This window comes from Microtus pennsylvanicus, chromosome 1 (genome assembly GCF_037038515.1).
Source record: "Microtus pennsylvanicus isolate mMicPen1 chromosome 1, mMicPen1.hap1, whole genome shotgun sequence".
Classification (NCBI taxonomy): domain Eukaryota; kingdom Metazoa; phylum Chordata; class Mammalia; order Rodentia; family Cricetidae; genus Microtus; species Microtus pennsylvanicus.
Window position 1 is genome coordinate 90,147,755 of NC_134579.1, and position 72,089 is coordinate 90,219,843.

The window sequence follows — 72,089 nt, forward strand, 5'->3', positions numbered from 1 at the left end:
TATGAACCAAAGGAGCAGGGGTAGAGACTGGTTCTGAAGGAACTGTGGTATGAACTAAAGGAGCAGGGCTAGAGACTGGGACTGAAGGAACTGTGGTATGAACTGAAGGAACAGGGCTAGAGACTGGGACTGAAGGAACTGTGGTATGAACTGAAGGAACAGGGCTAGAGACTGGGACTGAAGGAACTGTGGTATGAACTAAAGGAGCAGGGGTAGAGACTGGGCCTGAAGGAAGAGTGGTAGGAACTAAAGAGACAGGAGTAGGAGTGGGGGCTGAAGGAAGTGTGGTAGCAGCCAAAGGGACAGGAGCAGTGACTGAGGAAATGGGGGTGTCTGCCCCCTGAGTTCAAAATGGTGGGGATTCCTTAGTTGGGTACAGAGTGGAAGTGGAGGGTTCTTCCAATACAAATGGCATAGCCAGGAACATGTGAGCAGGCAAAAACTTGCAAGGACAGAAGGGTTAGGCTTAGAGCCTATATAGTAAAAGACGTGGATGTAAGAAAACTCCTTCCACTTGCCTGTGTGCTGACAGTAGTTAGAAAGCTCCCGAAAAATATCGGGATCAAAGGTGCCATTAGGGCGGTTGCTTTAGGTTGCCATCTAAATTGTAACAAGGCCATTTTTTGAACAAAGATGGAAAAGTATGGAAATCTGTAGGTAGGACATTAAAACCTGGAGTTTTAGGGCCTCTAAAAGGCATCTCAAAGGGGAGGCTGGATTGCTGGGCTTTGAGGGCCTGCTATCCATAACTGAAGCAGTGAAAACCCACGAAAAATGGTGACACGACAAGGCGCACAGTGAGACATCTCTCGACTAAGGGTGGGGTGTGAATCGGTGCACAAATCATCGCAGGACCCATGGGAGAGTGTCCTCTGCCCAGGAGTTGGATGTTATAGCCTGGATGGACCTGGCAGTGGTGACTCAGATACCAGAGGGCCAGAGGCCACTCTGAGCAGCCTTTCATGATGAGGGAAGAAAAGGAAAGGAAAAAAAAAGAGAGAAAGAAGAATCTGAGTCACTGTTGGACCAGCCCCACGCCATTCCCAACACAATTTCAACAAGTGAAACAATCCAGAGAGGAATGTCAGCAAAGGGCTCAACCATAGCCTTGAAGACTTTGGTTGGGGCAGTCCCCCAATTTTTAGGAACCCCAGAAGATTTCCAGAGCTCAATGGTGATTTCCTTGGGTTTGAAGAAACAATTAAGCTGACCAGAATGAGGAAACTCACTAATTGAAGCTGGTGTTGTTCAGAAAAATCACACTTAGGCATATGGAACATGTGGTTGTTGTGGAGAAAATACCTGACCCTGGGAGAGGGACTTGGGGCGGGAGAGCCTCCTGAGTCTCACAGCACCAATGAAATTACCTGGATGTGAGTGAGAAGGGAACATGGAACACGCAACAAATGCACTTAGGAGGTTTTTAGAGGGTGTCTAACTGCTCCAGTGATAGTTAGTCAAAGGACAAGATGCTTTTATTGTGAGTTTATATTACAAACTCACAATAAAAGTAGAAAAAAATAAAAAATGAGAACATCAATACAAGTTGTAAGGATTTGAAGGCATAAACGCTTGGAGATTATATGGGTCTTAGAGAATATTCTAAAAATATAAAATTTATAAGAAATAATGGATTTAGGTGTAAATAAAAAAATTACAAGACTTCTTTCCCCTTCCTTAATTATTAAGAATATGAATAAACAAACTTCAAATGAGTCCATAAATTTAACCTCTGTTCCCAAATTGTATCTGTTTTACCAGGTTTCCACTTGGCTAACAAATGCATCCAAGCATCAATTGCTGAGAAGAACCTGCTCCAAATGACTGAGTCCTGAACTTGCTGAAACCTGATGTGGACCAATGTAGCCAATGTGATTGCTGGTTTGTTTGTTTGTTTGTTTTTCCAGCTTGTCAATGAGCCAGATTCTTCTTTGTTCCCTCATTGCTTTTGACAAAAATTCTAGCCTTTCAGGGAGGCTCTGAGGAAAACATCCTAAGGTCAGCAGGAAGTAATTACAGAAATGAACATATCATCCCTGTTCCCACCACCCTGGAGTGTTGGATAAAAGGGAAATTTCTCTTTCAGTCATCACAGATATTTTGGTCATTAATGCCCTCAAAAAATAATACTTAGCCGGGCGGTGGTGGCGCACGCCTTTAATCCCAGCACTCGGGAGGCAGAGGCAGGAGGATCTCTGTGAGTTCGAGACCAGCCTGGTCTACAAGAGCTAGTTCCAGGACAGGCTCCAAAACCACAGAGAAACCCTGCTCGAAAAACAAACAAACAAAAAAAATAATACTTCATTAATTTCTATCTGTGTGCCTTTAACTAAAGTTACTTAAAATCTCAATATCAGCCTCTGGAATAAATTCATCTCAAGGATTTGAGATGATGTACTAAGCAGGAGCAAAGATTTTTTTTTTAAGAACAGCATTTTGTCATTAAGAACCTTTTAGCTGAACTGCCCCTTTCATGAGCTTGACCTATCTTTATTGATAATTCTAGAACTTATGCCACTTATTGTACTGAATCAAAGCTTTGGTCACAATTATCTCTTTATACATCGATACAATAGAATGAATTATGAACAGTCATCCAGGTATTATGGAATATTCCTACTGAAGCATTTAATATAGAGGCTGATTCCAAATATGTAGTTGGGGTTGTAAAGACCATTTACATTCCTTCTATTCATGTTGATAATACTATTCTGCAAGGGTTATTCTTAACATTACAAAAGCTGCTGCAAAAATGAAATCATATAGTATTTATTTGGATACCTAGCAAAGGGGAAATAATCTAGCTGATGCTCTTGTATACTTTGCTTCAGCTGAGGATGAGCATCAGAATTTGCACACCAATGCTCCTCATTTACATGTTCAATATAAAACTCCTTACAGACAAGCTAAGTATATTATTCTTAACTATCCTATCTGCTGTCCCCTACATTTAAGACAAAATATCTCTGGTACCAATCCTTGGGGGTTGGATTCCAACCATATTTGACAGAAGAATGTAACTCATATGCAAAGAATTTGGCTGGTTATCTTATGTTCATGTGACCGTAGATACATTCTCCTCCATGATATTGGCTATGCCATTATCTGGAGGGGCAACTTAATCATGCCATTACCCATTTATTTGAAGCTTTTGCAGTATTGGGGATGTCAACCATAATAAAGACAGAAAATGGGCCTGCATACTCCTCTACAAAATGTCAGAAATTCTGTAAACAATATTAAACCTGTGGCTGGCATAGAATATAACCCCCAAGGTCAAGCCATTGTAGAAAGAGCCCACTCTAGCTAGAAGCAACAATTTTAAAAAGTAATAAGGAGAAAAATGCAGGACATGGGTATGAAAGACATTTGGGCTTTACAGAATAATCCTAGAGCTATTATGCATCAGAACTTATTTTAAACTTTTTGAATTTACCACAGGGAGACATTCTAACTAGAGCTGAGAAGCATTTTGTAACTGAAAAGTTTCAGGCTTTGGAGCCAGCTTCTTTTAAGGAAATTTGGGCAAAAACTTCTGCTGATGCTGAATGAGTTCAAGCACAGTTGTTGGTAGATAGGCAGGGGTACAGTCTTGTGTCTTTTCAGGTTGGCCCCGAGCAGTAAGTTCCAGGCCATTGGATCAAGGTCTGAAGGCCCGATTGAAATGGCTGTGCAGAAAAGATTGACATCGAGAGGAAATGAGGACAATCTTGAAGTTCCGGTGGCAGCAATGGCTCAATTATCTATCATTGGCCAGAAAACGTCCTAGTCCTCCTCGTTAAAGCTCCTGGTATTAACGTCACTGCATCATGAACACAGTTACAGAAGTTGTCTGCCTACTCTTTTAACCAGATGTGGCAAAATGCATTATCTTTCAATTTCACCTTATGCAAAGGTTTCAGTTACATTTCTTGGCAATATAAACCTTTTATTTGGAAAGAGTATTTATGTAAATTTGGAAAAATTATTAATAACACTTGGATTAATTGGGGACCATATGAGATGTTTATTAATACATATTCTGAATGGAATAGTACTGCCTGTGGTCTGTTTGATGTTACTAGGATGGCTCCAGCTATGAGGAACAATGAGACAGTTAACAGTTCTTGGATTATGGCCTGGGGAGATGAAGGGGTAAGTGGATCTCGGATGGCTACGCTACAATTTTCTGACACTGTTCCGAAGCATATTTGGAAGCCTGCTGCTGCCTTAAAGACTGTGTACTTCTATAATGGATCATTTTCTGGAACTGCTTCCAGTGCTTCTGTGTATAATTTCACTATGTATAAAAGCTGGAATGTTACAGCTTGTGTTCCTTTGCCTTATTTACTGTTAATTGTGAATTTTGTTTTTTTCTGGAAATATTTCTTGTGTCAACTGTACCTTATACACCTGCTTAAATATTTCTATTCCTTTAAATGGTCTGTCCATCATGATTGTGAAACAGCGACTCTACATTGGTTACCTGTAAAATTAAATAGACTTTGGTCATCTAATTCTTTAAATCAGTTAACAGTAGAGTTTATTTATTTCTTTTAAGGATTTGCTTGTTTGTAGTAAAAGATTTATTGGGACAGTTGTTGCTGAATTATTAAGTCTAATATCAGTTGTGATGCTAGCCACAGTATCTGGAATAGCCATTCATTGCAGACTAAACATTATGTTGAAGCTTGGCATAAAGATTCTCATGAACTTTGGTCCCAGCGAGCTGGAATAGATGCCAGATTATAGAATGAAGTTGATGCCTTAAAACAGATGGTATCCTAGAGAAAAGGGGATAATGTTAGAAAATGAACAAAGATTACATTGTGATTGGAATTCCACTATATTTTTCATTACTGATTTAACTTTTAATGAATCTGTGTTAGCCAGGGGAAATTATTTTTGGGGCAACAAATCTGTAAGACAGGAAACTGAAAGATTGCATTTTGATATTGAATCTACATTCATGCAGAGGTTTCCATAATGAAAGATGCTGATATTGCTGAACAGATAAGTGAGAAATTAGAGTGGTTAGATGCTAAGGCTTGGGTTCAAAGTTTGACCCACACTGCTGGCGGTATAGGGATAGAAGTTATTGTTATGGGTTTGCTCATGCAACTGTTTTATTTACTGCTTATTAAGCCTCATCAGTCAAGCATGTAAGAATTGCTGTTAAATATGTGGATTAACAAACTAACATATTATAAAAGGAAAAGGAGGAAGACATGGAGGGTCATTTTTGAACTGCAGAAAAACCTCTGTGCAAGGGTGACTTGAGGCATTATTCTGGCTGACATGTTTGGCAAACCAAGTTAGGAGGAGGCAAACCTCTCCCATCAGTAGAATGCCTTGCCAATGGTCAGTCCTTGGAAACACAGATGCACACTCTAATTCAATGGTTCTGATTAGGTTGTGGTTTGTCTTGTGATGAGGTGTTTTTATATATTATATTATAGCAAAGGTTATTCCCATAACACCAGGTTTTTTATTTAGATTAACTAGGGCACGAAGCTCTTAAAATTATTTGCAACCAAGGTACTAGTTAATGAAACTATTTTCACGTATTATGGGAACCTAGTTTGAATCGTGATTTGAGTATTATAAAAGAGCACTGGCCTTGCCATCAAGTATGCAGAAGTATCTCCTACTCTGCATTGTCTGTGTCCTGATTTCTGCAGCACTACCCAGGGTCATCCATAACCGTGGAAATTGGGGAAGGGTCCCCAACAATTGGTGCCTGAACAGGGACCCCGAAAGAATGTTAGAAGTGCCAGATAACAATGTAAGAAATTACGGAGTAATGCGACAAGCAAACTCTTCTCCATTTCTGTCAATGCTTAAGCATTTGCTGAAAACTCATGGTGTTCATGTATCTCGATCAGACTTAGAGATGTGTCTTGAATTTATCTAGGCCAGCCTGGTTTATAGATTGATTTCCAGGACAGTCAGGGATACATAGGGAAACTCCATCTTGAAAGAAAAAAGCAAACAAAGAAGAAGAAAAAGAAAAAGAAGAATGCATTTGTCCTTGAACACATTTATTTGCATATATGTATAACCTCAAGTTTGTAGAATTGGCTTTGCTCTATCAAATGCTACACTTTCAATTTCCTTGTGTCCCATATCATTGTCTTCAGATAACTTCTTCTTATCAGCTGTCCCACTATAAATGCCTGACTCTAGCCGCGGTCACAGTCTTGCCTTTAGAATGTTAAAGTTTTTGAAAATTGTCAATCATTTAAAAAGCAAAGTGCTTTCTTGAAGATTTTGTTTTTCACTCTTTCATTATAATGGGACTGAAGACCTTTTCATGAATTAGAAGGCAGAATGTCCTCCTCTGGGAGCTGTCTGTGACCTTTACCAATTTGAAAAATTACATTGGGTTCTAGGCATGGTGCCTCACACCTGCTAAACCAAGCCTTGGGATATGGAGGCAGTAGGATCAGAGTTCAAGTTTACCTCTGATACATAGTAAGTTTGAGGCCAGCCTCAGCTACAGGAGAGCCTGTCTCAATATTTCCCATCCCTCTTACTGCTCTAGAGGTGGTGGGACCTGGGACAACGAAGCCCATAAATGAGGGGGCCTAAAGTCTCATGCAATAGCCAATTCTTTATTCCGAGCACCAGAGAAATTTTACTGTGGGGGTTAAGAGGAATCACATGAGTCAAGCATGCAGTCCCGAGGGCAAAGCACATGTGGCTGACAAGCCAAACTCAGCAGAAACGTGTCTTTCCGCAGAGGCATAGAAACTAATAACCACAGCTGGTTGTAATGAATCACCTGAAGCAAACTCCCTCCTATGCGCTACACCTGGGAGGGGCTTGAAAGCATAACCCAAGAAAAAAAATCAGTCGTTTAAAGAAACTGAGGTCACGAGACCCTTGGTTTGGTTTCGTGTTTTCTCACAAGGACTTGGAAACCTCACACATCTCCATTCTTGGACACTGCTTTGACAACCCCCGCCCCAGTGGAGAAAAGATTTATAAAAATCACACTGAGTGCTAGAAGGCAAGTGCACTCACCTAGCAGGTGTGCTAGCCTGGGGTTTAATCCCCAGGATTAAGGTTTGTTTAGAATAATTCATTTATTTGTATTTTATGTGCATTGGTGGTTTGCCTGCCTGTATGTCTCTATGAGGTTGTCAGAGCCCCTGACACTGGAGTTACAGGTAGGTGTGAGGTGCTGGAAATTGAACTTTGGTTCTCTGGAAGAGCAGCCAGCACACTTATCCACTGAGGAACCTCTCCGGCGTCCCCAGTATCAAATTTTTATTTTTATTTTTTTTGTTTTTTTTATTTTTTGGTTTTTCGAGACAGGGTTTCTCTGTGGCTTTGGAGCCTGTCCTGGAACTCACTCTGTAGAGCAGGCTGGTCTCCAACTCACAGAGATCCGCCTGCCTCTGCCTCCAGAGTGCTGGGATTAAAGGCGTGTGCCACCATCACCCAGCTGTATTAAATTTTTAAAAAGAAGCTCGTCTTACAAATTCTTTGGTTTTGTGAACAAAGAAATGTTAAGCCTTTATCTGCTTCAGCCAGGTAGGTTTCATGATATTCGTTTGGTATTTGTTTATCTATATTATCAAAAAATCTAATCCCCTTGAGCACAAGTTCTAACTATAAACGTCTCTGTCTTCCTTTCTGTTACATAGCCCAGTCTGGTCTCCTTCAGTCGCAGACTCTGGGTCTCCACATACTCTTCTTGCATTCTTATTCATTTGGCTGGTGGAGGATTTTTTTTTTTTGCTTGTTTTTTAGACAGGAACTCAGTCTTCACTCCAGGCTGTTCCACAACCCCTGATTTCCCCTAGGCTGGCCTTGAATTTGTGGTTGCCTGCCTTACCCAGCCTCCCAAGGGCCTGAAGCTGTAGCCACAATCCACCACACCCAGGTTTTCTTCCTCTTCAGTGCTGAAAATCACATCTGTGCTGTGTGTGTTTCTGCCTGTGGGCACACCTGAGCCCTCACACATCAAGTGGAGATCAGAGGACAATTTGTGGAAACCGGTTCTTAATTCCCCTGTGGAGCCCAGGCATTGAATTTACATCCTCAGGCTTAGTGGCAAGCACCTTTACCCTGAGCCACTTCAATGGCCCTGGCCTTTCTCTTCTTAATTTCACATATCTGGTAGGTAGGTGCCAGACAACTGTCTGTTGAGAGAAGAGAAGAAGAAAATAGCAAACACTTGGAAGATTTTGGAGAACTGTACTTACACTTGATTGGCTTAAACCAAATATAGGCCCTTGACCACTGGGCCAGTTGGGGCTCCTATCACAAACCAAATAGCAGAAGCTAACTCAAGTATATTAAACCAACAACAAAATCAAACAAGTTTAAAAAAAAAAAAACCCAAGCCCCATATTAAACCATTTCCCTCTCCCGAAATTACCCTCAAATTAGCAGCGTATGGCGCTTACATTGATTCAGTAAGTGCAGGGGCTGGCAGTCAAACCCCAGCAAGCAGCAGCAGCACCAAAGGTCCCCTCTTTCTGCTGCTATGATCCTCTGCCTTCAACATGGAGACTGACACTTCCTCCTTCAGGCGCAAGAGGCCGCTGCAAGCCCCATGGCAACCTGCACCGCAGGGAAAGAAAATCTTAACCACCTTCTCTTCTCCCTGTTTTGCTCCAGATTTGAAGTCCCACTTACCAATGGCACCTCACTGGCAGAGCTCATGACTTGTGCTCGTACCCTCAGACCGGGGAAGTGTGTGAGAGCCTCAAGGTTCCCTGGGAGATGCCGCATCTCTTATTAGGGCTGAAACAATGAAAGTTCCCTAGATGCGGTAGGAATTTTCCAAATGTAGGCAGGTATTTCAGAAGGTGGGCAGGCAGGAAAACTGGAAGGGCGATTGGTGCCTTCTTCTCTTATGTCCTGCTCAAGCTGTTTTTTGATGTGGTGTCCCCAGGTCTCTCATTCTGACCGGGTTCATATAACTCTTACTGCTTGGGTCAAGTATGACCCCAGAAAGCACTGTGCTAGCTAATAACACCTTCTATAAAGCATACTTCAGATGAAGACTTTCAAACAACTCTAGATGCTGCCTATGTTTAAGGAAGAAAACAGTACTCGCTTGTTCCCAAGCCACACAGCAGCAACCAATTGCAAAGCCAGGTATCCCTGCTCTTAGAGTCCTGAGGTTCCCAGGGGACACTGCTTACAGGCTGCTGTCTTAGCAGGTACTAGGTCATGTTCTGTGCCCCCTCTCCTTACCTCTCTCCCAGTGCTGGGAACTGAGGCTAAGAAAGGCCTGATGTTTGCTAGGCAAGTACTCTATCCATCCCCTTCCCCATCCCCATTCTTGGTACATTCTGGTAGCATCCACTAAATAGAAGATACTCCACTAATGCCCAGGAATTGGTGAGACAGAATAAAGCAAGAGCTGGTTCTGGAAGTTTCCCACTTTCATGAGGTCTGAATCCAGGAATCATTTTCATGTGGAATAGATCTATTCATTGCCAGCTGTAGAAGGAAAACTTTGAATTTAGTAATTTCCTTTTATTAGGCCCTCACCTTTCCTATGTGCCAAATTGTTATCAAGAATCTTCCTAGTATTATTTAGCCATCCAAGTGATATTTTTCAACTCTATCTGAAGACTAAATGTGGGGGGGTGATGATAAGGAGGATGCAATTCTTTTTTTTAAAATATTTATTTATTATGTATACAATATTCTGTCAGTGTATATGCCCGCAGGCCAGAAGAGGGCACAGATCTCATTACAGATGGTTGTGAGCCACCATGTGGTTGCTGGGAATTGAACTCAGGACCTTTGGAAGAACAGGTAATGCTCCTAACCTCTGAGCCATCTCTCCAGCCCGAGGATGCAATTCTTACCCTGGGAATGTACATTCTAGTGGAGGAGGTGGATAATCATCAAATAAATCTTATTTTGTGGTTCTGAAAAGAGTGGAGAAGGAAATGCTATAAACGAGATGCTATATAAAGGAGGTCTGACCTACTCAAGAGACAGGGCAGCCTCTTTTGAAGACATAGGGCTGGAGCTAGGCTATGAAAAAGGGGAGGAGTCAGGCCCAGAGGAGACTAGGTGAGTCCTGGAGGTGATGGTCTAGGGGGAGTACTCAGGGATCAATAAAGTATATTTCGACAACAGCGACAGAAGGACAAGGGGCCCGGCACCTAGTTTTCGGCTGGCCTCTCTGCCTGTGTTTGAGGGCGTGCATCAAGGCTGGAAGGATGTTGTAAACTTCAGCCTTCCAAGTCCCACCTGGGAATGACTTTGACTGGGTGCAGAACTAAAATAGATGGATCCTCCCCGATTCCCAGCAGTCCCTGCAGCACTCCCCCCCCCTCCTTCTCCAATGTTACCTGCAGAGCTGGCCCTCTCTAGGTCTCTAGTACTTTCTGCAGCGCTGATGCATGCGTGCGCACACAAGCCAGCCTGGCAAGTCACAAGCAGTAGCCTCACGGTCTGTCAGTGCCAGGTGGACCCCACCCCGGAGGGGGGCAGGGGTGAGACGTTCGGCAGAAGTGTGGCCCCAGCCTCTGGCTATAATATAGTGGTGGCCACCTCTGCCCAGCCACCACTAGCATGGCAGAGTATCATCAGCCCTTGTTACTTACTCTGCCTCAACCCATCCCACACTTCTCTGCCCCATCACAACCCAATGTAGGGTCCTGTGTGATACCATTAAATGAGTTCTTGCTCCACAAAACTCTTGTGTATAAAATATACTATGTCCAAGGCAATTTATAGAATAAAGCATTATATTGGGCTTACGTTTCTAGAAAGGAATTGATGGCCTAGTAAACAAAGAAGAAAAAGCTGAGAATCCTCAAGAAGGAGGTAAAGTACATACCAGTATGATTCCAGGCTTTTGAAGACTCAAAGCCCATGCACTTGAGCACACCCTTTGCAAAAATCCACAACACTACTCATTCCTAAAAAAATTTATCAACTAGGGAAATAATTATTTAAAAATATGGGGCTATGTTGGCCATTCTCATCTTACCAACAGGTTTCTCCATCTCTTAGACAATAACAACTACATTTTATCTGACCACATGCTACCTTATGCTTAAAGGAGACATTTCCTTTCAATGTGCAGTGGCACAGGAGCAACATTCTTTGTTCCCAATGAATGAATCTAAGCATAATATCAATTGATCAGACAACATCCAGGCTGAAATCAGGAAGGAAAATCATCAAATCTTGAAGCACCTTCTTAAGGCCCCAGGATAGATTATGTGAAGTAATCAGTTTACATTTGACAAAATGTAAGAATAATGACAAGATTGTTTCTTGTCTTCCCATTGGACAGAAAAGAAAGTGAGATATTTCTTTAATACGAGTTATGGTTTCTTTTGTGGAGCTTTTTAAATTTTGTTTTTCGCGACAGGTTTACATAGTGTGAAAATCTTGACTATCCTGAAACTCACTTTGTAGATTAAACTGGTCTTTAAATCACAGAGATCTTCTTGCCTCTGCCTCCCAGGTACTGGGAACAAACATGTGTAAAACCACCTTCCAAACCAGTTGTTTTTCTTGAGTTGCCTGTTTTAATATCTGCCATCACCTTATTAGAGGAGCAGTAGGTGACAATTGAAGTTAGACCACCAGAAAGAGAATTTCTGATGGGACAATCTTTTATAAGCAAGGTCCCTAGATGAGGGATCCCAGATCTTTTTCCTCTTTTGTGTCTTTTCATGTTTGCTGTTGCTATCTTTTTTCTGGTATCTGGCTTGGTGTGAATGGGTGTAGGGAGATCACCACTGCCTGTAATGTGGTGTGTTTTGCTCATGAAAACGTCCCATTCTATTGGAATTACTACCTGTGGATTACCATGAAGATGATTTCTTCTTTTGTTGTACTGTCTAATTGAAAATAATGTTAGTTTAAATAGTTTTGATGAAAAAAATATAAATAAGTGTCACACAGCTAGAACATATTAGTTTCTGTTGAGGACACGTATAGACTGTGGTATAGGGACATAATTAAGAAAAACAATTGAGTCCCAGTTAGCCCAGTTAGTTATTTTAAATTCTTTTAACCTTAATATTGGTAGATTTTTCACATGTTTCAACATAGCTAAAACAAAGCTATAAAAATAATTTAAACTTAAGATTAAGCTGTTTTCTCAAAGACCTTTAAGGTGAAATTCTCAGGAAGACAATCTAAAGTTTTAAAAAGGCACAGAGTTGAGGGAGGAACTCTTTAAGGTGAGGGAGCAAGTACAAAGTAGCCTGACCTGCCTTTCTTGTTAGGACTGGTTGATTACCAAAGGTGATGATTAATTCCTTATACCAATTTTACCCTAAATCTCCTGATATAAAATAATCTACGGATGAATGGGTATGCACCCTAAAGATTTAAACAATGCAATAACAACAATTTAGAAAGAAAGATTTAAATTAGAGCTAACAGATGATTTTTCATATATAAAAGTTTAGATTAGTTATTTTTTTTTTTTTGAGACAGGGTTTCTCTGTAGCTTTGGAAACTATCCTGGAACTAGCTCTTGTAGATCAGTATAGGGCCCATAAGTCTACCACTGTTCCAGGGTTTCATCTTAAGAACAGTTTCTGGCCAACCAGCTAAACATCCTGTTTGCTCCTGTGCTCCCTCTGGATCACCAGTTGGTTAGCTATAGGGCCATTATTTACTCTACCTTGGGCGTGGTATTTTCCCACCTGCCTGGGGGATATCTCATTGTGTAGCAGCCAGGTATTTAAGGTTTTTCCTAAATTTGAATAAATGGCATTCGGCTAATCTCCTTATCGAATGATCCAGGTCTCTTGTGTGTTCTTTAATTCCAGGCCCTTGCCTGGCTCACTAATGGTACAGTGGCGTTACATTACAGACCAGGCTGGCCTTGAACTAACAGAAATCCACCTGCCTCTGCCCACCAAGTGCTGAGATTAAAGGTGGGCACCACCACTGACCAATTGATTAGTTATTTTTTTAAAAATTTCTTAAAAGATTCCTTTCAAAAAGTAATAAAGTAATTGGTGCTTTCTTTGTAACTTCAAAGTATAGCCTGTCAGTAAGAGTCCTGACTGAAAAGAATACCTTGCTTGCTTACATGGTTGAATTATAAAAAGTTGATTGGGTATGTGTTGAAATAAGAGCGGCGGGGCTGCGTTCCCAGCACCCCGGCCGCCTGCTTGGCTAGCTTATGCCCGAAATAACAACACACAAACTGTATTCATTTAAACATTGCTTGGCCCATTTCTATCTAGCCTCTTCTAGGCTAACTCTCGCACCTGGACTAGCCCATTTCTTATCATCTGTGTAGCACCGGTCTTACCGGGAAGATTCTAGCCTACGTACATCCTGGGTCGGAGCTTCATTGGGTGCATCTTCCCGGGAGCGGGGAGCATGGCGTCTCTCTGAGGCATCTGCTCCCGAGAGGAGAGCTGTGGAGTCTGAGCTCACTTCCTCTTCCTCCCAGCATTCTGTTCTGTTTACTCCACCTACCTATGTTCTAACCAATAAAATGGGCCAAGGCAGTTCCTTTATTAGCCAATGACCTTCCTCCATCAGGTATGAATGTATGGGGGTCCTTAGGATAATTTGTTTTTCACCTGTTAAACATGAAATGTTTACTCATGTAAGGAAGACTTAAAAAAACATATTTTTGACTGTATTCATTACAGTCATTCACTGAAAAACACAATGTCACCACATTGCGCTTTGCATGTTGTTTGAAAAATTTGTTAGGTTACAGAATCTGTACAAAATGCATACAGTAGAAAGAGTGTGGAAGAACAGAGAGAATAGAGAAGGAAACCATCAGTAGAAAATGTGAGTGTCTTTCCCCTAATATCCCTCAAATAGAAAATTCCAGTACATGCCAACTCTGGATTTTCTTTTGAGCCCTGCTGCTGGAGTCTGTCCCACAAGTCATCAATAAATAACTTTGTATCCAACAACCTGTACCCAGAAAGCTTTCAGTTTTCCAATGTTGCAGATTCCCTGTGAAAAGCCATACGATTATTATTTCAAGGCACCCTGGTTTATTATTTTGTATCCATGGCAAAGCATAAATACAATTCAGAATCCTTACTACACTGAACATAGTAAAATGCGTTTTAGACATGTAAAAACAGCTTAGTCAGGAAAGTGACTGCAGCCACGTTTGCACGTGATAACAAGAAGGCAGTAACATGACTTCCTCAAGATAACCAGAAACAGCATTGACACTGTATGCATGATGGCCCACTGGGCAGTCATAACCAGAGACCAAGAGCAGTGCTCAGATCTGCACATCTGGAGAGATCCCACCTCAGTCTGCCCTGGGGCTAGAGCATTTCTCCCAGTCCTGAAATTAGAGACTTCTGTTAGAGACTGAACCAATCTTTATATATATTTTGCACAAGTGAGCAACCTTGGGGAGACAGGCTTAGGAAACTAGTTAAAAATTTAGTATGTGAACCTTATGTGCTGACCATCAGCATAATAAAATATAACTTTTGGTAAACAAATGATGGAAATCTACCTCCATTCTTACTACAAAGGCTGCCACAATCCACCAACAGCTTGGGTGAGGAAGCTCCTCCCACAAGCATCCTATAAGGTTACTCCAGCCTTTAGGCTCCTCTTCCTTTGCAGCTCACTAAGGGGAACAAGGTTCTGGACTAGGTCACTACCTGAATGGCAAGGGTGACACCTTCTCTCGTAGCACAGTGTGGAAGTGGCCTATTCCTGGAGCTTAATTCACAGCTATACCTCTGTCCTCGGGGTCTCTGCAAGTAACGACAGACTACTCAAAGTCTTGTTTTCCCTATCATGGTTGCCACTGCTGTGGGGGCCCAAAAAGATATCTAATGTAGGTGGGTCTTCTATCTATCTGTTGTTTCCTTGGTTAATTAATAAAGAAAACTGCTTGGCCTGATAGGTCAGAACATAGGTGGGTGGAGTAGACAGAACAGAATGCTGGGAAAAAGGGAAGTGAGGCAGATGTGATGCACCAACCCAAGATGGACGTAGGCTAGAATCTTCCCGGTAAGCCACTACCTCATGGTGCTACATAGATTACTAAATATGGGTTAAAGCAAGATGTGAGAACTAGCCAATAAGAGGCTGAAACTAATGGGCCATGCAGTCTTTAAATGAATACAGTTTCTGTTTTATTATTTCCAGGGCTAAGCTAACCGTGCAGGAGCTGGGTGGCAGAAAGCGGCCTGCAGCACCTTCTACAGATATCTTTGTCAGGTGGCAGGTTAGAGATCAGAGGATACCTTGGAAGAATGTGGTTCATCCCCTTTACTATGTTCCTTACTATTTCTTAGTCCATTGGAAGCCACAGGTTTCAATCAGAAGAAGGGAAGTCAGGCTAGTGCAGAAACCAAGTTTGATCTCTGCCACCATGTTTTAGGATCATTAGAGTCTTTTCACTTTGTGGATGCTTCCTGCTCATTGCCTGGAGTTCTCTAGGTGTCCCAGATTAACTGTTAATTATGTACAATGCCTTCCCCATTTTCATTTAGAAACAAATGACCCAGGAAAATGAAGGATATTTCCTTGAACAATAAAAAAATCCTAGTGGTGGTTGGTGAGGCTCCATTTCTATCCTAAGAGCTCATTTCCCTCAGGAGAGGAGATTTGGTAACTGAATCCTCTAAGTAGAATCCTTTACTACACTCAACTAAAGGGAAGAAATGGAGGTTGCATAGATTTAGAAGCTTCTGTAAAACCTGTTGCTTTGCTGTGTGCCACTCCATAGGATGTAACAGATTTAATTTTATATCCTTTTTCATCCTGAAATACTTGGTTCAAATCTAGGACATTACGCAATTAGGTAAGTAATCTATCTCTGAATTACATGTGAGGCCCATAGACCCATTCATCTGCTACAGCTATTAAGGGAAAGGTGTCATCAAGACAGTGACTTTTCAATTTGGTCACCATTAGGTCCCTATTTCTGAAAACAAAACGATGGCCTGGTCTATCACAATACCCCAATCTTCTCTACCAAATTCTGTCTTAGTGTTTCTGTTGCTGTGAACAGACAGATGACCAATGTCAAATTTATAATGGAAAACATTTAACTGGGGTAATTACCAGTTCAGAGGTTTAGGGTATTATCAGGATGGTGAGATACAATGGCCGTATGCAGGCAGATATGTTGCTGGAGAAGGAGCTGAGAGTTCTATATCTTGATAAGAAGGTGGCATAAAAAACTGTTTGTCACACTTAACATAGCTTTAGCAAAGAAGTCCTTAAAGCCGCCCTTTACAGTGACACACATCTCTCATCATGGCCACCCCTACCTCAAAAATGCTACACCTTCTATTAAAGTCACACCCAAGGGGTGCCATTTTCTATCAAATTACCATAATGACCAATTAATATGTGTAGAAATCTTTGAGGAATTCACAGACCATTATCAGAACAAGTAGATAAATACAACAAAGTCACGAAAGAAAGGCCAACACACATCGTATGAAAGGAACTATCCACACAAGTGCCCAGCAGCCATGCACAGGAAGAACTCCAGATAAGAGTATCAACTTGAAGCCATATATCAGCAGGAAAAGAAGCAGATCCAGCCATTTAAGATGTTATAGATCCTGTTGCTGGTCTGTCCCCTGTTCTCCACATTCTATGTAATATTCCCTGCAGAAATACTGAATGAAATGTAAAAAATTAATAGGACATATGGCAGAAATTATAACATGTAACTAAAAAGTCAAGAAAAGTCAATTAATGCAGAAATGGGAGATTCATGGGCTAAAAGACCTTCATTTTCAACTGTTGACAAAGGAATTCATCTGCACATTCCATTCAGTTACCATCAACAGCAGTAAAAATGCTTATGTCAATGTCTATGCAGGATTTATATACCCTGAAAGCAATAGAGATTTGTGATAGAGAGACAGCTGTCACTTTGCTGCCTGCTGAGAAAGTGAAGGGACCTAATATGGAAACCCACCATGCATATTTTTGGAAAATGGCAAGGCTGTGGGTATTTGTTACCATATATGCTGGAAGTTCACCTTTTTATTCATCTTGATACAAGGAATGGTCAGTTGGGAAGAGGGAACTGTAGTTGACCAGTTACCTCCATCGGAGTAGCCTGAAGGCAAGTAGGTAGAGAATTTTCTTATTCAATCTTCCATTTTTCTTGGACAGCCCACTATGGGTGCTGCCACCCCTGCAGTGATATTTTAGATGGTATAAAAAAGTGAGCAGGGCAAGCCATAAACAGTAAGTCTGTCAGCTATAGTGGGTTATTATTTTAAGGTTTGTTACATTTTTATGTGGTGGAATGTTTGTTTTAATGATGGAAAAATTTAGTGTTTCATTTGTTTATGTTGCATTTGTTTAAGTCTGTGAACCTGTGATTCTTTGCCTGTCTAAAATACCTGAAGGTCTAAATAAGAGCTGAATGGTAAATAGCAAGACAGGACAAAGAACAGATGGGGATAGAAGGAGAGAGAATAAACATAAAGACAAATCTTGGAGTAGAGGAGGAAGGAGCAAACTAGAACACGGAGAGAAAGATATCAGGGACCAGTCACCTAGCTACCCAGTAAAACACGGAGAAAGAGTGAAAGCAAGATTTACAGAAGAGAAAGATCAAAACCCAGAGCCAAAAGATAGTTGGGATAATTTAATTTAAGAAAACTGCAAGAAACAAGCCAAAGTAAGTCCAGATATTTATAAGAGTAGATCTCTCTGTGTGTGATTTATTTTAGAGCTCAGTGGTTGAACTGATATTTAACTTGTTTTCTAATAAGTAAAGTTGGCCTTAAGATCAGAGAGTAAAATTTCCCAACTGATAAATCTTACAGACCAGGAAATGGTAACCCACTATTCCAGGAGAACTAGAACAAATTCTGGGTGTGGACAGGGAAGAACAAGAAATAGAGAACAATAAAGACATGCTGAGGAAAAACCATATGAGAGGGGAGTCATTTCTTTACCCTTAGAAATTTCCTTCATCAGCTGTAAGGCCTCAGTTGGACCCTGAAGAGTGCTGAGGAGTTGATACAATAAAAGACCCTGTTCACTTTACTTACCATAATCAGTAATTTTTTTTCATAATTTTGCCTTCAGAAAGTGATTGCCTTCCCTGTATCCCCCTGTGGTGTACTCAATAAACTATTCCTCCTTTTCTGATCTGAAAGAGAAACCATACTCCATATGCAAATCCTTTTCCTGTTAGTTCAAAGGACAGATGACTCGGATGGCTAATTTAAACTCTGTGGTGGTACAGGCTATGTTTAAAATATAATTGTATTAATCAAAGGGACAGAAAGGTCATTGCTGGGGAGAGTAACAGATTGGGATCAAGGCTCCCTGTGTCAACATAAGAGAGCCTGTCTCAAAAATATTTCTCTAAAAGACTTGATATACAGCTGCTGTAGAATTAATATGCCTTCCCAGAAATAAATTAAGTTAAACACTTCAAAGACAAACAAATAAAAATCTCAACAATAACATCATGTTCTGGTTAATGCTAAAAGAGGAGCCAGCTTAGAACAGCTTTTGCATTCCACATATGCTGCCATCCTTATGTCTTTATTTAGGTTCAGATCTTAAGATATACGTTGAACAATATAAATAAGGAAAGGAGATTGCAAGTCTAGGCACCCAGAACAATGAAGATTTAGAGAGCAAATCTTTCTTTTAGATCAAACATTATGATCTGCATTTAAAAGAAGCACTAAGACATTTAAAAGATGTATCACTGTCACAGTTCTCACACGTACGAAAGGCAAAGATCAAAAATACAAAAAAAAATTAAGGAAACATTCCCTGTCATCACTGTGAAAGCTGTTATTAAACAAACAGACGTGCTGAGCTCTTCTAACCTTAGAAAAAGGTTGCTTTTGCCTATGAGAGTTTCAGGGAGCACTCTGGACACTGACCTGAATCAATCACAATCATCCTTGGAAACCTGGGTCTCCCTCCATATCCAATTAACCATTCTCACCTCAGATAAATTAACAATCCCGAAATTCCTGCCTCTACTTTCTAAGTGCCATGGCTACAGGTCTGTGCCACCACACCTGACTTAGATTACTTCAGCTCCTCATTCTTTGGAGGAGCAAAAACAGTATTATGCTTAACTTTATTCAAAAAGGAGTTATCTCTATGAGGCTGGGTTTCACCATTTATAGAATAAAGTCAGAACTGTGCCCTGGTTCCTTGATGGGTTATAACAATAATAAAGGAAAACTATATTGTTCATAGTTGGAAGACTAGATTTTACAGCAGGAGGATTGCATTTGATAGTTGCCTTTTTGTTACAACAGTTAGAAACAGAGACTATGTCCTGGCCACCCTAACCACCCAGTTCAGCCACTCTTCCCTATTAAGACAACAAAAAGAACAAGTCATGTAGTTGTGATGGGTCCATCAATAACGCAGACACTCTAGAAATAAGGTGGGCAGATCTCTCTGATATTCTAGGTCAGTCTAGTCTACAGACTGATGTTAGGACTGTCAGAAATTCATAGTAACACTATTGCATATATATATATATATATATATATATATATATATATATATATATATATATCCAAAAAGTAAACATAAAACTACAAAGTAATTCTTTTAAATATAGGGTCCAGATTGAAACAGAAAATTCCCAAGAGAAAAATCTCAAGTGGCCAAGAGACATTTAAAGAATTGCTCCACATCTTAAGTCATCAGAGAAATTCAAATCAAAGGACTCTGAGACACAATCTTACACCTGTCAGAATGGCTAAGATCAAAAAGACTGAGGACACCTTTTGTTCAAAAACATGTGGAGTTAGGGGGATACAATTCCATTGCTGGTAGAAGTACAAATTTGTACAGCCACTTTGGAAATCATCTATTGTGGTATACCGGAAAATCGTGAATCAATCTACCCTAAAGACCCAATATTGACACTTTGAGTATATAGCCAATGAATGCAAAATCATACCACAAGGACACTTGCTAAACTATGTTCATGGTAGCACTATTCGTAATATCCAGAATCTTTAAAAAAAATCCCATCAACCAAAGAATGTTTAAGGAAAATGTAGTACATTTACACATGGAATATTACTTGGCTGTCAAAAAATGCCAAAATGAAATTTGCAGGAAACTAGATGGAACTAGAAAATAATCATCGTGAGTGAGGTAACCCATATCCAGAAAGAAAAACACACCATGTGCTCACTCATTAGTGGATACTAAATGTAAAGCAAAGGAATAACCAGACTATAATCCATATATCCAGATAAGCTAGGTAACAAGGAGGATCTTCAGAGTGATGCATAAATTGCCCTTGGAAGACGAATCAAATGAGATCTCCTGGGTAATCTGGGCATGGGCAAGGTAGTGAGGAGAAGATAGGGGATGAGAACATGATAGAAAAGGATGGTCAAGTTGGGGAGGAATGGAGTGGGAGAGCGATGAAAGAGTTATCTTCATAGAGGGAGCCATTATGAGTTTATGGAGAAATCTAGGGCTAGAGAAATTCCCAGCAATTCACAAAGTTTACCCCACCCCCATTTCTAAGAATCTTAAAATGGTGGAGAGAGTGCCTGACCTGCCCTTACCCTGTAACCAAACTGGTGACAACCCTGTTATCACACACCCATCATCCTGTAACTGATAGGAGCAAATGCAGAGATCCACAGCCAAGCACCAGACAGAGCTCTGGGAGTCCAGTCAAAAAGAGGCAGGAAAGATTATATTAACAAGAGGGTGGGGTTGTTAAGATCATGATGGGCAAATTCATGGAGACATCTGATCTAAGTAAATGGGAACTCGTGGACTCCAGACCAAGAGCTGGGGAGCCTGAATGGGACTAAACTAGACCCTCTGCATGTGCCAACAGATGTGTGCCCTGGTCTGTTTGAGGGACCAGGATGTATCCCAGGTGTATCAACTGGCTCCATGGAAACCATTCCCTATGGTAGGATGCCTTACTCAGCCTTGACATAGGGAGAGGGGCTTGTTAAAGTGCCAGGCTTTGTTGCATCATCTCCAAAGGAGGCTTCACCCTTTAGGAGCAGTGGATGCTAGGCGAGTTGCAGGGAAGAAGGGGGGAAGCAGGAAGAGGAGAGAAAAAACGAACTGTGTTGGTATGTCAAATGAAAAAAAAATTCAAGTAAGAAATTTTTGGAAACTAAAAAGAGTAGAAAAGACAAAAGCAAACTATTAATTACAATTAAAAGCATGATTTTTATTTAGTTTGACTAATTTGAAACAGTGATAAAAAGGTAAGGTAACAAGGGCACCCTAGGTAACAGGTTTAGATAGAAAGTAAAATAGATGCAAATCTAAGTAATTTAATGAAGCCGTATAATGATTATTCCCATCTGCAATCTCTCCCCCATTCTCTCCTCCTGTCTCCCCTGCAATGAGGTCAGATAAAGAGTAAATGTTTCTTCAGTGGGGAAATTCTCACTGTGATGACTTGGTCTTTTCCCAGAATGAGGCTAGGCAAATTTGAGTTTCAAGGGGTCCACAGTTTTACTAGTTGTTGGCCATAGGGAGACATTTGTCTCTTCAGAATTTTCTTAGTCCTTGGAGGCAGGCACATTATAGGGACTGAAATGATCAGGTCTTTGGAACTTTATCTTCCAAGTGGGGACCTGAAAGTATCAGTCTGTAGGAAACTGTCAATGATAGCTAAATATAGTTGTCAAAAAAAAAAAAGTAGACGATCAGAAAAGGGGTGAACCACCACAGCTGAGAGGATTCAAAGAGAACAGTAGAGCGAACTTGTCCTCAGGTACACCACAAGCATTGATTGCCCTCTGGCCATTTGATCTGATTTCCATGTGCAAAGCAGCCCCATTAACAATGCTCCACAGCTCTCTGTAAATGCCTGGTTGTCCAAGTCTTAGAGGGATTTCACTTTAAGTCCCAGAATTTCTTTAAAAAATCTGCATCTCATTGGGAGTCACCACTGTTCAAATGTGCTAACTGAGAGTTTTAGAGTCCTCAGGGAAGCAGTCTATGACCACATTCAGAAAAGTCATTCTTCATGCCTGCAAGTTCCCTTTTCTCCTTACAGGAGGTGTAAACTCCAGCAGGGGTCCTTGTGGTCTCCCATGGCTGACTATTTACCACTTTGGGGCAAAACTCAGTCTTGTGGTTTTTATCAAGTGTCAGTCACTTTTTAAAGACTTGTCAGTTTCTCTCCTCAAGAATTTCATACTCTTCCCTTGCTTTGTGGAGATTTGGGCTCAGAGACATCTTTCTGTACCATGTCTAAGTTAGTTTATGATGTTATTTTCCATCTTGTATTTATTGGGGGGGTGCTTACAAGTGGTGAGGTAGAGATGAACTCAGGATCATCCATTCACACCTCACTGCTATAATGACATGTTCACTTGGCTGAATAGATGGCTAAGCAGATGACAACACTGGATGTGAAAGACCCCCAGAGTGGGGAGACTCTCACTCAAGTCTTAGGATAACACAACACCCCCACCCCCCAGGAACTCACGAGAGCCCATCCTTGCTACAATCACATGAGGTTTATTGACAGGACAAGAACCCCGCACTGGGGCCAAAACTCATTTCCCACGCAGGGGTAGAGTTTGACCCCGAGTAGCTGGGAGAAGGGGTACTTAAGGGAAGAAACCATAACCTAATAACCCAAAGGGAATGGGAGGGTATCATTGGAAAGTTCTGAAAATACTAATGATGATCACAAGGGGTTACTCCCTGTTTCTCAAGATTATAATCTAACTTTTATGGTCAGCTTCTTCCTGAAACAGAGTCACTGAACTGGCTAACCAAGATTTTTGGTTCTTCTCTCCCTGCTATGTTTTTTTGGGTCTACTCTTTCTGCTAGAGGGGTCTGAATTTATTCGGGTCTTTCAGCTGCTCATCCACAGGGCCGGACTTTGAATCCCACAACCACCAGACAGTTTACTACTCTCTTTAATTCCACTTACAAATGCCCTCTTGTGGCTCCACTGATACCTGGCATCCACTTGGTATATACACTGAGAAACTCACGTCATCAGGGTTAGCAGCCACAAACTTTATCCCCTGAGACAATACTACAGCATTACTTTGGGGTTCTGAGAAATGATTATGAACAAGTGTTTAGCCCACAAAATAACACATTCCACACAAATGAATATAAAAGAGATACTCGTTTATCACTTTGAATTGTTAGATTTTATTATTCAAATTCTGTTTTCTTCTATCCTGCAAAGAAAACATGTTTACAATCTGAAAAGAAGGCAATATTTTACTGACTTAATGTTTCAACTTATCAGGGTGATGGCCCAGTGGAAAATGTGTATGGTGTACAAAGCTGGTGACCTAATCTTGATCACCATATGAAGTGAGACAAAAATTAACCACACAATGTTGTCTTATGGTCTCCACATATCTGTCAGGCCTAAAATTCTATAATCATATTACACATACATATAATAGAAGCTTTTTTCAAATACATCTTATTGATATTATATTATCTGGCATCTATAGATAATTCCCTCAGAAGAAAGCAATTCCATTAGGACTTCAAGCTGTACTGTGAAATATGCAATTGATGACTGATCATCCGACATTATTACATCTCTACCAGTCTGATGTAGAGGTTGGTTTGGATCCACATTTGAGGTATTTAAGATTTTTTATATTCTCTATTAAGCATGTTAATATTAACTTTGTTAAAATATGTTGACAAAACAGCAAATGTTTGGGTACATCATGTACCATTAGATTTACACTCATGAGACTAAAACTTGAGGTTTCTCAGTTCAAATATATCCTTAACTAATTACTGACATACAAGCTAGGCTGGGTAACAAACATTTCAAGGGAATTTGTAAAGATATGAAAAACAAAACCAGGAACAACAATCCTGTACCCATTCAGACAGCCTTACTTGAAAAGCATGATCATACACTGTCTGATACTTTAATAAGCAATGTAACACTTAGATGATGGGCATCTGATTCTTAACATTTCAGTAGAAAAATACCTATCACTAAGTGAAAACACCGTAGGAGATATACAAAAGTCACAGAAGAAATATGAAGACAACAAAATAAACTTAACTCAATGGATTTGCTAAATGTATAGAACACTTAAATATCTACTTCAAATACTGCAAAGTGAAAACCACAATGCAGTGATCTCCACCATCAGTCTTGAGTTAAGATAGAAAATAATTAACTTTCTTCACAATGAAAAACATGAGATAAATATTTCTTGAAACGACCGCCAACTGTGGTATCTAAGGACTTTACCAAATCATTTACATGAAGAGGATTTTTCTCTTGCAGGAGTTCTTCCCTGCTACCTAATATCAAGATGATAAAATAGGTTTTTAAAATATTTACAGGACTCAAAACATGGACAAGCAGTATGTCAAGTTCATTTGCAAAAAAAGAGGGGGGTCAGGTTTTTGAGAACTTCTTGCAGTTCCTGCTAGAGGAATACACAAGGGTCTATACTATTTGCTAAGAAGCATGAACATTAGCATACCACACAAATTCAAATGAAATCAAATCTTTTCCAAACAAATTTTCAGTCATGAATGTTTTTCTCCTATAGGTATTCATTGCTGTAACCCAGGTGTTGAGGCATTGAAAGGCTTACTTACAGAGTTTTTCTGCATCAAGAATGGGCTCATGGAAGAGAAAGCAAGCATGTAGACTTAAGTTATAGAAATTAATTCTTCTCAATTGGTGTCATCATTTGGGAAGATTTGGGAAATACAGTCTTCCTGGGAGAAATATGTCACAGGGGTTGGGCCTGAGACTGAACATCCACACATCATTTCAAGTTCCTACTCCTGGTTTATGCCGCAGGCTGAGGATGTGAGTTCTTGGCTTCCTAAAGTAGCTGCCATGTTTGACATTTTTTGCCTTGAGACTTTCAAGGTAATCCTGTAACCGTCTGTAAACCAGGGTTACATTAAATCCTTTCATAAACTGACTTAGACATTATGCAATAACACAGACAAAGAAGAGGCACTCATACACATGTACAAAATTTTCATTTGGATAACTGTTTATGTAATTGAAGAAAAGTGTGAAATCAAAAAGAGTTACCTTATCATTGAATTCACAGGACTTCTGTCCATATGATTTTGTAGGTGCAAATAAAAGGGAAACCTTATGATGCTTGAGCAGATTTGACACTTGTAGAGTTTTTTCCTTCCCAGTCTTATGTAAGTAAATGTGTGCTGGCTGAAGATATTTCCAAAACATTTATAGTCACATTCCCTTCAGTATGAATCTTCTCAGTACCTCAAATTGTACTGTGATATGCAAAGGCTTTAATAGACGTAAAAACCACTAAAAGTTTTACTCTTGTATAAAGACTACCAAGAGGAGGAAAACTTTACCACACTGATTGCACTTAAAGAGTTGCTCTGGCCAGACACTGGTGGCATACCCTTTAATCGAGCACTCAGGAGGCAGAGACAAGACAGACAAATCTCTGTGTGTTCAAGGCCAGCCTCGTCTATGAGTGAGGTCCAGGACAGACTTCAATGCTACAGAGAAACCCTGTCTTGAAAATCCAAAAAAGAAAAAAAAAAAAAGAGTTTCTCTGCAATATGATTTTTTGTCTCAAGATTTTAAAGCCTGATGACACATACAAAGTCTCTACCACATTGACTAAAATTGTAGGGTTTCTATTTAGCATGTGTTCTTTGATGGATGTGGAGACTTCTACAAGATACAAAGGCTTTACTACATTGATTACATTTATAAGGTTTCTCTCCAGTATGTGTTCTTTGGTGATATTGAAGAACACTAACATATGAAAAGGCTTTACCACACTGATTACATTCATAGGGCTTCTCTCCTGTATGTGTTCTTTCATGTACATGGAGATTACTCTTCTGTGAAAATGCTTTATCACATTGCTTACACGCAAAGGGCTTCTCTCCAGTATGTGTTCTTTTATGTACTTGAAGATTATCGAGATATGCAAATAATTTACCACATTCAGTACATTCATAGGGTTTCTCTCCAGTATGTATTCTTTCATGTATTTGGAGTTTAGAGCGTCGTGAAAAAGCTTTACCACATTGATTGCATTCAAAGGGCTTCACTCCAGTATGTGTTCTTTGATGGAAGCGGAGATTACTATTGTTTGAAAAGACTTTATCACATTGATTACATGCAAAAAGCTTTTCTCCAGAATGTGTTCTTTCATGTACTTGAAGATCATTATGATATTCAAAGAATTCTCTACATTTAGTACATTTATAGGGTTTCTCTCCAGTATGTGTTTTTTGATGTACACGAAGATTACTCTTCTGTGAAAATGTTTTATGACATTGATTGCATTCAAAGGGCTTCTCCCCAGTATGTGTTCTTTTATGAACTTGAAGATTATTGTGATCTGCAAAGGATTTTCCACATTCAGTACATTCATAGGGTTTCTCTCCAGTATGTGTTCTTTCATGTACTCGGAGATGACTTTTCTGTGAAAAGGCTTTACCACATTGGTTACATGAGTAGGGTTTCTCTCCAGTATGTGTTCTTTTATGTACATGAAGATCATATTGATTCGCAAAGACTTTACTACATTGAGTACATTCATGGTGTTTCTCTCCACTATGTGTTCTTTTATGTCTTTGGAGTTTAGAGGGTTGTGAAAAAGCTTTATCACACTGATTACATTCAAAGGTCTTCTCTACACTATATTTTCTTTTATGTTTTTGGAGCTTACCATGACTGGCAAGAGCTTTACTGAATTGGTTACATTCATAGTGTTTCTTTCCAGCATGTTTTTGGAGACAACTGGTACCTGCAAAGGCTTCATCATATTGAATAACATCACATGGTTTCTCTGCAGAATGGTTATTTTTGTGCCTTTGAAGATGACTGTAACATGCAAAGGATTTACCACATTGAGTATATTCAGAGCGTTTCTCTCCATTATGGCTTCTTTCATGCCTGCAAAGATAATTGGCACATGTAAAAGTTTTACCACATGCATTGCTCTGATGAATCTTAATATCTGTATGAATTAATTTTGTAATTTTGTCTAATTATAAAGAGGAAGCAGATTTTAAGTTTCATGTTTACGGTGTTCTCCATTATGGGGTGTCTTGTGTCTTTGAAGAACCTGTGATAGTAAGAGTCTTTATTTCATGGCCCACATTTATAACATCACTTTTTATGAGATTTTTACATATTTGAAAGGAACTGGATGAACTCAGTTTTGAATAAACTTTACCATACTTACTGAATTCTTAAGTTTTCCTATACTATAATACATACTGAATGAGAAAGTGTACTGGGGCAAACAAAATTCTCTTGGGGCTATGATTTAATGGTGGCATCAGTTAAGGCATTGTTTTCCTGTCTTCTTTTTTTAGAGGAATGCTTTAGAAACACAGAACAGCTACTGGACATGGAGGTATATGATTCTGTGAGAAACTGATAATGATCAATATATCTTTAGCTGTTCTTATTTTCACTGTTGCTTTGTTTCAAATCTGCCAGGAAACATTACAATTTCTTCAAGGAAAATTTGTATCAAGTTGCACATCAAAATTACCTTCTGTGTCTTCTAGCACTTTGACAATGTTCTTCAGAATTATGGTCTTCCCAACTGTAGCCTAAAATATAGAAACAGGAAAATGTATATTATTGGAAATTGTGCAAAATTTAATATCTTAACCATGGTTTAGTTATTCAGCTCATTCTTATTCTTTCTCAAAGAAAACTACACAAGAGAATCAATAAACAAGACAGTTGTCACTTTATTTTAAAATGGAAGGAAAGTTCACAGTCTCACCTATGGCTGTGAGGTTTGTGCGTGTCTCCAGCATCACATCTTTGTAGAGACTCTTCTGAGAAGGATTGAGCAAAGCCCACTCACCCTGAGTGAAGTCAATGCGCACATCTTCATAGGTCACTGCCTTCTAGAATAATCCAACCAACAGTAAAACAAAGTGTGATCCCGACAATGTAAATGGATACTTCTTATACAGTAATATATTTATCTAATTCTGGGACTTCCTACACTTCTTTCATGAAATAGACATTATAGTGTAATCACCAAGTTACTTTAGAAAGAAACTGATGTGGAGGCTCAGGTGCCATTCCTTTGTCCATTACATAGCATACATCCTTGAGAAAGAAATGGCCATGAACAGGCCTACAGACAGAGACAACCAGCAGACCACCACTAACGAGAACACATTAGAGAAATAGTAAGGACAATTATTAACTAGAAAAAAGATGGGAGGGGGCTGGAGAGATGGCTCAGTGGTTAAGAGCATCGCCTGCTCTTCCAAAGGTCCTGAGTTCAATTCCCAGCAACTACATGGTGGCTCACAACCATCTGTAATGTGTATGGCCTGCAGACATACACACAGACAGAATATTATATACATAATAAATAAATAAATAAATAAGATGGGAAATGTGGGTATATTGACTCATGCCTTTAATACCAGCACTTGATGAAAAGCAGATGGATTAAGTTGAGTGCCAGCCAAAGCCTATGCAGTGAGATACACTTTATTCAGAGTTACAAATTAGGAAAACTTGGTCTCCTCCCAAAAATAGTCATTTAAACAAAATATGTAAAAAGAAATCAGAGGATTTATTGAAGTTCCTACAAAATGTTTCGCATTCACTCTACATCTACATTCATCTTCCAGAACCTGCTGTGGTCCAGTTTAAACTGTAACATAGTAAGATTTTAATAAAAGGAGAGCCTGTTTAAACAGCTATAAAGGAAACAAAGAAAACATCAGCACTGTAAATGTTGATCATAATAACATGGGGAAGGAGAGATGTCCCTGCACTTAAACGGTCTTGCATATAGTGGGGTAGACTCAATTGCCAATAATTACATGGGGACTTATAATTATCCATTACTTCAATTTTGTGGGTTCTAAGACCTCTTCTGACCAATATGTGGAACAGACACACATGTGGTAAATACCCATGCATATAGAAAAAAACTCATATTCTTTGAATTGAATTAAAAAAAAGGCAGGTAGAATATAACACACCTTCAATTCAGTGATTCAGAAGACACAGGTATTAATGCTGTGAATACTGCTATCCTGGGAAAGAGAATGATACCCTCTACCACACTTCAAATTAAGATGTAGTGAAGTTCAGCATAGCAGCAAATGCTTGGAATGTACAAAAATCTACATTCCAAGAACACCAGTCAATAAAAAATACATAAAGACAAACATGTTGGCCCATCATTCATCCCTCTGCACAGAAGCCACAATCATTTATATCTCTGAGTTGAGGTCAGCATGGTCTAGGGAACTACTTTCAGGACAGTCAGAGGTACACAGAAAAACATTCTTCCAAAAACAAAGCAAAAAACAAAAAATTAAAATAAAAATCAGGATAGCAAAAAGGATTAACAGTGAATAGCAATTGCTTCAACTGCATGTTTTGTCATTTAGTGACACCATGGATAATGGTGGTGAAGTCCTGCCAGCAGGACACACATAACCAGAAATGGGTTGAGGCTATGAACATGTTAATCCAATCTTCAATGTGAAATTTCATCCAAAAGGCTCCTAATAAATATTACACATATACAACAAAGAAGGACACCAAGAAAAAAGAAGTGTTCAAATACTTCATCTTACCTGAGAGCTTTTTCTTCATTCAACTACATTCTGATCCATATATCTAAATGCTCAGTCATCTCATGATGAAAAAGTATTTTGTCTAAATTCATGATTGTCATAGGCCAGAACACTCCCTGACCTGTTTCAATGTGAGTCTCTCATAACATTCATGATAATGACATGACTTGGTTATACCCAGTCCAAAACAGTCACACCTCCTACTACTGCCACTCCATAGGAGACTATGGGGGCCAATCATATTCAAACTGCCACAGTGGTAAGGCTGAGTCTTGAAGTAGATAGACTCCCAGTTATCTAAGGAGCTGCCACGTTGAGTTCCACAGGGGCTGTACAGATTTTCATTCCCAGTAGCAATGGTGAAGCCTTCTCTTTGCTCCACAGCCTCGCAACAATGAGTCGTGATTTCTGTTATTGAACCTATCTATTCTGTCAGGTGTAGGATGAACTCTGAACCTGTTTTGATTTACATTTTATTGATGGCTGAGGATGTTGAACATTTACTTAAGGCTTTCTAAGCCAGTTTAGATTCATCTATTTAGAATTCTTTGTTTATATCTGTACCACATTTTCATTTGGGTAATTAATTTGCTGATGTGTAGCTTCTTGAGTTTTTTTTTTCTTTTCTGAGCAAGGAAACTTAAACTATGTAGACTAAGATGATATATACTTATTGGATATTGCCTTTGAAGAAAGAATAATCACAGAAAAATCCACAGACCAAGAGAGAGTGAGTAACAAGGATGGCTGTAGCAGGGGGTGCTTGGATACTCAAGGGAAAGAAGAAATAGACTAGATTTTGTGGGTATACTCAGGGCAAGAAAAGGAAGGATCAGGGGTGATGTGGAAAGAGTGCAGCAGCAACCTTCTACAAGCTAACAGGTGACTCTAGTGAGGACTCCCAGTAACTCAGATATGGAGCATGAACTGGCCATCTTCTGTAATCACATACAGCTCCCAGTGGTTGGACTAAGAAACCTAGGCAACCAGTAAATATATGATATACACTTGTTGTGTTTGGAAGATATACCAGGAAAATGGTGGCTCAAGTTTGGTGTAGTAGCAAACCAATGACTGGCCTAACTTGAGACCCAAGGTTGCCAGGATGAATACCTAGATGGGCAGAAATCAGAAGATGGATGGCTCAGGGCACTAGGGTAGATTCAATTACAAGTAACAAAAGAGAAAAAAATTCAATGTAATGATACCTAACTCTAGGTACAATGGCTCTCTAGGTCTCCAATTCTGTTTAGCTTTGTTGCCACACTTCTTTTCTTGTCTGGTTCCACTCCCCATTAGCAGCTCACCTCAGCAAGTAGCCAATGACCCTGGCATCTCTAATATCTTGCATAATTAAAAAATTCCATCCCTCCCATATCTAAGATCCACTTATGGTCTTTCAGGCTCCTCCACAGGTCTTGTGTCAAAACACTGACTCTGCCCTCTGCAGTCCACACACCTGGTCTTCTAGACTCTGCTTGACTCAATTCCACTACCACTGCTGCTCTTGCTCATCATCTCACAGTGATGGCAATTCCAAAACACTGGGGGCTTCTGTTGTACCTGGGCTGCACTTTAAACAGTAGTCTCTCATAGGGTCACCTCAGGGTGCCACATCTAAACTTTTTGGCATGATGTAACATTAGGGCCGGGATTGTTGTCCTGCCCAGTTCCCCAGTTGTTTAGTCCCAGACAAAATCACACAGAGAGTCTGCATAAGATTATAAACTGGCCCATTAGCTCAGGCTTCATATTAGCTCTTGTAACTTATATAGCCCATTATTCTAGTATATGTTAGCCACGTGGCTTGGTACCATTTTTCAGCTGGGCAGGTCACATCCTGCTTCTTCGGTGCTCTGGGCAGAACTCGGAGGAATGGACTTCCTCCTTCCTGGAATTTTCCTGTTTTCATCACTTTGCCTCTACTTCCTGTCTGGTTGATCCGCCTATACTTCCTGCCTGGCCAATCAGCATTTATTTAAAACATGATTGACAGAATACAAACAATTCTCCCACACCAGCATGACCCTTATGGTCCTGGGCAGTCATTCAACTGCCAATGAGACTGCACCTTCATTTATGGTCTTTCCTGGCCTCTCACAGTGCCATGCCTCACATCCATCCATACCTTCAAAACCTGTACCACGTGGGTGACACACATTACCAAGTCCATCTACCAGCATGAGGTACAATCTTGGCTACCTCTGAAAGACCATTTCTCTGTGCTCTTAGGAAATACTTCCCAGACATTTTCACATCGGTGATGCTGGTCCCTTAATTACCACTGATTTCTTAGCTCTAGCCAACCAGAGTCAAGCAAAATTTTGCTTAAATACTTCTGATAACTTGCTCATCACAGCTGGTCCCAGATAACCAGAACCAGAGGATCTATACATATTTCTTCGATTTTTAAGACTTAAGTCAGAACCACAAGACCAAAGCTGTCAGGTTCTGCTGCTTACTGGGACTCGAACATGGTCCCTTATTTAATTACATCTTCACTAGCTTTTTTTCTTTCACTGCCTAAGTTTGGCGGTCCTGAACATTGCTCTGTAGACCAGGCTGACCCCCTCAGGTCCCCACTCCCTTTATTCCATTTCTTAATTTGTTTATGTCCTTGAACATGGAATTTAGCAATATTCTACTTGGGGGGGGTCTTTTTCCCAAATATTTTTTCTTGCTCAGCTGCTCCTTACATTATATATCTTCATAGAGTTACCACTAATATTTACATGACAAAGTCTATCCTAGGCTGTTTTGAGATTTCTTCTTCCAATGCAATTAATCAAAAACTCCTCACTTTAGCCTCAGGGAGGTTCTTTAAAACAAAGCAAAATTCACGCACTTCCATCACCACAATATCAAAAGATTTATTTCCCAGCAATATACTAAAATCCTACTCTGAAATCTCTTGAGCTGGCTCCCGATATTTTACATAATTATTGAGGTCACTGTCACCCACGCTCCTCCTAGTATGACCCAGAATGGGGTGTTTAATGCATTCTATGTTATTTTTAAGCCAAAGCCCCAAAGTTCATATTAATTCCAAACAAAAGTATGGTCAGGCCTAGCTCAGCAATACTCCCTGGGAACAAAGTCTGTTTTAATTAGGTTTTAATTTCCATGCAGGGACACCCTGACCATTCAAACTCCTATAATGAAAACATTTCATTGAGGTGGATCATTTAAAATTTCGGGGGTTGAGTCAATTATCAGCATGTCTAGGAGCATGTAAACAGGCACCCAGATGTGATGCTGAAGCCTTGAGTACTTTGATGTTGACTCAGAGGCAACAGGAAGTATCTGACATACTTCCTATTAACAAGACCACGTCCACACCAAAATAGCCACAACTTCCACTCCTGCCACTCACTACATGATTATAGATGTCAACTATGTTCAAACTACTACCATGGTATGGCTGAGTTTGGAGGTAGATAGACTTGCAATTATCTGAGGTACTACCATATTGATTTCCATAGTGGCTATAGAAGTTTGCATTCCCATCAGCAACGGAGGAGTGTTCCCTTTGCTCCACATCCTTGTCAGCATGAGTTTACACTTGTGTTTTTGATCCTAGCCATTCTGACAGGTATACAATGAATTTTTAAAGTAGTTTTGATTTTCATTTCCTTGATGGTTAAGGACAAACATTTATTTAAGTGTTTTCAAACCATTTTAAATTCAGCTATTTAAAATTCTTTGTTTTGATCTGTATCACATTATTATTGGATTATTTGAGTTATTGATGTCTACTTTCCTGTGTTCTTTATTATGAGAAAGTAAATCTGGAACCACATAGACAAACATAATATATACTCACATTTAAATTCATATTAGCAATTGAATAAAGAATCATCACAGTACAATCCACAAACCCAGAGAGGGTAAGTAACAAGGATGGCTGTAGCAGAAGATGCAATGATTTCCTATGGGAAGAGGAAATAGACTAGATTTTATGGGAGGACTGGGAGCACCAACAGGAAGTGATGGAGGTAGGTCATTGGTTAAGAAATGCCTTGGCCCTTGATAGGACAAAAAATTAGGTAGGCGGAATAAACAGAACAGAATGCTGGGAGGAAGTGAGGCAGACGCCATGCCGCTCCTCTCCGGGGCAGACATGATGAAACTCTGACCCAGGATGGATATACGCTAGAATCTTCCCAGTAAGCGCACCTCGTGGTGCTAAACAAATTACTAAACATGAGTTAAGCAAGATATGAGAGTTAGCCAAGAATAGGCTAGATATAATGGGCCAAGCAGTGTTTAAATGAATACAATTTGTGAGTTGTTATTTCAGGGCATAAGCTAGCCAGGCGGCCAGGAGCCAGGCAGCAGGAACGCAGCCCATAGCTCCTACTACAAGGAAGCATTATGGCAGCAATGGAGGGACAGAGAAAAATAAAACACTGAGAAATGACTGGAATAGGAAAGCTTTCAGGGTTGATGTAGAAACATAGTGTAGTAGAAACTTTCTACAAAATATGATGGTGACCCTAGTGTGGGCTCCCAATAACTAAGAATATGGAGCCTGCACCAGTCATTTTCTGTAATAACATATAACTCTCAGTGGTGGGACTAGAACAGAAAGCCAGCGATAATTTATTTGACACACACTAGTGCTGCCTGAAAGATATACCAGGGAATTGGTGGCTTAACTTAGTATGCAGGCAAACCAGTGCCTGGACTAATTTGAGGCCTAAGCCAAAAGAGGCAACCCATGACTAAGACTGCCTGGAAGGCAAGGAAGAAGAAGTTGGATGGCTCAGAGATTTAGACAGAACAAAATACAAGTAACGAAAAAGAAAATAATGGGCGATATAATGATTCCTAGAATTACTCTGATATCATAGATTGCTTCCTGGCCTAACTGTCATAAGAGAAGTTTCCTCTGACAAATGATTGTGGCAGATGCACAGAACTTCACCCAAACACTAGCTGAAGCACTTGGAAGAATGCAGAAATTTGTAGGGTTTTTTTTAGAAGCCATAGACATCAAGGACACCAGAAAAACACAACTCACAGGATCAACTAAGCAAGGATCATAAGGGCTCAAAGAGTCTGTAGAGCAATTATGGATCAAGCAGAGTCTGAGTCCTATCCTCCCCTTGCACATTATGGTTCTAATGCTTGGTCTTTTGTGGGGCTCCTAACAGTAAGAGTGTGATTGTTTCTGAATCTTTTGCCTGCTCTTGGAACTCTCGTCCTCCTTCTGGGTTGCCTAATCCTACATGGATATGAAGGTTTGTGCCTAGTCTCATTGTATCTTGTCATGATGTTCAGTTGATACCCCTGGGAGGCTTCCCATTTCTGAAGGGGAAGAAAGGAACTGTGGATCTGGGGCAGTGAAAAGGTTGGGGACTAGGAAGGGTAGTCAAAGTTGAGAATGTGGTCAGGATGTACTGTATGAGAAGAATAAATAAAGAGAATAAACAAAAAGAAATGAAAATGCTTTTAGTTTAACTTCATGATCCTCACAATGTTTAACAGCCCCAACACTGTTAAAATATCCAAAGTCCCCTCTGATACTCAAGACAAAATATTATCTTGTGACATCTGTTAAAATCAATAAACAAAGTAAACTTCTCAGACATACAAGAGCACAGGATATATTCCCCTCCAGAAAGAGAGAAACATGACTGCCTGTGTTCCAGCCCCAACTTGGGCAGTCATCCCATACTCACATACAGACCACATCTGCCGAAAATCAGTGATGTGGGAGTGATTTCTTTCTAATCTGTTGCTTTCATTGGTTAATTAATAAAGAAACTGCCTTGGCCCATTTTATAGGCCAACCCTTAGGTGGGTGGAGTAAACAGACCAGAATGCTGGGAGAAAGAAGCTGAATCAGGCAGTCGCCATTATTCTCCCACCAGACACAGATGCAGGTTAAGATATTCCCTGGTAAATTAGATCAATATGTAAGAGCTAGCCAATAAGAGGCTGGAACTAATGGGCCAGGCAGTGTTTAAAAGAATACAGTTTCCATGTAATTATTTCGGGTGTAAAGCTAGCTGTGCAGGCAGCCGGGTGCCAGGAACGTAGCCCCACCACTCCTATTTCAACAAATCAGGGCAGCAGTCCATGAAACTCCCCCATTCCTCAGTTCCCACAGACGCAATCCCATAACAATTCTCCAACCATCACCCATGTAGCCATATTTCCACACCGAAACTGGGTGTGAATTCCCTGCTTAGGAACAGGCCAGACCAGCCTGAAGAAGAGGTAAGTAAACTCAAACTAAGACTCCCTGATGAAACAGAGTCCACACAAGCTATTGTAAACCCAGGCAGACTGCCCACTGATGGATCTCCTCCACTCTGTGAGTACCTCCCCCAAAACTAATCCAAATCCCACTTGCCTCCTTATCACTGTGTTTTAGCCCCTGACATGGGTGCAGATGCTCTGTTTGAACAACAGATACACCAGCAGCTGGAAGTTCATGTAGGCTACCTGCCCACAGACATTCCCTCTGTCATAGTCCCCAATACTACGCTCCTCACATTCCCCCTTCACATTTTCTTAGCCACCAACTTGCACACAAAGACACCTCGAGAAAACAAAGGCCATACCTGACACCAGGTTTCTAGTACCAAACATGTTTATGGGGGACCTCTGTTGATCCATAAACCACACAGACCAGAAGAACAGAGAGAAGAACAAACAGAAACCAAAGAATAAAACACCCATTCTAAAGAGACTAAAGGAGAAATAGGAACCTAGACTCATAATCAACCCAAACCCAGATACAGAGATGTCAACTTAAGAAGACAAACAAAAATCAGGGCAATATATTCCCACCAGAGCCCAGTTATTCTACTACAACAAGCCATCAATACTCCAACCCAGCAGAAACACAAGTAAAAGGTCTTCAAACAAACTTTACAAATGTATGGTCCTGAGAGAGGATGTGAATAAATCCCTTAAAGAAGGCAATAAAAAGATAAATAAAATATTGCAGAAAATGGATGAATTCCTTGAAGAATACCAAGGAGAAATAAAATAGCCAAAGGAAATGGACAGAACCGGTCAAGACCTGAAAATGGACATAGAAGCAATGAAAAAGCATAAACTCAATGAATACTGGAAATGAGAAATCTAGGTAAGTGAACAGGGATTACAGAAGCGAGCTTCACCAAAATTATAGAAGATATAGAGGAGAGAATCTCTGGTGTTTAGAATATTATAGAAGAAAATTTAAAACCTAAAACACTCCTCAAACATAACATCTGGGAAATCTGGAAGACTATAAATACATCAAACCTTGCAATACTAGGAATAGAAGGAAAAGAATTCCAACTTTTATACCCAGAAAATATTTTCAAAAAAAATCATAGCCAAAAATTTTTCTTACCAAAAAGAAGGACACCAGGGAACACAGACCACAGAATCAACTAAGCAGGCCTCATGGGTGTCTATAGCAACTAAGCAATAATTATGTAGCCTGCATGGGTATGAGGCATGTTCTCTGCATATATGCTATGGTTGTGTAGCTTGGTGTTTTTGTAGAACTCCTAACACTGTGTGTGGGAAGTACCTCTCTGTCTCTTTTGTCTGGTCTTGTGACACTATTCCACATATTGGATTACTTCACCAGGCCTTGATATGAGGATTTGTGCTTAGTTATATTGTAACTTGACATGGCATGCTTGGTTGATATCCCTGGGAGATCTTCTCTTTTAGGAAGAGCAATGTAGGAGGTGGGGATCTGGAGGACAGGTGAGCAGGGGAGGAGCCTGAGAGGAATAAAAGGAGGGGAAACTGTAGTTGAGATGTATTGTATGAGAGAATAATTTTAAAAAGAAAAGAAAGAAGAATGTGGACACAAGGGGGGAAGACTGAAACAAAGCAAGTTTGAAACCCAGCAGGACATAAACCAAATCCTGTAGTTCTGTCTTAGATATATCAGGGCTTCATTCTCAAAGAGTTTAGATAGCTCTATCCATGGAAGTTTTTGTTCATGTGTCTCATTTGCTATTATCACTCTCTGTATGCAGCTATCCAAGGCAAATGCCTCATAGTTTAGGTCTGTCACTATACTATTTTCCCAACAGAACACAAGCTTCGTCTTCACAGCTTCATGCTATCAACTCTCAAAGGCTCCTCACTAGGTTTCTGACCCTGCCAAACACAGATGGGTTCACCAGTGCTGGACTGAACCCACAGAGGAAGAATCCATTACCTTTACATTTGGCATCTTTATTGTTTCCAGAACCAGTACAACATGGACGATCATGCCAAGTTTGGCTTCTATGTTGGGATGGACCCTACCAGAGTTGCATGGACAAAAGTTACAGTAGGTTTTTTATGAAGGTGATTCCTGGAACTAGGAATCACTTTCCTTACTCCTTCCATCATCTGAATATTTGGAAGAATGGAATCTTATTCTTAGAGCACCTTGCTAGGCTTCCACTCTAGAGCAATGGGCTTTTCTTTAATGCTGACAATCTACTTGAAAGTTTCTGCCTGTTTCTCCACAGGGCTGCCATCTGAAACTACCCAGTGCTTTTTCCTCTACCAAACAGACTTTTCATTTCTTTCTGTCCCACTTGTTTCATTTTTCACTATAGGCTTGAATGAGTCACCAGCAATAATCATCCAACAGAACTAATACTTTATCTAAGAAGACAACCATTTAGTTTTGAGTTATGGCTTATTCAATTTCACAGATAATAGAGAAAGTAAGAATTATTCAGCGCAAAATATAATAAAAATGATCTCCAGCTTAAATTTTCATGGAGTTTTTCCCACTGAGCTCCGATGAGTTCAACCTTCACAGTCTGCATCACTCCCAACCCTCCCATCTTCCCAGTTCCATAAGAATAACCGCTGTTGCCCTGTGTATAATATTCTAGGTATTTTGCCATCTAAAACCCTAATATCTTCAACAATCCGTCGAAAGTCATCAATCCCAGGTTCTTTGCAGTAATAACATCACTCTGATCTACCATATTTTGTTATAACTTGCTAGTTACTTACTGGAATAAATTCTAACCAAAAGCATCTCAGGGTTTATTTGACTGATACTGTCATCACAATCCATCATCGCGGAAGCTTAGGATAGAAACTAAAGTTAGCAGCTGAAGTAAAAATAACCAAGGGAAAATGTTTTTATTAGCTTTCTCCCTCACTTGGTCACTGTCTCAGCTTGCTCTCTTATCTAGTCAAGTCACACTTGCTAATGAGTATTGCCACTCAGTGGAGGAGCCTTCCTACATCAGTCATCAATCAACACAATCTCTCACAGGCATAGTAACTAGTGATTCGGAGTGTGCATGCCCTCAAGTGATGTTCCCTCAGATGATGATTGTAGGCAACATCCTGTTGACAGGTGATGCTAATTAAGACAAAGATACAATAATATACGAAAAAGTTTGAAAAACCCAAAACTAGTAGTGTATTAACCCTATCAATCACTTAAGTAGCCGAAACACAAACATGAAGATAGCAACAACTGGAAAACACAAAATAGCACAGAAATAACGAAAAACAAGCCTCTAAAATCAAGAAGAGAAAACTAAAGCTGTCTCTCTACAGAAAGCACTCAAACCATCAAAACCTCAAGGAAGTTATAAAAATATAGTAAATTTTCTGAATACAAAAATTGGCTTATGCTGGAGAAGATGAACAATAAGGAGAACACTCCTCCATTGCCTGTGGGAGTGTAAACTTTTACAGCCACTTTGTAAATCTGTATGTCAGTTTCTCAATAAAACTGGGAATCAAGGGGGCTGGAGAGATGGCTCAGCGGTTAAGAGCATTGCCTGCTCTTCCAAAGGTCCTGAGTTCAATTCCCAGCAACCACATGGTGGTTCACAACCATCTGTAATGAGGTCTGGTGCCCTCTCCTGGCCTGCAGGGATACACACAGACAGAACATTGTATATTATATATATAATAAATAAATATTTAAAAAAAAAACTGGGAATCAACCTACCTCAAGACCCAATGATACCACTCTTGGGCATATACCAAAGGATGCTCAGTTGTAGGGGAAGACCAGCCAATCACCTTGCTTGAAGGGCGGGGTCCCCTAAGGTTATTTTTTACTAATAAATATTGCGGGTGTGCTCCCTGCCTTCCCTTCTGCTTTTCTGTTCTCCACGGGAACCTCGGTTCTGTAAGTCTTTTCCTTATTAAAGCTGAATATTTTATCATAATTTCTGCCTGCCGTTCATTTACACCGTAACACTCAATCATACCAAAAGGGAATTTGCTCAACTATGTTCATACCAGAATTATTTTTAGGGACAGAAAGTGGAATGAACTTCAATGCCCTTAAACTGAAGAATGGATAAAGAAAATGTACCTTTACACAATGGAGCACTAGTTAGCGGTTAAAAAAAAAAAATGTCATCTTGAAATTTGCATGCAAATGGATCGAACTAGAAAAAAACACCCTGAGTAAGGTAACCTAGACCCAAATATAGAACATGGAGGACACTCATTAACTGGTCTGTTTTCCTTCTCAATTACCAATCAAAGCCCAGCCAGGCAGGAGTTGCAGGAGTATGTACCCAGGACTGGGCAGCAGAGGTAGTTAGCTGTGTTCAAAGCAATTCTCAACTACATAGTGTGGGGGCAATCCTGAGCTAGAAAATGCATTGCTCTAAAGAGAAATAAATAAATCAAGAGCAGTTGGAAGACAAAGGAATGAAATCCTTGATAAACAGGTAACAGTGAAGAACAGAACCAAATAGAGATTAGAACAGTAATGGATTTAAAGAGATGACATTTGAAAAGGGATATAAATAATGAGCTTTTTGAGAAGATCAAAGTAATTTATTTTAATAACAATAAGATAGACCTCAGGGATATTGACTTAGAAAAATAGAAGGCCATTCCCTTTTATCTGTAAGGCCACTAAGAAGTGACAGATTGATATTGCTCACATGCACCCCTGTTGGCTGCTGAGATCTGGAACCTGACATCCAGAGTTACAGTCAATGGCCTGTTTCTAATCCAAAGAGCTGAATTAACTGTGCCAAGCAGGATTGAACACATCTGCACAGGACAGTTACCTAATTGGAAATTCAGTATTATTGACTCAAGCTAACCTTCCTAAACTCACAAATCAGGTCTGTCTTCATTCTTAAAACATGAATTAATACATTCTGGAATTTAAAAATTATTACTAAAACTGCCTGGCTTAGTTATGATTTTTATTGATGTGAAGAGACAACATGAGCATCATAACCTTTATAATAAAACATTTAGTCAGGGTGGCTCATTTAGAGTTCCAGAGGTTAAATCCATTATCATCATGGTTTGCAGGATGATGTATTACAACTTGATATGCAGGCCACGGGTATTCGACTGGCATGCTTGGCACTATCCACAACAGAGGAAAGCTCCAAGCCTTCCCCAGTGACACACTTCTTTCAAGACCATACCCATTCCCACAAAGCCACACTTTGTACTAGTACCACTTCCTATGAAATTATACAGGCCAATTACATTCAAACTACCACATTGCCACAATCAAGTCCTGTTTCATACTAGTCACTCCAGCAGCTGATTTTCTCCCACTTCCCCCTGCAATGTACTCAATAAACTATTTTTTCTACTCTATTTTGAAGGTACAAACCATGTTACACATGCAAATCCATCTGCAACTGAAATGGATACTCGAGTATATGACTCAAGTGGATAATTTAAAAAGTCTGAGATCATACAGTCATTTAATTTAAGAATATTGCAAGTGCAATCAAGAGGACAGCGAGGTCATTGACCTAGAAAGCCTGGGATTAAGGTCACCTGTGTAAATTTTAGAGATCTTGTGTCAGACACTTTTTTCTACAAGGCTGGAAGTGCAGCTGTTCTAGATAAATCTTTCCAGGGAGAATCCATTCCACACACTTATGAGATTAATAAAGAGAAATATCTGTAATGATAGAGAGAAACCAATTCTGGAAAAATTCCAAAGAGGAGAGAGCCTAGAACAAATTTCACAGTCCACATATGCAGACATCCCTTAGGTTTCTTTTAGGTTCAGACTCTAGCTTACACTTTGAAGAATTAAATAGTGACAGGAAACTGTAAGTCTACCCAGTTAGGCAAATGGGAGACTTACACAGTAAAGCTATTACCATAATTATTTCATAAGTACATCAGTGACCTGAAACAGCAGGTCATACTTTACTGAGAGGCCCTGATGTGGAGCTGGCAGAAGGTGAGAAAGATAGGAAAATAGAACAAAGGAAAGGAAAAACCTGGGGAGAGGAGTCTTGCATAGGCTATGTCTTCTTCCAAGGAAGCTTCCTAAGAGGAATAGCTTCTTGTGTACTATTTCCAGGAGTCTATCAAAGGAAATAGGAGCCTTCTATGCAATCAGCAGAAATTATTATACAATGGGAGAAACCCAGGAGAAGGTTAACCAAATAATGCAGCACAAGGGGCACACAGAATATCTCAAAAATATTATGGGCTATACCCACAGTGGCCTTGGAAATGATAACTGTAGTTACAGGAGATGGGAAGAGTTGGATTCTCAGGATCTGAAGACCCTCTCCACAAATTCACTGGCTCCAGACCATCACCATCTCTCCCAAGCTTAAACCTGGTTTCAATGAAGGAGCTCTATTCTATTCTCCATAACATTGGGAAAACTCCTAAGGCTTAGACACTAGGCTGTTCCTGGCTCTGGCATGAATGTCCCTAGGTTTGAGAAGGAGCTGTGTTCCTTCTCCATGAGTGAGGACCTAAATGGAAAGTCTTGCTTGATCATTCCCTTTTCACATAGCTGTCACCTAGTCTCATATTGTGCACCTGGCAGGACTATAATTTTCTATAGAAGAAAACTGGGACTTTATGTCACACCATGCCCTAATGTGCACAGTGACCCGATAGTGCCCCCTTGAGCAGCTTGTTAGAGGCCTGTTCTTTGATATGGAGATCAGCCTAGTGGCTGTTTGTAAATCAGGGGTGTCTACTTTTTCATGGTTTAGAGACAAATGTTTGGTCGATTCTGGTGAACAAATGTGTATCCAGGCATCCAAATCTCTAACAGGCCTAGCTAGCATACTACTTATTTTTGAGTAATTTTTGAGGTAGCCCTCCCTCAGCTAAATATCTTCTAAGCACTGGCGAATCTTCATATTAACAATTTTACACTTCTACTTCACACATTGGTTGTGAAGTGGGATCTAAGGAGAGAACGCCTTTACAAACTCCAAAATTAACCTCACGTGGATTTTACACCAAAATGTTAAATGCAAACCACAGAACTTCAGGAAGATAGTAGGGAAACAAGGCCTCTCCAAGTTTGGCAACTTGTTCTCCATATGTATCAAAATCACATTGGGGTTGACTAGAAAGGTGTTTCCACACACAGCTCCATGCTCAAAATGCTTCTCCCAGATGCAATCCACAGAGAAAGTTATTCAGACGCCAGTTCCCGGGTTTGAGAATTTGTAAGGACCACATGGGACCCCAGAGAACACTGACTGTGGCCTCAGGATCCCACCCAGCCTCAGAGAGGGCCCCATCTCCCATGGCTCGCCATCCTCTTCTCTCCATCTTGGGACAGCAGCCCCTTGCTCACCATGTCGTGGCCTCCAGGCTCACCCATGTTCTCCTCACAGTTCCCTGCAGTAGCCCTCACAGCACAGAACAAAACCCTCCGGGGCCAGCTCTGCTAGAAAATCAAGCCCGTAACTTTGCGCCAGGAAATGTCCTGCCTTATTTTGACTGACAGGTCAGCTTGGAGGCCTGATTGGCTATTGAGACTTGAGTGACAAGAACACCTCCCTTAGGTTTACAGTGTATTTAAAGACACAGCACAAGGTTTCTCGGACCCGGCTTCCAACTCAAACCCAGACCTTTTACAGATTTGCAGAGATATATATATTTAAGTATCGCATACCCTTCTCTCAAATAGTTGACCCAGCAATCTTCCTGCGTCAACTACAATCCCCTTTGCCTCCTTGGCAGGAAGTCTGTCCAGAATATTTAAAATTAAAGAATTTAGGACACAAAATTTCTGTGGTTTCAGTCTGATGTCAGGAGAACCGAGGGTACTTTTTACCTTGTTATCAAAGGCACTTCAGACGTCCACGAGAGCAACCCAGGAACCAGATCACAGACAAAATGATAGATTTTTCTGCAGACAGAAAACTGGATGATAGATTCCATTGCACTAGGATTTTTATTTCTGAATTTCAAGTCAACTCTTGAGAAATGAATAACAATAAAAGTGTAGTCTGCGTGGGAAGCTGAATACTTAGAGAGAATGGGGCTAGCAATGATGCTTTTATAAGCTCCATGGTGAGCCAGCACATTTTCCTCAGTGGGCAGGTGAAAAAAAAAATCCTTTCATTATTCCAGGTTCTCTGCCTGAACAGAACAATTAGAATAAGTCTTTTTGTGTTTGTAGAAAGTGGATTTTTGAGAATCCCTCAGAGGCTGTGGTCCAGTTATTCCAACAATGGCTGTCTACCAATGGAAAGATTTCAGTAGTTTTTTGGTCCATGAGTCTGGATGTCTCAACAGATTTTCAGTATACATAAGAATTCCAAAGAAGTAGGCTCTAAAGCTAGTAAAGGAATGGCAAGCAAGCAAATAGAGAAAGATTTTTCTTCTTCAATATTCTTATATAAGTAGACTGCTACCAGAAGGTGTGATCCCGATTATAGGTGGATTTTTTGTTTGATTGTGTGTTTTCTTGATTTTTGGTTTTTTTTTTTTGAGTCATCATTTATCTGTGTATACTGAGATCACATTATCTAGACCAGAATGGTCACAAATTCAGAAAATAAAAGTGCTTCTGCTTGCTGAATGCTCAGATTAAACATGTGTAGCAACGCTAAGCTGATTAATGTGGATCTTATCACATCAAATAATCATGGTTAAAGATGGTTCTTCCCACTATAAAACCTTTAATAAGAAAAAACCCTTATAGGTATACCCAGGTTTGGGGGTTTTAGTTAATTCCAGAGGTAATCAGTTTGACTACCTACAATAGCCATCACAACAGCCAACGCAGAAGAAATAAGAAAGATTTCTTACCTCAAGTGACAAGGAGATCATGGGTATTATTTGCAAATCAATGCTTTTCCTAAACAAGTAAAACATGTGGGTTTTAATTGGGGAGTCTAGACAAGTTTCTGGGGAGTTCTTCTTAATTCCTAAGCAAACAAATCCACTTCTGAACATAACCAACATGATCACAATGTAAAAAGCATAGACATTGAGGGACATTCTTATCTCAAAGTCAGGAAGGAATGTTTGTTAATTTTAAAAATAATAAAACGCCTCTCGCATGTTTATCTTGCACTACAAGTTCTTAGTTGAAAATGAAGTAAAAGTCACTGTGAACGCAGAGAGCTTTGGAGCCCGCTCTACCTGTCAGTCATGATGTTCAATCGAAAAGTTGATTGTACCAATACCACAGTTCCCCAAATACAAAGGACAGAGAACACAAACACAGAAAGCTTCAAGGAAGAATCATCTATCAGTAATCTGTTATTATATCAATGGCTCTAGTAATCTGTGTTAACCTGAGAACAAAACGGCTTTAGTCTCTGAGCATGCTGGCTCAGAAGAAAACCACAACTGCTTCCATGCAAAACCAGAAGGAGCTCATATGAGTAACCCTGACAGCTTCTTGTCTCAGGGTTGTGACATCACTGTAGAGAATTCCATGCTTTCCTTTTCCTAACCTTCCTTTATTTATTTATTTATTTATTTATTTATTTATTTATTTATCCATTCAAAAATTTACACTTTCTCCTCTCTTTCCATTCCCCTCCCATTCAAACAAAGCACACATATAACTAAATTTTTTTTAAAAGGTTAGGTTTGATGAGCATGCAATCAAACCTAACCTTTTTTGAAAAACTTTTAGTTATATGTGTGCTTTGTTTGCATGGTTTTTGTGCACAGTAATTACAGAAGTTTGAAGAAAAGACAAGAATCCTAAGACTAGAGTTACAATAAATGTTTAGCAAGATCCTTTGTAGCAGAACAATAATGAGATTCTCTGATATCATATACAACACAGGCTTGTGGGGACAATCTGTACAATCAGTGACAGAATAGTTTTTAAAGGAGTTCAGTCTCTGGGCTTTAGAGTTCAACATTGTAAAAGGTGACATAGGATGTGAAGGTCTCTCATGCTTGCTGCCTGATGATAAGGAGCAAAGTTGAAGGTCTTGTCTTGAAGGCTGGAACATAGTGAAAACCCATGGAGACCAGGGAAAAACAGGCTGTCTCAGACTCTGTGAGACCTGCAGGCTGCTTTGGAGCAGGCTGTGTCAGGACAATGTACAAGGGCCTCTTGCAGGGAGAGCTGGAGGTCAAAGCACACAACTGTAGAGAGGAAACTGCCTGGCCAGAGCAAGAGCAAACACTAACACCTCAAATGATTATAAAATTGGTGGAATTTATGTTAATGGAAGAATATGAAGTTACGGAATCTTAGAGAAGAAACTCTCTCTCTCTTAGGTGCATACTTGAAATTTTAGGAGAGGAGAAAAAGGCAATCCAGGCCAGGGAGACAGGGAAAGTTTCTCTCCCCTGTAAAAAAATAAAAAAATAAATAAAATAAAAAATTACAGAGGTGGGAAAAGAAACTGAAGATAAATAATACATATTTGAGTTTATATTTACCTGTGATGATGTTGGAGGATCTAAACTGACCACTTGAAGCTCATAAAAATCTTTCTTAAATTTGGGTGTGTTGTGTGATCATTTTCATTGAATTTTAAAAAATCTTTAATTTCTTAATTTATTTTTTCCTTGACCTATTGATGATTCAGTTGACCATTGCTTAATGTCCATGTGTCTATGGACTTTCTATAATTAGTGTTGCTGTTGAATTCTAATATAATCCATGGTGATCTGATAAGATACCTGATGTTATTTCAATTTCTTTATCTGTTGAGGTTTGCTTTGTCAATTTTTGAGAAGGATACATGAGGTGCTGAGAAGAAGGTATATTCTTTTATGTTTGGATAGAAGGTTCTATAGATGTTTGTTAAGTCCATTTAAGTCATAACATCTCTTAGTTCCCTTATTTCTCTAATCATTTTCTGTCTGAAAGACCTGTCTAGTGGCGTGATTATATGTTAAAGTATCTCACCATTAGTGTGTGTGGTTTATTTGTGATTTAAGCTTTAGTAGTCTTTTTTTTTATTTATTTATGATGGTGCCTTTGTATTTGGGGCATTGATGTTTGGTACTGATATTTCCTCTTGATGTATTTTTCCTCAGAGCAGTATAAAATGTCCTGTTTTGTCCCTTTTGATTAATTTTAGTTTGAAGTCTATTCCATTAGATATTAGGATAGCTACACCAGCTTGTTTCTTAGGTCCACTTAATTTAAAAATTTTTCCCAACCCTTTTCTCTGAGGCAATATCAGTCTTTGAGGTTGAGGTGTGCTTCTTATATGCAGTGGGAGGATGTATTCTATTTTCATATTTAATCTGTGAGCCTGTGTCTTTTTATAGATGAGTTAAGCCCATTTATATTAAGGGATTTTAATGACCAGTGATTGATTATGGGACATAATGAAAGCAGTGTTAAGAAGAAAGTTGATAGCTCTACAGGCCTTCAAAAAGAAGATGGAAAACTCCCACACTAGTGAGTTAACAAAACAGCTGAAAATCAACCAAAAGACAAAGAGAGAATATTCAAATTAACAAAATCAGAAATTAAAAGGGAGACTTAACAACAGCCATGGAAGAAATTCAAAGAATCATTGGGCCACATTTCAAAAACTTGTACTCCACAAAATTGGAAAAAATTTTTAAAAATGAACAATTTTCTGGATAAATATAACTTACCAAAATTAAATCATGACCAGAAAAACAAATTAAATAGATTATAACTGCTAAAGAAATAGAAATAGTCATCAAAAGTCTTCCAAACAAAAAAAAAAAAAAAAAAAAAGCCCAGGACCAGATGGTTTTAGTGCAGAATTCTATAAGATATTCAAAGTAGAACTAATACGAAAACCAATCAACCTGTTACACAATGGAAATAGAAGGAACATCACCAAACACTTTTTATGAGACTACAATTACCCTGATACCCAAACAATATAAAGACATTACTAACAAAGAGAATTGCACACTAAATTCACTCATGAATATTGATGCAAAATTACTCAACAGAATACTGGCAAACCAAATCCAAGAACACATGAGAAAAACCATCAACCATGACCAAGTCATCTTCAAGCCAGAGATGCAGGGATGGTTCAACATATGAAAATCTGTCAATGTAATCCACCATATAAACAAACTGAGGAAAATTTCATTAGATGCTGAAAAAGCCATTGACAAAATACAACATTCCTTCATGATAAAGGTCTTGAAGAGAGCAGGGATAAAGGAACATATCTAAACATAATAATTGCAATATACAGCAAACCAACAGCCAACATCAATCTAAATGGAGAGAAACTCCCAGCGATCCCACTGAAATCAGGAACAAGACAAGGTTGTCCACTCTCTCCATAGCTATTCAATATAGTACACGAGGTTCTAGCTTGAGCAATAACCAAGAAAAGGAGATCAAAGGGATACAAATCAGAAAAGAAGAAGCCGAATTCTCACTATTTCCTGGTGATGTGATAGTTTACAAAAGCCATCCCAAAAACTCTACCAAGGAATTTCTACAACTCATAAACACTTTCAGTAATGGAGCAAGATACAAAATTATCTTGAAAAAATCAGGAGCCCCCCTTTTTTTTTTACACAGTTGATAAATGGGCTGAGAACCAAATCAGAGAAGCATCACCCTTTACAACAGACACAAATAACATGAAATATCTTGGAGAAACTGTAACAAAACAAGTGGAAATCATGTATGACAAGAACTTTAAATCTTTGAAGAAAGAAATTAAAAAAGACACCAGAAAATGGAAAAAACTCCCATGATCTTGTGGAGGTAGAATTAACATAGTAAAAGTGCCAATATTACCAACAGCAATCTACAGATTCAATGCAATGCTCAACAAAATTCCAGGAATTTTTTTACAGACCTCAAGAGAACAATCCTGAAATTCATATGAAAAAGCAAAAAAGAAAAACCAAAAAAAAAAAAACCACTATAGCCAAAACAATAAAAGAACAATAAAGGAACTTCTAGAGGCATCACAATCCCTGACTTCAAACTCTACTACAGAGTTACAGAACTGAAAACAGCATAGCATTGGCATAAAAACAGAGAGGAGGACCAATGGAACCAGATAGAAGACCCAGATATCAATCCACACACTGACAAACACCTGATTTTTGATAAAGAAGCAAAAATTATAAAATGGAAAAAAAGAAAGCATATTCAACAAACAGTGCTGGCATAACTGTATATTAATATGTAGATGAATAAAAATAGATCCATAACTATCACCGTGCACAAAACTCAAGTTCAAGTAGATTAAAGACCTCAACTTAAAACCAGGCACACTGAACCTCATAGAAGAGAAAGTGGGAAGTATACTTGAACTCATTGGCACAGGAGACCACTTCCTAAATATAATCCCAGTAGCACAGACACTGAGAAAATGAATTAATAAGTGGAACCTCCTGAAACTGAGAAGCTTCTGTAAAGCAAAGGACATGGTCAACAAGACTACAGCAGCCTACAGAATGGAAAAAGATCTTCACCAACCCCACATTGCACAGAGTTGATCTCCAAAATATAAAAAGAACTCAAAAAATTGGTCATCAAAAGATCACATAATCCAATGAAAAATGGAGTACAAATCTAAACAGAGAACTCTAGTAGAGTAATCTAAAATGGCTGAAAGACACTTAAGGAAATGTTCAACATCTTTAGCTATCATAGAGATGTAAATCAAAACAACTCTGAGATACCATCTTACACCTGTAAGAATGGCCAAGATCAAAAACACTAATGACAAGTTATGCTTGAGAGGAAGTGGGGTAAAAGGAACACTCCTCCATTGTTTGTACTAGTGCACACTGGTACAGCCACTTTGGATATCAGAATGGCAATTTCTCAGAAAATTAGAAAACAACCTACCTTAAGACCCAGCAATACCACTTTTTGATATATGCACAAAAGGTGTTCAATCATACCACAAGGATATGTGCTCAATTGTGTTTATAGAGCCATTGTTTTTCATAACCAGGACCTGGAAACAACCTAAATGCTCCTTGACTGAAAAAAAAATGACTAAATAAAATGTGTTTCATAGTCACAATGGAGTACTACACAGCAAAAAAAAATGATAATGACATCTTGAAAGTTACAGGCAAATAGACGGATCTAGAAAACATATTGACTGAGGTAACACAGACCCAAAAAGACAAATATCATACGTACTCTCTCATAAGTGGCTTTTAGACATCTATAAAGAACAACTAGCCTATAATTCACAATCCCAGAGAACTTAAACACAAAGAGGACCCTAAGAGAGAAATACATGGATCTAATCTACACAAGAAGTAGAAAAAGACAAGAACTTTTGAGTAAATTTGGAGCATGGGGACCATATGAGTGGGCAGAAGGGGAGAAAAGAGGATAGGAGAGAGGTGGAGAAAAATAATAGTTCAATAAAAGCAAGAAAAATTAATAAAAAAGAACCTTTCCTAAGTGGCAAAAAGTTAGATTTATCAGGTTATTATTATTTGTGTTTTATATTAAAATCCATGTTGTGGAAGAAGCAAAGAGACACATTTTTGAGTGATAATATGAGTTTGGAATTGTAAAAATTATTTTGGTTAAAGACAGAAATATCCCCTTTCTTATTCAGAAGTTTGTATGTGTGTAAATTAAAGAGAGTCTCCATCAGGATTTGGAGAATTTTTTAAAATTTTTATATTTTAAAAAATATTGAAAGGGAATATAGAAAACTGAGTTTGTGTCTAAATAGTATACCTAGCTATAGCTTTATAAGAGGCAATAATTATAGATGTTAAATTCCTTGAAATTATTTTTTGAAATGGGAACTTGGAAAATTTATCCTCTCTTTTCAACAGATAAAGGTGTTTTTTGACTTTCAAGTATACATAATTATCAAGAACAATGGCAATGTGTTTCTGATCCTACTGCACGCACTGGCTTTGTGGGAGCCTAGGCAGTTTGGATGCTCAACTTACTAGACCTGGATGGAGGTGGGAGTTCCTTGGACTTCCCACAGGACAGGGAACCCTGATTGCTTTTCGGGCTGGGGGGGAGGGGTGACTTAATTGGGGGAGGGGGAGGGAAATGGGAGGCGGTGGCGGGGAAGAGACAGAAATCTTTAATTAATAAATAAATAAAATAAAAAAAACAAGTATACATAACTAAAATAAATTCTATAGCAGACACTAGAAAAAATGCATAGTTTTGCTTATATGGAATTATTTATAACAATAATATATTTGTAAATACAGTTTTCAATATACGAGATAATATTTTCAAAGATTATTTGAATATATTGGAATAATTTAGATTGGTCAAAAACTTGTATTTTTAATTAATAATATTTATAAATTATGTAAACAAATTTTCACTTATAAGTTAAGTAAAAAATTTTTATTAATCAGTTGTAAATTTACAGTAAAATAGATCGATTTTTAGAGTTTAAAATAATACTATTATGTGTAATGAGTATGGAAACAGATCCCTCTGAATGAGTAAAAAGGGGGAATCTACAGTGTAGGTAAAGTAGGAAATCTATAGTATAAGTATAATATAGAAAATAGAAAATTAAGTAAGAAAACTGTGTAAAGTAGAAAATTATTAAGGAGAAATATTAAGAGAACATTTTTTTTTCCCCACTTGGAGGCCCTGCATCCCCAAGATGGGAAGGCTGCATCGAGTAACCTTGGTAACAAAAATAATCTTGCCACACAAAAAGGACACCACCCTTCTTTGTCCATTCGATACCGTTAGCCTAGGACACCTGGCTATCAGAAGGATCAGACCGGAGACAGGTTCAAATGGGAATAAAAGGAGAGGCAGAAGCAAGGCAGTCACTCACCATCACCTCGCACACCCGGTGACGTCACAGGCTGTCAGTGCTGCTGCAGGTGCTCAGCTTGCTGCTAGTCCTGCTGCAGCTGCAGGGCCTTGTAGGGAGATCCTCTGAATGTCCTGCATCTGAAGAGCACAACATCGCCAGACCACACAGCCTGCATTATCAAGAAATAGCTTTGTGGTCAAGCTCCCGTGTGGTCAGGCATCCAGCCTGAAGAAACCCAAAACTCCTTTTTAGGGCTGAAGAAACCCAACAGTCCTTTTCAGGACTGAAGAATCCTTAGAGGAGATATCAGGTTGTATGATGCTATTTACACGCAAGTATGGAACTTCCTAAATCTGAGATGAATGCACTAATGACAAGAGAAGAGCGCAAATGTACTTAAGCACGTGTTTAGTGTGTGAAATGTTAAGAGATATTTTATGGATAATTGATAAGTTGAATGGAGGTTAGGAATTGGTTTAATGTATTAGGATTAGTAGGATTAATAGTTGTGATATTCAATTGTTTTTTGTGTTGCCTATCACGGTCGGTCCTCCCATATGTGCTAAGAATGTGAACCCCCTTAATGCATTGGATATAGAAGCTATTAATAAAGAATCATTATGAAGACAATTCTCTTGCTTGGTCTGGTTACTCCTCGATCTCTGGGAAGAATGGCACTGAGTCCTCATAGCACTACTGGCAAAAGAACCTTGAGCAGAGAAAGATCACAGTGATTGAAGTGGCTAAACAAAATAGCTCATGACATTATGTTATTTATATTTTTATATACCATGTACATTTATATGTATCATATATTGTAGGACTACATTATATACTTATATATATATAATGTTACAATAACTAAATTATCCAAACAATTGTTTAGAAAATTAATCTTTAGACAGTATCTCTTAATTTCTCTTAATTATGTTAATAGATAATGATTTAAGTAAAGTTTCTGTTTAAAGTTTATAAGTTACTGGTCTTATACAGATGGAACTTGTGCTTTATATATGTTAATTGATAATGAATGTGAGGGCCAGCCGTGATCATCTAAGTCTGGGCAGAAAGAAAGTTCTTTACTTCCTCCAACCATTATCGCCTGGGACTCTGACCATTGATGAATTTAAATGGAGTCTATTGTCTCTATAGTTTACTCTGAGACAATGCCTGGCAGGCCGAGATTACTCGACCCCCAACCCAAGCAAGAGCAGACAATTCAAAGGAAATTCCTGGCATTCCAAGCACTGTAAATAGAAATATTTGCCAGCACTTCACCAGGACACCCCTAGACAAACGTAAGCCAATCAGGGGTCCTGAACCTCAGAGACCCCTCACCCCCACCTATACTCCTATAAAAACCCAATTCTAATTGAGTTCGGGGCTCTCTGGATATTCCAATATGTTGGACTTGTGGAGAGACCAAGTTTGCAAACTTGATTAAAATAAAGGCTCTTTGCTTGTACATATGGGACTCGGTGTTCTTTGTTGGCTTTAGTGGGGATCCACAGATCTGGACATAACAATGAATTTATTTAATATAGAAATGAAAATTCTTAATCAGAAATATAATATATATACATATATATGAAGATGTTTAATTATGAATCCTTTACAATGTATTATGAGACAATTTAGGAATTATAAAGTGAACAAAATAGCTGCTTTATGGATGTAGAAAAAGGGGAAAGTTCATTTTAAACTGTTATGGAGATAACAGGAAAAAGGAGAAAACATGTGAGTGCAGATAGTTTAAAATTCAGTTAAAAAGAGACAGATATTTGGTAGCTGTATTTTGATCTATACCTGTGAGGTAGGTGGCACTTAATAAGAAGACAATTAAACAGTTGGAGAAATAGGTCCCTAGTGTTAGGATGAAAAATTTTAAGAGTTAAACAAAGACTGTAGAATTAAAATTTAAATAGCAAGCAGCAGATGTCTTTTTCTTGACTGGCTGGCTGGGAGGGCAGGCAGCACAGGAGAGTGGCAGTTGCTGAGATCTGAACAAACTGGGAGATGAGTGAAAGAGCAGGGGGAGGGGCAGAGACACAGCTGCCCAGGAGAGTGCAGACAATTAGACAGATGCAGAGAGATAATAAGCACTATAAAGTAAGATTTATTGAGTTATCTTGAATGTCTCCAACCGAACTAAAAAAAAATCCTGTAGAGTTTTTACAAATCATCAGAGAGAGTACCCTCTCTTTAGAATTTGGTCTTGGATTGGCTAAAGGCAGCTTTCTGAATGTGGCCACTTATATTATGGAAACATGACTGGGGCAGGATAGCCTTATTCAGAAAGAGAGAAGGACAGGATTTAGTGTAGTAACAGGAAGAAAAGTTTTAGGAATAGTTTATGCAGTGTTGAGAAATCATCATATGGGTTTTTAAAGAAGCTGAAATGTCTCTCCACAGAGCCTAATGCTGTGGGCCCCTTAGGGAAACTTGCTCTGTCATTAAAACACCAGGGTTAGGCACCTGGGCTGCCTACAAGGCAGTTTTAAAGTTTAAAGCACAAGTTTGACCATTTAGATTTTAGTGGGTTACAGTAAAGAAATATGTTCAGAGTTCACAGGAATCCAAACTGCCAGGCCTTAATCCTAGGTGATAGCATGGCAAAAATATTTTCGACTGAAACATGATTAATAAAACTCAGAGAAAGTAATTGGGGTTCAAGCTGAAGGACAGAGAAGTAAAGCAGGCAACCACTGGCTCTTACCTCTATCTCAGTCCAAAATGGTGATCTTGCCTCCAGGAATTTTAGAATTTATTAGAATACAAATAAAATACCACTATATTTACCTTTTTTCTAAAATAAAAAAGAAGTCTATAACTAATATAAGAACCACTATATACAAGAAGTACAATAAGTATATGTAATATGTACAGTCAATAAATACATCAACAATGTCGAATCCATTTGCATTTGAAAAAAATAGAGAAAATACTCCATATCTGTTCTATATTGGTGAGTCCAAAATCTTATACATAATTTGTATTCTATCATAACTTGCTTTCTGTATCTGATAAACTATTGCTATAACTATCTAATCTTCAACTCCCTCAGAGACCAAGAAGGAAATAATATTAACTGAGTAAGCAGGAAGTACAATGAAGTGACTTCCAAAAATTGTGAGTAATGACAGAAACAGTTCATTGACTGTACAGTAACCCAAAGTTCCTCTGCAACATTGGGGCATCCATTTTTGGCCTACAGGCCTTCACAGACTATTCTGTGAAGCAAAATATTCTGAAGCAGGATATTTCTCTCCTTGTCTTGACCATGCTTGGCAGTCATTTTGTGTGTGTGTGTGTGTGCGTGCGTGCGTGCGTGCATGCGTGTGTGTGTGTGTGTGTGTGTGTGGCCTGCTTGTCCAATTAGGACAGCATATTATCAGCAGTCGAGACAAAGACATTTTCTTGCCCAGTGACTTACATTTTGGCCCAAAGAAAGTGGATTTCATGTGGTGTTTCCTACTGTCCATTATTTTCTATAAAGTAGATTGATGCTGCCAGGAGCAGACATGTTACATTTTCATAAAAAAGAACAACCTAGGTGATTAAATCATTGTAAGTACCATATTCTGTAGATATCTGAAGTGTTTGAAAATGGCCTGTCCATCTAAATTTTATCTCTGGGTGACCTTAAAAAGTACCTACTGTGACTACAAGTTCAATTATGATAGGTGACTAATTATTAAACTGCATTTCCTTATTATCTTAAACAGTTGGTAATAATAATGTTCAAGGACTAGGGATTTGCGTTGCATTGTAAAGTAAGCTGTTTAGGTACAATACCTTGAACAAGAATAGAAATATATGTGTAAGAACCAGCTCATAATAAGCTAAATAGAAACAGACCACACAAAGGAAGTTCTTTATTTCCAACCATTATCACCTGCCCAAGTAAGACTCAGCCATCAATAAGTTTAATGGAGGTCTGAATCTCAGTAGTTTACCCTGAAACAATACCTGGTTGCAGGAAGAAACACCACCTGAGATTACATGAGTACCACCGAAGAACAGACCATCCAAAGGGAATGCCTAATGTTTCAACCATTATAGATAGGATCACCTGTCAGCACACTCACCAGGACACGCCTAGACAAATGTCATCCAATCAGAGTTCCTGAACCTCAGAAACCCCTCACCCCCACCTTTACTACTATAGAAACCCAACTCTAACTGAGCTCGGGGCTCGCCGTTTATTCCAATATGTTGGACATGCAGAGAGACCGAGTTTGCAAACTTGCATAAAAGGCTCTTTGCTTTTACATATGGGACTCATTCTCTTTGTTGGTTTTGGGGGAACATTGCAGACCTGGGCATAAAATACGTACAGTATGTTTTAACAAAATTAATCTCAAATTTCTATGAATATACAAAATTTGTATACAATATATAAAAATTCAATCCAATGTAAAACATTTAAAACTAATAGTTGATTTTTAAATGTAGGCTCAACAATCAACCTTTTAACTTATCATATCTATGTCCTCCCTTTTTCTTTTCAGAGGAGATTCAATAATGTAACCTTTTACCCTATCATATCTATAATATCCATAATCTGTTAGATAACCAAAAATCAACAACCCCATCTCTTGGAAATGTGGGTGTCATATTCTTCAATTTATTTCCTGCTGTCTGAGGGTGATGGTATTTTTAGGGAATCCTGGAAGAAAAAAAAATGGGTTAACTGTCAAGTAATGGGATAGGCAGCTATGTCATTTTTTTTTCAGTCTATGTATAATGAATATGGCTTGTCTCAAGTCCAGGCTCGAGTAGTTTGTGAGGCTGGATCATCTCAGCTAGCTACCTCGAAACTGTTCTTAACAGTTTTTAGTCCAAAGCCAATCTTTAAGTGGTGTTATCAGCTGAATGACATTATAAGAACCAGGCAGAACTAGAGCTCCATCTTCTTCCTGGAGACTTCAAAGATTACTGTAGAAAAATAAATTATTGTTCACTGTGGAAAACATAAACATTATTTATATCAAAATGGAAAATTTAAATTTTAATAGACATATATTCAAAGAAAAGTACCAGAAAAATGAAAATATGTATGGGGAGAAGTAAAATTTTGAAATCAGAGTTTTGATAACCATAGTTCCTAGATTTTTTTCTTCCTTCTGTCCCATACCAGGTGTCTCCTATTATGAGAAAGAAGCAATAAATTTTTTTATCAACATGCTTGGACTAAAAGAAGGAGAGCCACCATCCAACTTTAAAGTCAGCTTCTATTTCTAAGTGAGTTACGACTACAATTATACTGAGAAGTAGAAAATATGTATGTTTAGAGGGTGAGCTCTTATACTGCAGAGGATATTGATATCATAAGTCAGATTTCACATTGCTTGGTAATTTTTTCTCGATAGGTATCATTTCTTCTTTAGGCATATAAATGTACCAGGTCTCTTGACATTTTGAAGATAGATATTTGCAAAGAGAAGAACAGAATCCAGCTGCAGATATGGGAATCCCCTCTGTATGCTGTGAATGTGTTTTATTGCCATTTGTTAATACAGAGCTTCTTTGATCCTATGGCTGAGCAGAATAGAGCAAGGTGGGAATTCCAAGCAGGCACAGAGAAGAATAGATGGCAGAACCAGGGAGACATCATCTAGCTGTTGAAGGAGACAGATGCCCCAGAACCTTACGAGTAAACCATGAACCTCGGAGAGAAATACAAATAATAAAAAAGGTATAATTTAAGATATAAGTGTTAGTTATTTTTAAAAAAATTTCCTATATTACTTATTAATAGCTTTCCAACTGTCAGGAATGAATGACCATTATTTCTGATTCTTTAGGAATTATTTTTTAAATTTTTTATTACTTTATAAATAATACCAATCAAAATTTTCACTTCCTCCCCTCCACCCACTTTCCTCCCACTCTCCTACACACCCTCCCTCCTTTCTCCTTCAGTACTAAGAGAGGGACAGGTACCCTGCACTGTGGGAAGTTCAAGTCCCTCCCCCCTACATCCAGGCTTAGGAATATATGCATTCAAATAGAATAAGATCCCAAAAAGCCAGTACATGCAGTAGAGACAAATCCAAGTGCCATTATTGTTGGCTTCTTAGTCTATTCCAATTGTCAGCCACATTTAGAGGGTCCAGTTTGATCCCATGCTCATTCAGTCCCAGTCCAGCTGAATTTGGTGAATCCCCATTAGCTCAGGTACACTGTCTCAGTGGGTGGACCAATAAGTGTGAGTTATTAAGAAGCCTGAACTAATGAGCCAAGCAGTTTTTAATTAATACTGCTTCTATGTGATTATTTCAGGTCTGGGTGGCTGGAAACAAACTAGCAGCATCCATAAACAAATTGACAATCCAATGTGAGTCAGCTATATGTACACAAAACCTGAGAGAGCATAGAAAATAATTCTAAACACACACACAGACAACAGAGTTTAATGCAGCTTCTTGGTAGTCACACTTTTTTTTGGATGAACTCTGTTTGCTGGCAGGGAGCAGAGATGCCATGTCTCCTTTAAGAGAGGTCTTCCTGTCTCAGCACAGGCAACAAAGGAGGTGCGGCTTCTTTAGGGGCAGACATCCTGGTTTGTGCTAGTTGCAAAAACATCTCTGCCTCTTTCAGGAAGCCAAACACTTAAATGGGATATGTGAGCCATGTGTTATAAATTGCTTAATGGTGGCATAGACCTGCTGCAACCCTGGCACTTTGGCAATGTATGTGGCTCTCAGAAGCAGTGAACATACCTCTGCTATGTTGGATTGGGCAGGACCAACAGGTAGGGCAGCATAGTTGGTCCTAGCCATGCCCGCTTAGCATTTTAAAAAAAAATATGCTCCTGGTCAAAAAATAATTACAGACACGTACACAAGAAAGACAATTTGAAATAAGAAGACCTCTAAATGGGTCACAGTGTTGGAAAAATGTACATAGGCTTGGAAGAGAGAAAAAATGAGTATATACAGTTATAAAAATAAATAAATGGTTTTAAAGAATGAAGCAAAAGTCTTTAAAAAGACAGAGTACAGACACTCATAGATGAAAGGAGTAAAGAAAATTAAGCCTCGTAAAGAATGAAAACACACACAGAGTAAGGATTAAGTACATTATTGTGTTTTCTTTGAATTTTTTGACTGTGAAGGAGCTAATTATAAAGAGATATTTCATTGTACTGGCTGCTAAGCTAAACCAACATATAAGTTTTAAAGGTATCTTTACTTCAAAATTTGCGTCTAAGTATATGTTGCTTTGAAAAGGGTTCTGCTTTTGTTTCCACAGAGGATAGAAAGCTATGGACTTCTCATCAGCTAATATGGTTTCATGAAACAAGGCTCCCTAAAGCAGTGGCCCAGATGGTTCTACATTCATGGCAGGACTGCTGGCTAAGAGGGAACTATCACACACGATACCCCACGAAAGACCTGACTATCAGCGCCCCCAATCACTAGGAAGTAGTCTAGAGACTAACACCTAAATTCTCTAAATAATTGTTTATAAATGTTTGTTTGCATTTAAAGGGGGGATATGATATAAAGATGAATACTTTGCATTTGTATGGATCTTGGTTTATTGATCCAAATTTAAGGTTAATTTTACTATATGCATATGTCTGGTCTTGATTAAGGGATTGTGCTTGTGCAGCTCATTTAAAAATGTAATGTATAGTTAAGAAATACAGGTTAATAGATAATCATCTATAATAGTCAAGCTTATAGTCATGTTACTTAGGTTTTCTAGATGCACAGATATATATTTCAGATGGATAGGTAGTTTTCAAACCTTTCAAAGACTTAAAGAATATGGCATGTAAATGTTTAAAATCTTAGAACTTTTCATGACAATGAGAAATATCTGCTCCTGGCAGCAGCAATCTACCTCTAAAGAATTAAGGGAATTGAAGATTCTCCTTATTGAGTTTGTTAGCTATATGGACAAGAAACTCTTCTTGCCTGGACTCCTTGATGGTATGTTGTATAAGCTGGACATGCAGGACCCACAGAAAATTGACTGCTGAAGTTGCCTAAAAAATGAGACAGTTTTTCAGGGTTACTGTTTTATGAAAGAGTCTGCCAGATATTCTGCAGGACACAGAAGAATGTGACTGACACATGGTCAATATAGGCAAAACTGTCTTTGAAATTTCCTGCTTCATGGAAAAGTTTGCCTGGTACTATGGACCTATAGGCTGAAGTTAGATGCCTCAATGTTATAGAAGAACTTTGGGTGACTGTCCAGGCAGCAAGACATTTTTGTCATTTCTAGAGTTTTGTAAGTTGCTTACAATGCACTTTCCACTTATTTAGGTAATATTTTATCCTTCTGGAGTCTTTTATGGAGTTGAAGAATAGATAGTTATAACTACAGCTTTTCTTAGTTACAATAAAAGATAAGATAGATATAGATATTATAACTGTAATTCTTGATACCTGTTTTATTATATTTCATTTTACTATGTTAAAGTTTAAACATGTCTTTTTATTTAGACAGAAAGCAGACGTGATGTGGAATTCCCCTTTGTGCTATGAATGTTTTATTACCATTGATTAATAAAGAAAATACTTTGTTCCTGTGGCAGGGCAGAACAGAGCAAAGTGGGAATTCCAAGCAGAGAAAGGGGTGGGGAGGCACAGTCAGGGAGAAACCATGTAGATGCTAAAGGAGACAAAAGCCACAGAACTTTACCAGTAAAAAATGAGCCTTGTGGAAAATACAAAATAATAGGAATTGGTTAATTTAAGATGTAAAAGCTAGTTAATAAGAAGCCTGAGCTAATAGTCCAAGCAGTTTTTTTTTTAAATTAATACCATTTCTGTGTGGTTATTTCAGGTCTGGGCAGCTAGAAATGAACAAACAGTGTCGGTTTTCTTACAATCTATAGGACTGTCATCTTTGTGGTTGAGATGTCATTTTTCTTAATCAAAGGTTTTCTCCTTTTCAAACCAAATCTTGATTAATTTTGATGGTATCCATAGCTTTCCTCCTGTGGAAACTAAAGCAAAACCTGTCTCTTAATGTAGCACATTTCCTGATTTACACTGAAAAGAATACATACTTGAAATATACAGGCTGATTTAATTCAGAAGATTTTTCTCTTTTATACAATGTCCCTCTGCAGCTATTATTCAATTCCCATTAGCATTAAGAAGATTCAAGGTTAATAAAGCACTATGCAATCTGTTTTTGGAGCTTTTTATAATTTCTTTCTATTTAATGTATTTTTTTAGTTTGATTTGTTCTTTTTTATAAATGCCTGATCTGTAGTATTGTGTGGTATACCTGTAATATGCTTAATATAATAATAAGCAAATGTCCATTTGGTTCTCTTAGAGACATATGCTGAGCCATTGTCTATCTTTATTTGTGCGAATATACCTATGATGGCCATAACTTCTAGTAAATATATGATTACCAAATCAGCTTTTTATGAGCTCTTACCTCAACCTTAATCCAAAATGTCTACTCTTCTTTCAGGAATATCAGAATGAGGTTTTCCTGAGAGAATTTTCTTCCTGTTTTATAATCCTCTCTAGTTCTGGTATTAAAGGCATACACCATTACTGCCTGGTTTCTATAGAAAGCAGATATGGTACTGAGATTAAAGATCTGTGCTATTGTTACCTGGTCTATAAAGCTGGCCAGTGTGGCTGGTTTATTTTTCTGATCCTAGGCAACTTTTATTCATTAAAATACAAATGAATTGCTGCTACCCTTTATCTTCATTCATGTTCTCAGGTGGTTTTTTTGAATGTATAGTTATAAATAATCTAAAATACCAAGTACAATTGTAAAGAGAACATGTAAAGAGGATTGGGGGAGAAATTCACTCATCTTAACAAAGCATTTATTTCTTTCAAAAGCAGTAGCTGTTTATGGAGGGGAGGGTGAAAGTGGAAAAGAGGGGGGAGTAAGGAGAGAGGCAGAAACTACATCTCCAGTAGAAGAGCAGATAGATAGATAGATAGATAGATAGATAGATAGATAGATAGATAGATAGATAGATAGATAGATAGAGCGAGCAGGTGGGAAAGGAGGCAGGAAGGGGGAGATTGGGAGTAGGTGGGGCTTATCTCTTATAGGGGCAGGGTACCAAGATGACAGGCCAGCCCAGCAGATTTGCTTTTCCAATATTCTTGCCTTTCTTCTATAATAGAAAGATGGGGAGTTATGCATGACAGGTTGAAGAGATTGGGACAAGAAGTTCTCAAAACTGATTCCTGCTTATTTGTGGGCATCAAAGCCCTTCTTGGGGAGCCTGTGAATGCTGGGTGCTCGTCACATCTTGGAGTAGCTGGTTCGCTTTACTTCTGTTCAGGATTTGTGATGTGGAACTTTCCAGTGTCTCTTGGCCTGGCAAGGTGTTGGCAGAGCAGAGAATAAATTTCAGTGCAGAAAGATTTTTTTTTTCAGGATCAGGAAATTGAAAGGGGTGTATCTGACCTGTTTAAGGGGTGAATCCTTCAATTCAGCTCCCTGGAACTCCCAAGAATTCTTTGAGTTTGTAAAACATAAATTTTAGACACATACATTGTATAAACAGCAGCATATTTATGTAAGAATGACTGTGACAGATGTTTTTGTACAATTAAAAGTATTTTTAGAGAATGACCAAAGAGAATTTTAAACCTGGATCTGGCAGTAGTGGTAGTACTCTGACAGAATTAGATTAATAGCTTACCAGCATTTTATTGATGATTTTAAGACTATGAAATATAGTGTGAGAGAGAAATTTGATAACTTGTATTTGTCCTCAGACCTTTATAACTTGCAGGTACACACTTTAATAACTTGCATTTGTATATCTTAAAACACCTTTCACTTAGAACATGTTAAGAAGTTGTACTGAAATTCGTTTGGTGAGACTGTCCTTTTAAACTAGCAAAAGCTCTGAGCTGTCAAGCTGCATCATAGGTATTTGAGAAGAATAAAATTTTACTTGAGTTATTGATTTTTTAAAAAATATTTATTTATTTATTATGAATACAATATTCTGTTTGTGTGTATGCTAGCAGACCAGAAGAGGGCACCAGGCCCCATTACAGATGGTTGTGAGCCACCATGTGGTTGCTGGGAATTGAACTCAGGACCTTTGGAAGAGCAGGCAATGCCCTTAACCTCTGAGCCATCTCTCCAGCCCCCTTGAGTTATTGATTTAAAAAATGACAAAGAACTTGCTTGATTGCTTACCTAGAGCCACTCCTCAGTCTTCCATGGTCATTGAGGGTAGGGAGATCCAGATTGTTTTTGCCTTCAGCTGTTTAGCACAGGGTCTTCCAGGTCATAGAAAATCCTGTGGTTTAGGAAACCTGTAGGAAGGCAAGCCTACTTTGCCCTGAGGAGCTAGTCCATTGATTCCATTTCATTCTTCATCCACATCTGGAGATCTTCAGGAGTTTAGATGAAAAGCAATTCTGTCCAATGGTTAGTGCTTTCAGTTGATGATGTGAGTCGCAAATGGATGATGTTCGATGGAAATTCTGTGCTCATTTGTCTTCTGTCTTTCTTGGAGGAGATGGGCTGCACCTGCTAAGAGTTAATCTGTCTCTCTGCTACGAAAAGTCTTTTAATAACTGAATATTTAAATGCCATATTCCCCAGACCTCTGAGCACTTGGAGGCTCTTTATTGGGTATATATAAGTTATGTCTAGAGTATAGGATCTGCCCGAAGAGCTGCGTCCAAGCTTGACTGTATTAGTTTTTAATTTAGCAGGTGAAATTTATACTTGTGAAAGACAAAGAAGACAAACCTTTGCAATAAATCTTTATGACAGAACTGGCAATAGTGGAGAACAGCTTAGAGAAAAGGCTGTAAGTTAGCTGTTAAAATATTTTTTCACAATAAGTACATGTACATATATATATAGTTGAATTTAAATTTTATATACATATACACAGAATTAAATCCAACTTATATTCATACATTTAGTTAATTCAAAGTCACATGCATACACTCACACAGATATTACATAGAAATTGGGCGAAGTAGATGCTTCAATGGGCACTTCTAAAAGCATACCACTGTGCAAAGCATACATGTAGCAGAGTCAGTAACAGGAATTTAAAGACAATAACATAAGTAAACATCGAGACTAGGCAAGGAATACCTTAGTAAAGAGGGCAACTTGGTTACCTGCTTTGCCTTTACTCAAGATAGTGGTGAGGCCATCTGACCTGCCCTTCGTCAAGATGATGGTGGTCATGTGTTGCATGGAGAAACCATATTTTCAGAGCCATGCTGGGAATTTTTTTTTTTTCGAGACAGGGTTTCTCCGCAGCTTTTGGTTCCTGTCCTGGAACTAGCTCTTGTAGATCAGGGTGGCCTCGAACTCACAGAGATCGGGAACTCTGCCTCCCCAGTGCTGGGATTAAAGGCATGCGCCACCACCGCCCGGCTCCATGCTGGGAATTTTAAACAGATACAAATAAGAAGAGAGACATAGTGCCCATGTAGAACATACATTTAAAATAGCATCAAATCCATGTGGCCACCACTCACAAATTATTTTGTACATGAAGTAGATAGGAAAATTACTCAGGGCCAGCAGCTGACATAAAGCCAGATGCCGTGCTGCTAGCCAGTGCACAGAACAGCCAGCTTATGCAGATTGACTTTTACAACAGAAACCATGCAAATCCTTTTCCTGTTATATCAGTGGACAGTTGACTACATGACTCAAATGGGGAATTTTAAGTGCAGTGGTGGGACAGTCATTTAATTTAAGAATTTAGTTGGATTACTAAAAAGGACAGGAATGTCATTTTCTGGAAGAGGCACAGATTACGATCAAGGCTACATGAGTCTACGTAAGAGAGCTTGTATCAGAAATACTTTCTAAATTACAGGATATACAGCTGTTTTAGAATTAATAGGTCATCCCAGGGATTGATCACTTTAAACACTTCAAAGACAAACAAAGAAAAATCTCTTTAATAATAGCATGCATGCAGCTCAGGCTAACGCTAAAAGAGGAACCAGCCTAGACCAGATTTTGCATTCTACAAATGCCGTCATCCCTATGTCTCTTTTATGTTCATGTCCCAAGTTATACATTGAGCAATATAAATAGGAACAGGAGACTGCAAGTCTAGCCACCTAGGAAGATGAAGATTTAGAGAACAAATCAATGTTTTAGTTGATATATTATGATCTGCATTTAAAAGAACTATTCAGACATTTAAAAGATATATCATTGCCACAATCCTAAAACATGAAATTTAGAGAACACAAATGCAGAAAAAAAATCAAGGTAAAGTCAGTTATTCACACTGTGAAAGCTGTGATTAAATGAACAGACTTGCTGAGCTTTTCTAACCTGAGAATAAGGCTGCTTTTGCCTCTGAGAAGACTAGCTATCAAGGAAGGTCACAGTTGCTTCCTTGCAGGACCAGAAGGAATTCAGTTCATCTAAACCTGCCCTCTGTCTCTCTCAGAGCTTTATTATTTTTTTTGGTATGTGGGTGTTTGCCTGCCATTTTCTGTGCTCAGTACCTAAAGAGGCCAGAAAAGGGCATCAGATGCTTTGGGACTGGAGTTACAGGAGATAGTTAGCTTTCCAATGGAACCTTTGTTCTCTGTAATAATAGCCAGTGCTCTTCACTGATAACCTGCCTCTACAGCTGCCTTTTGATTTAAAACTTATTTTCATACATTTTAATTAAAATATATTACACTATGGGCACTGACCTGAGACAATCACAGTCTTCCTTGGAACTCTGGGGCCACCCTTTATAGCTTACGCATCATTCTCAGCTAAGATAACTTAAAAACCCTGAAATTTTTGTCTCCAATTTCTAAGTACCATGGCTACAGGTCTCTGCCACCATGCTTGACTTAGATTGTTTCTGCTTCATTTATTCAGGCATAAGAAAGATGGGAGTAAAAAGAGCATTGCAGTCAACCATATTCAAAAATGACTTACCTTTGTGAGCCTGGATTTCTCCATCTGGAGAATAAAGTCTGAAATGTGTCCTAAGCCCTTGTTGAGTAATAACAGGCTCAGTGATAAAGAAGAACAGTATGGGTAAGAGTTGGAAGAAAGTAGACTTTAAGGCAGAGGGTTGCATTTGAGAGGAGTGAGTTGGAGGGGCGATAGGTGGAAGCAAAATGAGGGGAGGGAGATGGAATTGTGGTTGGTATGTAAAATAAATAAAAGTTTCTAAAAAATCAAAACAGTAGAATAAACAAACTTTTAATAAAAATTCAAAACATGGTTTTTATCCAGTTTGACTAATTTGGAACAGTGATGAAAATGTAAAGTAATGAACCTATTCTTCAGACATAACAGGTTTAGATAGAAAGTAAAATATGTGCAAAATTAAGTGACTTAATGAATCCTTATAATGATATTTTACCATTATACCTATAACGGATAGTTACACTATAGATAGTTTCTCCAAAACTATCCCTCATTCTCATGTCTGTCCTGCAATGTGATCAGATAAGGAATGAATGTTTCTTCAGCTGGAAACAAATCTCACAAAGAGGTCTCAGTCTTTTCCAGGACATGAGAATGAGGGATCCAAAAATTTTGCTGGTTGTTAGCCATAGGAAGAGATATAAATGTCTCTTTACAATATCCTTATTTCTGCCAGTCAGACATGTTACAGGGATTGAAAGAGAGGACTTCAGAACTTTAAAGTCCTAGTGGGGACTGGAAAGTGTGACTCTGTAGGAAACTCTCAGTGACGTCTACATATAGTTGCCAAAGAAAGAAACAGTAAGAGATCTGGAGAGGCCTGACCCACCATAGCTGAGTGGACACAGAGAGCACAATAGGAGTTAGCTTGTGCTCAGGTCCACCCCAGGAATTGCCCTCCGGAGATTTGATCTGGCTTCCATATGTAAAGCTTCCTCCCTAGCAATTCAATACTCCACAGCTCTCTGTAAATGCCTGTTGTCCAAACCTTAGAGGAACTTCTTTATAAGTCCCAGAAATTCTTAAAAATCTGCATGTCATTTGGAGTCACCACCGTTCAAGGCTCCTACTTGAAAGCTTTACAGCCATCAGCAAAGCAGACTAACCACATTCAGAAAAGTCATTCTTCATGCCTGCAAGTTCCCTTTCTCTCCTTACAGGAGGCATAACCTGCAGTGGGGTTACACCTGCCCTTTGGCCTTGGGATCTATCATTACTAATTATTTACCACATTGGAGCTAAATTGAGGCTTGTGGTTTCATCAAGGGTCAGTCACATTTTAAAGATTCTTTATGCACCAGAGTTAAAGATGAACTCAGGATAATCTATTCTACCTTACTTCTTTTTTTAAAATTTATTTATTATGTATACAATATTCTGTCTATATGTATGCCTGAAGAGGCCACCAGATCTCATTACAGATGGTTGTGAGCCACCATGTGGTTGCTGGGAATTGAACTCAGGACCTTTGGAGGAGCAGGCAATGCTCTTAACCACAGAGCCATCTCTCCAGCCCTCTACCTTACTTCTAAAATGGCGTGATCATTTGACTGAATAGATGGCTCAACAGCAGAGAATATTGGTTGCTCAACATAGGGTCTGACTTTCTTCCCAACACCCACATGACAGCTCACAATTCTCTTTAACTCCAGTTACAGGGGATCAGATACCTTTTTTAAGTCATTTCAGGTACGTGCCATTGGTGCTATAAAATCATTTTCAACACTAAAATTTGCAAACATGGTAACACAGGCTATTAATCCCAGCCATTCATTGGCAAATTCAGGCTGATGATTGCAAATCTGAGGCAATGCTGATTCACATAGTCACTTCAAGTGAGATCCATCTCAAAAAGACCTAAGACTTTTTTTTAAAATGTATATTTAATTCTGCTTCATTTTCTTAGTTTGAGCCAGGGACTCATTTGATACCTGAGTTGATGTTGACTTATTAAGTATGATACTATATTGTATCATACATATTGAGTTTTTAATACTCATTCACATTTAATGCTATGCTTTTGGATCATCATTCTTAGGATGGCACTTTGCTAGAGGAGAGAGATTTTCCAAATAATTTGGTACTCATCTGGTTAGAAATAAACTAGAATGTTCTTAAGAGCATTGTTTCTCTATAGAACTCTTGCCAATTTTGGGATCACTTCTACCTTCAAAGGCATGAGATTTGTGCTATCTGCTCTAGAACTAATGTTATAAAGAGCTGCTTGCTCCCTAGTTTTTACACTATGAAGTGGAGATTTTTCTGTGTTCTGACCTTCCACAGAACACTTGTATAAAAAGGACCATGTCCAAGGCAATTTATACAATAAAGCATTAAATTGGGCTTACAGCTAGAAAGCTAGATGGCCTAAACACAAAGAAGAAAGAGCTGAGGGCCCACATAGTGAACCTCCAAAGGAGGTAGAGAGCACACCATGCATTATCCAAGGCACATGATGCCTCGAAGCCCACTTGAGCACAATTCTTTCGGAAATTCACAACTCTACTCCTGCCTAAAATATTCTACCAACTGGGGAAACAAGAATTCAAAAATGTGGGGCAATAGTTGCCATTCTCTTCTAACCTACATGCTTCTCCAACTCATAGATACTGACAAGTGCTTTTTATCTGACTACACTCTACCTTATGCTTAAGGGAGACTATTGTTTCCTACAGTCAATGACAAAGAATGAACATTCCTAGTTCACAAAGAATGAATCTAAACATAATACGGATTGATCAGACCAAAGTGAGAATAAAATCCAGAAGAAAAATATCAAATCTTGAAGAACCTTTTCAATGGGGTCCCCCTTGAGGCCTTAGGATGGATTATGTGAAATATTCAACCTACATTTTTTTTTGTTTTTTCGAGACAGGGTTTCGATATTCTGTGTGTATGTCTGCAGGTCAGAAGATGGCACCAGACCTCATTACAGATGGTTGTGAGCCACCATGTGGTTGCTGGGAATTGAACTCAGGACCTTTGGAAGAGCAGACAATGCTCTTAACCACTGAGCCATCTCTCCAGCCCTCTGAGATGTTTTCTTGAGTAGCTTTAAGATGAACTGCCCAAGATCCAATCTGAAGTTTAGAAAGGCACAGAGCTGAATGAGAAACTCTGAAAGTCAGGGAGCAAGAAGAAAGCAGCACAACTAATATTAACTGACGTGCCTATCTTGTTAGGATTGGTTAACTAGCAAAGGTGATGATTAATTCCTTACACCCACTTTACCTTCAATTTCCTCATATAAAATTCTATTGATGAATAGAGGTATGCACACTAAACATTTAACGTAGAGCTGACTGATTCTTTTTCAAATATACAAGTTTAGACTTTTCACTTTTTTGAGATTCCTCATAAGATTATCTTTCAATAAAAGTAAGAAAGTAATTGGCCCTTTCTTTCTAAGTGCAAAATGCAGCCTGCCAGTGAAAAACCTGATGGAGAGAAAAATATTGCTTGCCTATAGGGTAAAACTATAACAAGTTGTTTGGGAATAAATGTATGATGGTTTTTGGGATAATTTGCTTTTTTTTCACCTGTAATATGTAAAATGTTTAACCACATAAGGGATATGGAAAACATGTTTTTACCTGTATTCATTATAATCATTCATTTGAAGAATACAGTGTAACCACGTTGCAATTCCTATATTTTTTGAAAAACTTTGCTGGATTATATAAACTGTAGAGGAAAGTATACAGTTGGAAGAATGTGGAGAAACAGAGAATAGAAAATAAAGAAGCCATCAAGAGAAAGTGTGAGTGTCTTTTTCCCTAACATTGCTCAGATAAAAAAGTCAAGTACATGCCAACTCTTTGGATTTCCCCTTGAACCCTACTGTTGGAGGCTGGCAAGAAGGCAGTGATAAATAACTTTGCATCCAATAACCTGTACTCAGAAAACTTTTATTTTTACAACGTTTTCAGTTGCCTTGGTGTCAGGGACCAGTCTCAACAAAAATATTTCTCCCCAGGGAAAAGGCATGGGGATTAGAAATATAGTGAAGAATATGAAGACATGAATAGAAATAATAAAATGGAGAAACATACGGGGTAGTATCAGGAGGGAATTTTTATGAGTACTGAAAATTTACCTGCATTTAATTTCCCACTGCTTAAAATACTGTTGACCCGCAAAAAAATGGTCCCCGATGAAAGTGGGACTAATTGATGAACCCCCAAATGCACAGAAGTGTGGCCGGGAGTACAAGGGAGTATGTGAGGGATCCCACAAGAAAATTGCACCACAAGTGGAAAGGTAAAGACTGAACACTCAGAAATCAATAGTAGACATAAAAAAGGAAAGAGAAAGGCAGGGCATAAAATCCGGAGTAAAAGTGTAAATATTTGTAAATATGGAACAAAGAATTAGGATTCATTATCTGTCCTGTCGCTTGGATGTGTATTGAAAGCTAGAGCTAAAATGGCATGGCTATGCCTAACTAAACTTGTGTTCTCATACGGAGGTCTCAGAGCAACTGTAATGGTGGCCACCTGCGAGCCTGTAAATTTGTCAGTCCGCCTCTAACATTAGCCTCTAATGGGACTGCTGAACATAAATGAAGGGACAAAACCAACTATTTTGTGCTAAGTCCCAAGGTGTCTGTCAGCAGAGTGGGAAGTTCCCTAGACTTGAGCGCAGCTGCTGAAGGCGGCTCTCAGCAGAGTAGAAAATCCCCTAGACTGGAGCCAATCAGAGAGTCACCTGTACCCCTTATGCCCATAACAATAGATTTGTGAGTTTTTTGCCTTTATAAAATAAGCCCGGCCTAAGAACGATGAGACACCTCCTCTGACCACTGCTGCATTATTGTCCTAGACAAGGTCCTTGCACCTTCCTGTTTCTTCAGTTAAGGTATTAAACCCTTATTTTGAAGCAGTATCTTGCTTAGCCCAGAAGAGCAGGATGGAATCTGGGAGATATTTTGGCAAGGAACTGGCTATGATCAATGTTCCTTATACTAAGGAACAGACTGACTGGTTATTTCAAAATAGTGATTTTTGGATAATTGCATTTGCTCGGTTTGAAGGCCAGGTTAATAATGTTTTCCCAGCTGATACATTGCTGCAGTTCATTCAACTGCATTCCTTTATTTTCCCTAAAGTTGTAGTAAAAGATCCTTTAAAGGATGCTACATAAATTTTTGCAGATGGTTCTTCCAATGAAAGAGCTGCATCTGTGCTTAATGGTGAAGAACATGTAGAACAAACAGAACTGACCTCAGCTCAAATAGTTGAGCTGTGAGCTGTGTCTATAGTGTTTCAACATTTTGCAACAAAGGCATTTAATCAATATCCTGACTGCTGATATATATTTAATGCGGTCCATGTCCTAGGGACCATTCCATATATTGGGACTAACAATAAACAAGTTAAGATGCTAGTCCAGCAAATTCAAAATGCCATACAACAATGGTAGATTGCCATGCTTTGTAGGGCATAGCAGAATGCATTCAAATATTCCTTAGCGGAAGGTAATGCTTCAGTTGATAAACTTACAAAAATAATTGCTGTATCTCAGGTTGAGCTTGCTCAGGAAGCACATGCTCTGCATCATCCAAAAAGTAAAAATTTAAGAAAACAATTTATATTAACAAGTAAAGCTGTTTGCCAAATTATTAAGCAATGTGATATATGCTAACAGTATTTACCTGTACCTCATTTGGGAATAAATCACTGAGGACGACTACCTAATCATTCATAGCAAATGGTTGTTACTAACATTGCAGAGTTTGGAAAATTAAGAGATGTGCATGTGACAATTGATACATATTCAGGATTCTTGATGGACACTACACAACCTGGAGAAGCCACTAAGCATGTAATAATTTATTGCTTAAAAGGCTTCTCGTGTATGGGAACCCCACAAATCATAAAGACAAATAATGTGACTGCATAAGTTAGTAAAGCAGTTCAGCAATTTTGTTCCCAATGGAATATCGAATATAAGACAGGTATTCCTTATAATCCTCAAAAATAAGGAATTGTGGAGCATGCCCATGGCTCCTTGAAAGCACTTGAAAAAATAAAAGCAGGAGAATTATATCCTCAAATGCCACACAATGGCTTGAATCATGCACTTTTTACACTAAACTTCTTGAATATGGAAGTCCATGAGCAGTCTGCTGTGGACAGATTTTGGCATGATGGCACAAAGGCAACCATTGCTACAGAAAGGTGGAGAAACTCTTGCACTGGATTATGAAAGGGACCAATCCCTGTGTTGATATAGGGTTGAGGGTATGTCTGTGTTTTTTCACAGGGTAAGGTTCAAGCAAGATTGCTTCCAGAACATTTAGTTCGATGCCTCCAGCACAGGAGTACCAGCCTGATGATATCACAGCTTCTGATGACTCCATAAGAGAAGCAGAAAGATTCCTGAACCCATAGTCATGGGTCATGATTTCCTCATACCACCATGCTGCAGGTCAAGGAAACGGATACCTGAACCAGTGTTCCTGACTCACAACACCATGCTGCAGTCTGACAAGGGAAAGAAGATCATGGTGATGACTGGTGATTCCTAGATTTTTTGATAAAATCGCTACACAAACTTCCAGAAGTAGTGAGTCCTGTTTACTTTGGAACCAGACCAGAAACACAGAGTGAACACTTGACTATTTTTACTTCTGGATGATGAACTCAGATTGCCAATGAGGTATTAAGTCTGTGGTTGAAATGTTGAAAGAACCTGAGAACTGAGACCTCAATTTTCCCCAGGGGGGATAAAGACATATTACAAGTAGTGACGAGAACCCCTCATCAGATATGAGGAGAGTAGCCTAA

The 72,089-nt window shown here is 38.9% G+C and overlaps 1 protein-coding gene across 1 annotated transcript; it reads right to left on the bottom strand.

Annotated features, from left to right (window-relative positions):
* Window positions 1–23,041: 23,041 nt before the first annotated feature.
* Window positions 23,042–44,547, bottom strand: LOC142849850 (uncharacterized). Its single transcript, XM_075972612.1, has 5 exons — window positions 44,498–44,547; window positions 43,518–43,592; window positions 27,661–27,787; window positions 27,421–27,481; window positions 23,042–26,813 (listed from the first exon to the last, which is right to left on the bottom strand). Exons 3-5 carry the CDS (start codon window positions 27,692–27,694, stop codon window positions 25,541–25,543), a joined length of 1,368 nt encoding a protein of 455 aa, XP_075828727.1. The 5' UTR covers window positions 27,695–27,787; window positions 43,518–43,592; window positions 44,498–44,547; the 3' UTR covers window positions 23,042–25,540.
* Window positions 44,548–72,089: the final 27,542 nt, after the last annotated feature.

Excerpts from the sequence above, each read along its gene's own strand:
- LOC142849850 (XM_075972612.1), bottom strand. The coding sequence starts at position 27,694 with ATGCTGGAGACACGCACAAACCTCACAGCCATAG. Across the intron at positions 27,482-27,660 it reads CACAAACCTCACAGCCATAG|GCTACAGTTGGGAAGACCAT; the intron begins GTGAGACTGTGA and ends TCTATATTTTAG. Across the intron at positions 26,814-27,420 it reads AGTGCTAGAAGACACAGAAG|GCATGAAAGAAGCCATAATG; the intron begins GTAATTTTGATG and ends TTATCTTTGCAG.